Source organism: Nelumbo nucifera, chromosome 1 (assembly GCF_055504915.1).
Source record: "Nelumbo nucifera cultivar China Antique chromosome 1, China Antique-T2T, whole genome shotgun sequence".
Classification (NCBI taxonomy): domain Eukaryota; kingdom Viridiplantae; phylum Streptophyta; class Magnoliopsida; order Proteales; family Nelumbonaceae; genus Nelumbo; species Nelumbo nucifera.
Genome location: NC_142649.1, coordinates 129,340,101 through 129,404,780, shown reverse-complemented (window position 1 = coordinate 129,404,780; position 64,680 = coordinate 129,340,101). Strand labels below are relative to the sequence as shown.

The 64,680-nt window shown below is 37.7% G+C and overlaps 3 protein-coding genes, 1 long non-coding RNA gene and 1 other non-coding gene across 5 annotated transcripts; 4 read left to right on the top strand and 1 right to left on the bottom strand.

The window, feature by feature from the left end:
* Nucleotides 1-15,556: 15,556 nt before the first annotated feature.
* Nucleotides 15,557-15,662, bottom strand: LOC148803821 (small nucleolar RNA R71). The gene has a single exon (XR_016081726.1). It is a non-coding gene; the product is annotated as a small nucleolar RNA R71 (small nucleolar RNA).
* Nucleotides 15,663-16,199: 537 nt separating this feature from the next.
* LOC104613215 (uncharacterized) lies at nt 16,200-17,378 on the top strand. Its single transcript, XM_010280940.1, has one exon. The coding sequence runs from the start codon at nt 16,200-16,202 to the stop codon at nt 17,376-17,378; it is 1,179 nt and encodes a 392-aa protein (XP_010279242.1).
* Nucleotides 17,379-17,474: 96 nt separating this feature from the next.
* LOC104613214 (uncharacterized) lies at nt 17,475-41,367 on the top strand. The gene is made up of 4 exons (XM_010280939.2): nt 17,475-17,664; nt 40,431-40,440; nt 40,601-41,184; nt 41,303-41,367. Exons 1-4 carry the CDS (start codon nt 17,475-17,477, stop codon nt 41,365-41,367), a joined length of 849 nt encoding a protein of 282 aa, XP_010279241.2.
* Nucleotides 41,368-46,698: 5,331 nt separating this feature from the next.
* Nucleotides 46,699-50,383, top strand: LOC104613183 (uncharacterized). Its single transcript, XR_737904.3, has 3 exons — nt 46,699-47,059; nt 47,162-47,182; nt 49,483-50,383. It is a non-coding gene; the product is annotated as an uncharacterized LOC104613183 (long non-coding RNA).
* A 3,915-nt stretch (nt 50,384-54,298) lies between these two features.
* Nucleotides 54,299-55,493, top strand: LOC104613181 (pathogenesis-related genes transcriptional activator PTI5-like). The gene has a single exon (XM_010280904.3). It carries the CDS (start codon nt 54,468-54,470, stop codon nt 54,969-54,971), a length of 504 nt encoding a protein of 167 aa, XP_010279206.1. The 5' UTR covers nt 54,299-54,467; the 3' UTR covers nt 54,972-55,493.
* The last annotated feature ends 9,187 nt before the right edge of the window (nt 55,494-64,680 follow it).

The following is a 64,680-nucleotide window of genomic DNA, read 5'->3' as shown; positions in this document are numbered from 1 at the left end:
CTCCCCAACCTGACTAGGTCAATTTAGTTCACCAAATAGCCTATGGCTGGATCGAACCAATTCATGAACACTCATAATTTTAGTTAAATTAATAGTCTTATCTCCGATAAATAAAAATAGTTTAATCTCTAATAATTATTGAAAATATATTAGTAATGAAAAAATACAATAATTACAAAAACACAATAACTACTAAAAATGTATTAACTTAGTCAATAAATAGTTTAATCTCTAATAAATATTAATTAATCAATAAGTTATACATAATCATTGAAAATACATCTATCACAAAAGCAATAAATAATTATTGAAAACAATAAATATTAATTTTAATATATATAATTATTATAATAAATATAGATTAAGAGTTTAAAATTATTATTAATAAATATTAATTTTTTTGAAAGTTAGTTTCTTGAATTATAACTTGATATAAGTAAAATTAGTTATTTACAATATTATGTAAAATATTAAATTATTATTAATTTCAATATTATGTTATAATTATTTTTCTACTTTTCAGAATTTTTTTATGTTTATTACATGATTTTTTTTTTATTTTAACTATTTAAAATCTGTTTATGTTAAATATTTAGTTATTTAAGTGCTTAAATAATATGTAAAATATTTAAATTTTAAAATGTTAATTATTTATTGAATTTAATTATCCATAAAATCATAATTTATACTATTATTACATAATTTCGTTATTAATTTTGTAATATATTAAATTATTATTAGTTTCAATAGTATATTATAATTAATTTTCTACTTTGAAGATTTTTTTTAATTTATTATATCATTCCGTTATTTTAACTATTTAAAATCTAGTTATGATAAATATTTAAATAATCTATAAAATATTTAAGTTTTTTTGTTATTTGAATTTTATTTATTTAAAGCTATTACATATTATTAAATATTTAAAAAAACATTTAAATTGATAATCTGGAAAAACATAATTTAATTTGTTGCTACATAATTTTGTGATATATTTTTGAACAATATAAAATTATTTTTTGTCTTTTTAATAAATATTTTAAAGTTATTATATAAATTTGTTAGAATAGTTCAATAATTATTAAATTTTTTAATCCAAACTTTCTTTAGATAGGTATAGATAAAAAGTAGGGAAGAGGATAAATATGAAATAGAGATAACTTAAAAGAGAAACTCTCTACTAAATTAGAGATAATTTTGGAGATAAATAGGAACTAGAGATAATTTAGAAGATAAATAGGAATTACAAATAATTTTGGAGAAAGTGGGGGAGGTAGTTTAGGAGATATTTTAGGAGAAGAGTTTATTTAGGTTTTGGGAAAGTGCATCTCATTGGTTGTTCAAAAATGACATGGAATAAAAATTAAAAATTTCAAAAAAAGGAGAAAATTTCTTCATTGGCTTATATATATATACTCGCGGGGACCCGTGCGATGCATGGGATTTATTAAACCAAAGATAAATAATAAAAAGGGTGTCTTACTAAAATACCCTTATAGTTTCATGGATTTACTAATGTTCATTTAAATAAATTTAATCAAAAGAAAATAAAAATAAAAATACCATTCCTGCCCTTAATAAGACACGGGCAACCACTTTAATGGCTATATTTGGCCAATTTTGTTTTCTATATAAAAAAGTGTTAAGGGTATTTTTGGAATAAAAAATCATGGGCTTAATGGCAAAAGAAACAATCCTTAATGAAAGGTTGACTAAGTAAATAAGTTGTAAAGTATATGGGATGTTTTAGTAAAATGAAAACTATAAGGTAGGCTTAAGTAAATATATAAAATTATAAGGTGTGTTCTAGTAAATGACCCTAATAGAAACACATAAGAGTATACAATTGTTTTATATTTTCAACTTTTTAAATAATTAATAATTATTCATATGTTCTATACTGCTTTTAATAAATTTATTATAATACAAAAATAACAATAATTAATTTCAGGTAGGTTTATCCATCAAACTTTTTAAACCGATCAACCCGAGTTCATCTGTTTTCTAGTATTTTAGGTCGGCTTTGGTTAAAATTTTTTCCAATTCGACCAAGTTGGATCATTTTCACTTTGGCCATTTGTAAATCGATCAAAATCAAACAACCTAGCCATGGATATATATTAATATTTTACATTTTAAATATAATATTTAATATGAAAAGTGAGAAATTTCTCATATTTCTTAGTCTAAAATGTTTTATTTCATATATCTAACTAAAAATTGCATTGAAATTTTTAAAATTAAATTAAATTTTCTAATTTAAATCTTTTGAACTGACTGACCTTTTGTGAAGACCGACCCAAACCGGTTCAACTTGAGTGGATCGATTTTCACAAAAGGTCAGTCGGTTTCAACTAACCAACTCCCCAACCTAACCAGGTCAATTTGGTTGGCCAAATAGCCTACAACCAAACCGAACCAACTCATGAACACATAAATTTAGCTAAATTAATAGTCTTATCTCCAATAAATAACAATAGTTTAATCTCCAATAATTATTGAAAATTTACAACAAAAATACACAATTATTGAAAATATATTGGTAATGAATACAATAAGTATTAAAAATATATTAACTTAATCAATAAATAGTATAATCTCAAATAATAGTTTAATCTCTAATAATATTAATTAATCAATAAGTTATAACAAAAATACAATAATTACTATAACTACAATAAATTAATTTAAAAAAATTCAATAACAGTAGTTTAATCTCCAATAACTGTTGAAACAGAATAAATAATTGAAAACACATCTTTCATGAAAAACAATAAATAATTACTGAAATACAACAAATTTAAATGTTAGTATATATAATTATATAATAAATATAGATTAAGAGTTTAAAATTATTATTAATAAATATTTTTTTTGAAAGTTATTTTCTCAATTTATTACTTGATATAAGTGAATTTTAGTTATTTACATTATTATGTAAAAATAATTATTGTTAATTTCAATATTATGTTATAGTTATTTTTCTACTTTTCTGTTTTTTTTTTTTAAATTTATTACATAATTTCTTTATTTTAACTATTTAAAATCTTGTTATGTTAAATATTTTGTTATTTAAAATACCCAATTATTTAAATACTTAAATATAATGTAAAATATTTAATTTTAAAATATTAATTATTTATTGAATTTAATTATCCATAAAATCATAATTTATATTATTATTACATATTATTATTATTATTATTAATTTTATATTAATATTTTATATTTTAACTATAATTTTTAATATGAAAAAGTGAGAAATTTCTCATATTTCTAATTTGAAAATGTTTTTATTTCATAAATGTAATTTTTAAATTTATTTTTTAATAATTGCATTATAATTTTTAAAATTAAACTTAATTTTTAAGTTTAAATCTTTTGAACCGACTGATCTTTCGTGAAAACCGACCCAAACTGATACAACTTGAGTGGGTCGATTTTCACAAAAGGTCAATCAGTTTCAACTGACCAACTCCCCAACCTGATCAAGTCAATTTGGTTGGCAAGTAGCCTACGGTCGGAGCAAACCAACTCATGAACATTCAGAATTTTAGCTAAATTAATAGTCTTTTCTTCGATAAATAACAATAGTTTAATCTCTTATAACTATTAAAAATTTTTAGAGAAAATACACAATTATTAAAAACATATTGGTAATGAAAAAATACCATAATTACAAAAATACAAAAACTACTAAAATTATATTAACTTATTCAATAAATAGTATAATCTCAAATAATAGTTTAATCTCTAATAAATATTAATTAATCAAGAAGTTATAACAAAAATACAATAGGTATAATAAATTAAATTTAAAAAAATTCAATAATAGAGTTTAATCTCCAATAATTATTAAAAGTTTCTGTTAAATAACAAAACAAAATAAATTTATACATAATCATTGAAAATACATTTATCACGAAAACAATAAATAATTATTGGAATAGTTATACTTGAATTATTGCTTGATATAAGTGAAATTAGTTATTTACAATATTATGTTATAAATATTTTTCTTTTTAGAATTCTTTTAAATTTATTACATAACTTCTTTATTTTAACTATTTAAAATGTAGTTATGTTTAATATTTTGTTATTTAAAATATTAAGTTATTTAAATACTTAAATATTGTCTAAAATAATTATTTATTGAATTTACTTATCCATAAAATCATAATTTATACTATTATTACATAATTTCATTATTAATTTTGTAATATATTAAATTATTATTAATTTGAATATTATGTTACAATTATTTTTCTACTTTGAATAATTTTTTTAAATTTATTACATAATTCTGTTATTTTAACTATTTAAAATATAGTTATGATAAATATTTAAATAGTCTATAAAATATTTAAAACTTGTTGTTATTTGAATTTTATTTATTTAAAGATATTGCATATTAATAAATACTTAAAAAACATTTAAATTGATCATCCAGAAAAATATAATTTAAATTGTTAGTACATAATTACATGATATATTTTGTAAAAATATAAATTATTTTTTGTGTTTTTAATAAATATTTTTAGGTTATTATATAATTTTGTTAGAACATTTAAATAATTCTTAACTTTTTTAATCCAAATTTTCTTTAGATAGATATAGACAAAAAATAGGGGAGAGGATAAATAGGAATTAGAGATAATATGGGAGAGAAACTCTCTACTAAATTAGAGCTAATTTTGGAAATAAATAGGAATTAGAGATAATTTAGAAGAAAAGTAGGAATTATAGATAATTTTTGAGAAAGTGGGGGAGGTAGTTTAGGAGAAATTTTACGAGAAGAAATTATTTAGGTTCTTGGAAAGTGCATCCCATTGGTTGTTCCAAAAATGACATGGAATAAAAAAATAAAAAATTCAAAAAAAGGAAAAAATTTCTAGAGCGCTTTGTTTATATATATATATATATATATATATGCATGAAATTAATTTTTTTGTTTATACATTAGAGATGTTCTCAAATGTTTTCTATAAAATTTATGTATTTTTAAAAATCTTTTACTTTTACCCTTTTTTATTTTTATGTTTTAATTCTGATATAATGGATTGATTCATTTCAACTCATTGATTGAATTGCTTGCCCGACGTGGATACAAGAAGGTTTTATTTTTGCATTAATTGAAAAGATATTGAATATAGATCTTTTTAATAGAATTTACTGGTTAAAAAAGATATAGCATGGGAGTAAATACCTTAAATATAGGACTTAATTAGAGGGAATTAAATGAGGTGAAATGTAGTAGTTCAAATTACATTTTCAGCCCTCACAGTTAGAGAGGGGCTGAATTCAAAAATAAGTTATTTTAGTCAAGCTAGAAAAAGTAAATAATATGTTTCTAGAAATGTTTACAATTTTTTATATTTTTATGTCTATAAAAATTATTTTTATTTTTCACACTTATTTTTGTTTGATATGATGAGTATATATGATATTAAGACCAAATGTTGCCTACAATTTTTTTTTTTGTATTTTTATACTTTTGTGTGTTTTCATCTTTTTAAATTTTTATTATTATTTAACTATGTCATCAAGTGTTGACATATTTTGACCCAAATTAAAAGGTTGAAGTGTTGACTCTCCACCAAACCTAAAAACAATTCCATTTTTTGATTGGTTTAAATTTATGTTTTATTTCTATTACCAATAAAAACAATTACTTTGTCACACTTATTTATCTATAATATGGTTAATTAATATAGATTCAATAAAAGAATTGAGCCAACACCCTAAATATAAAACTGAATGACAAGAAATTGAATAAGGAGAAATGTAGTAGTTCAAATTATATTTTGTGCCTTTACAGACACAGAGGAACCAAATTAAAAAATAGGGGCATTCTAGTAAAAAATAGGATTTGGTGAATGTTAATAGGAGTTAATACCTTAAAATAGGAATTAATAAGAGTGATTTGAATGAGGAGAAAAGTGATTGTTCGAATTACATTTATGTCTTTACAATTAGAGAGGGAACAAGTTAAAAAATTGAGGTATTTTAGTCAAACAAAAGTTCCACACTCTCATTTACACTTTTAATAGAGCTCAGATCTCCTGCAATCCTTTTGGTGTGAGATAGCGTGCTCTTTCATTCAAACTTTAACATGTTAACCAATGCACAATACCCACATCTCATACGTGCAAAATCATCAAACGTCTAGTTATTCCTCCCGTTATGCCCACCCTTTCATTTTTCAAATGTTAAAATTAAAAAATAAAGAATGTAAAAAAAAAGCAAGTTTGACTACCTAAATGAAATCGATAAAGAGGAGAAATGAAAAAACCATTGAAAAACATTTGACCTCATTCTAGCTGTAGATATCTCATTTCTTTGGCTAGACCTAGCATTACATGGCCATGGGTATTTCAACTTGTATATGCAATAATTAAATGTTATACACTTTATTTTTATGCCCTTTCTTCTATTCTTTTTTTTTTTAATTTCTTCAATACTTCGAACTTGTATCTACAATAGCTAAATGCTTATAGTTGTGTTTGGTTTTTCTTTCATTCTGTCTATAAGTTCACTTTTGTGAATAACGAAAACCAACAAACAGGTAACTATCTTTGTTGTGAATAGCTAAGAGGCCCAAGAATTGTGAATAGGAGTTTTGCTTCTCCAACTTATAGGTTGAAAAATTTAGTCTTTTGATGAGATTGATGGGTGTTAGCACTGAAGGGATGAGAGATCCATCCCATGGACGCCCAAAGATTGCGGAATAAGGGGCGAATTTCAAAAAAAATTTCTCTCCCTTCAACTGGTAATCGCATTCCCTATTTAGAAAATCATATTTTCAAGGATCATTCTTGAACCTTAGACTGAATCAGATCTGAACCAAAAGGAGTAGGGGAGAATTATACCTGATACGGAGAAGTAGTATCTCCCAACGGAGGTGTTCACGCCCAAGGAAGGATCCAAAAACTGCTCCCACTGAAGATGGCGCAGTACAGGATGGAGTAGAATCGGCATCTGTATACCCTTGGATCTGTAGTGAGCTACCGTCGAATACTAGACAAAACTCTTTTGTCCTTCGAAGGTACTTAAGTATGTTTTTCACAGCAGTCCAATGCTCCTGCCCTGGGTTGGCCTGAAATCTGCTTACTACACTCACTGCCTGAGCAATGTTAGGACGAGTGCACAGCATGGCATACATGATGCTCCCTACGGCTGAGGCATAAGGAACGTCTTTCATGCCATCAATCTCCTCAGAAGTCTTGGGAGACATCTTCTTGGAGAGAGTGACTCCGTGCCTGAAAGGAACATTTCCTTTCTTGGAGTTTTCCATGCTGTATCTCTTGACTATTTTGTCAATGTAAGCAGATTGGGATAATCCTATTATCCACTTTGATCTATCTCTATAGAGTCGAAGACCCAGTATATAGGAGGCTTCTCCAAGATCTTTCATGGAGAATTGCTGTGATAGCCATACTTTCACCGTAGTTAACATTCCTACATCATTCCCAATGAGTAGAATGTCATCTACATACAGAACCAAGAAGGTAACCTTATCTCCACTGTACTTCCTGTAGACACAGGGTTCATCCGGATTCTGCTCGAAGTCAAACGATTTGACAGCAGAATTAAAACGTATGTTCCAACTTCTAGAAGCTTGCTTAAGTCCATAAATGGACCTGTTAAGTTTACATACAATGTTTTCCTGTCCTGTAGCAATGAAGCTTTGCGGCTGCTGCATATAGATATGTTCAGTAAGATCTCCATTTAGGAATGCAGTTTTGACAATCATCTGCCAAATCTCATAGTCATGGTATGCTGCTACAGCTAGCAGGATCCTAATGGATTTAAGCATGGCCACAGGCGAAAAGGTTTCCTCATAATCGATGCCCTCTTTCTGAGTGTACCCTTTCGCCACCAGACGAGCCTTGAAGGTCTCAACCTTACCATTGGGGCCCTTCTTCCTCATGTAAATCCATTTGCAACCGATTGCCTTTACCCCGGAGGGCGGATCTACTAGAGTCTAGACTCCATTGGTCTCCATTGAGTCCATCTCTGCTCTCATGGCCTCCACCCACTTCTGGGAATCTATGTCCAACATAGCTTCCGCATAATTCACGACATCCTCCTCACTAGTCAAGGTTTCCACCAGGTAACTATCCTGGTCATAACCATAACGGACTGGTGGCCTGGATACCCGAGTGGATCTTCTAGGTTGGTCACTACCTGGAACTTGTGGGACATCTCCCACTGCTCCTGAGCTCTCCTCATCAAGAACAACTTCCTGACGATGGGTGTCCAGGATATAATCGGTTTCCAAGAATTGTGCATTTCGACTGCAGAACACTTTATGCTCACTTGGGTCATACAATAGATAACCTACAGAGCCTTTTGGGTAGCCTACAAATAGGCAACGACTGGTCTTGGATTCCAAGTTGTCTGCACTCGTTCTTTTAACGTGTGCTGGACAACCCCAAATCTTCAAGTGCCTGACACTTGGTTTCTTTCCGGTCCAAAGTTCATATGGAGTATTTGGAACCGATTTGGTTGGAACCCGATTCAGCACATAAATCGCAGTCTCTAATGCGTAACCCCAAAAGGATGTGGGTAACTCTGAGTGTATGAGAAGCGACCGGACCATATCCAATAAGGTCCTATTCCTCCTCTCTGAAACACCGTTAAGTTGTGGTGTAGCAGGAGGAGCTGATTGTGATACTATCCCATTGTCCTTTAAGTAGTCCTTGAATTCGTCAGAGAGATACTCGCCACCTCGATCTAATCGAAGGGCTTTAATTTCTCTCCCTAACTGTTTCTTGACCTCTTGTCTAAACTCTTTGAACTTTTCAAAGGATTCAGACTTGTGTCTCATTAGGTACACGTAACCATATCGTGAAAAATCATCTGTGAAGGTGATGAAATACACGTGTTGATTTCATGTCCTGACACTCAGGGGACCACATACATCAGTATGTATTAGGTCAAGTGTGCCTGTACATCTTTCAGACTTACTGTTAAATGGTTGTTTCGTCATCTTGCCTTGTAGGCAAGGCTCACAAGTGGGAAGATCTTCTACAGTTAGAAAATCCAAAGGACCATCCTTTACCAATCTTGTGATTCGGTCAACACCGATGTGGCCAAGTCAGTAATGCCACATTCACATGGGATTAATTGTATCACGGGCTCTCTTCTTGGGGATTTCAGCCGACGTAGTTTCGATTATGTTAGTTTCTAGAGAAGGATGTAGAACATAGAGACCGTTCTCCAGTTCCCCGTATGCGATGAATCTGTTGTTTCTTTTAATAGTAATCATATTACTAAAGAAGACAGAATAACCATCTACACACAGTTTTGAAATAGAAATCAAATTTCTCCTTAAATGGATAGCCCTACTAAAGAAGACAGACCGTTCTCCACATCGGTCTATGACGCCCCTATCATCTTATGAAACACTCAGACAAGCCCAACAGCAAATGGATAGCCCATTTTATGGTGCATTTCCTCATTACTGAAGGACCCATCCTAATGCTAATGATGGAAGGCCTTTAGAGAGTTCATCATATGAATCTCCCTATCACATGCACTCATATTAGCCGGAGGGAACATTTAATTACGCCCTAGTTCTTATTTTAGGTCAAACCAAAGTGGCTCCCACTGACTTTAATAAAGCCAGATTTCGGTGGGCCTAAATCGACTAGGGTTCCGCACGTAACCTCTTGATGAGGTGTGGGACCCACCACTGAGGGAGGTCATCCAATGACCAAAAGGGACACCATGGCAATGATGTGCATTCAGTCATGGTGTGCGCAAGAGCCACTGTCGATTGAGCATAGGCCAAGTACTTATGGCCCATGTACGTAGCACATCACATCCATAAATCACATGCAGGGATAAATTAATCCAATCAATTAATCATCTGTAAGGCTCATTTGAAGCCCATTTTAAATCCATAATATTAACCATTAATATTATCTAGGTATATGGGCCGAATGATTCAGCCCATATAGCTTTAAATGTTAAGTGGGCTTTTAGCAGTTTTAACCTTTTAAAACTGGGCCTTTACAGGTTGGGCCGAATTAACCATTTAATTAAACACCAATCCCTAGGCCCATTAGTGGGAAAATTAGGGCTGACTTTCAGCCTTGATTAAACCCTAGGTTTGGTTCAAACTATTTGAACCAATCTTGGTTCGAATGGGTCTAGGGTTTGATCTTTAATTAAATCTTTAATTCAAGAAAATAATCTGAAATTAAATACTGATAAAAGGAAAAACAAGAATCAGTAATCAGGGCTATTCGCACAATCCATCCTGCAAAACAGAGGTTAGATCACAGAATGCAGTTTCAAAAACTGCAAATCGTGGATAGCGATTCACCCATTTGCGAAATCTCCTTCTCTGCGAAATCTCCTTTTCTGCGCCATCATCTTTCGATCCAAAATAAAATAAATAGAAATCCTATTTCTATTAATAATTACATCAGATCGAATACCTATACATTGAGTCTAAAAAAAAAAAATTATTTACAGACCAAAAATAATTCAAGAACTGCAAAATTGCAGGTTCCCTGCGCAAACCAAGAATTCAATCTCCTCTTGTACGAACAGCCCATAAATCAAGAATATCATAAAGAACAAATCTAAATAATAATCATATTTATGTAAAATTAATTTCAGATTATTCGCTCATTAATTTTGGGAACAGATTTCCCAAAACCCATATCTACGCAAATCGGGTAGAACACCTTCTGCCCATTTGCGCAGGTTCAGATCTGAAACAAACTGGTTCAAGATTTGAACCATGGCTCTGATACCACTAAAGGGATGAGAGATCCATCCCATGGACGCCCAAAGATTGCGGAATAAGGGGCGAATTTCAAAAAAATTTTCTCTCCCTTCAATTGGTAATCGCATTCCCTATTTAGAAAATCATATTTTCAAGGATCATTCTTGAACCTTAGACTGAATCAGATCTGAACCAAAAGGAGTAGGGGAGAATTATACCTGATACGGAGAAGTAGTATCTCCCAACGGAGGTGTTCACGCCCAAGGAAGGATCCAAAAACTGCTCCCACTGAAGATGGCGCAGTATAGGATGGAGTAGAATCAGCAGTGTTTTTCTCCAAGAACTCGGTCCTTCGCAAGAATCAGTAGGATGGTACGTGAGCACAACTTCCTTTCAATCCTTTCTCAAAGAACTGATGTCAAGATCCAATCTTGACTTCTCCCACAACTGGAGATCGAACTGGCAAACAGGGCGACAAGAACAAGGAGGCGGCAAGAGAGTATTCGTAGGGTGCAGAATTCTCTCTTCTTGATTTCAGCACTAAAGAAAATCTGATGTTGTGTGTCTTCTAAAGGCTGCTGCCCCCTCCTTCTTTTGTTAACCTAAAAAGATTAGCTCCTAATCCAATTAGGAGCAGCTTATCCAAATCATATTTGGATAAGACTTCTCTTTAGGTGATAGGGATAAACCCTTATCTTATCTGCATATTAGATTAGCTTTCTCCTAATCTCATTAGGAGGTTTCTAGATCTGAATCATATTCAGATCTGAACTGTTTGAGTGGATAGGATTAAGACCCTATCCTATCTGCTAATCCATCTCAAAATTCGCCCATTTAATTAACTAAATGAATAGCCCAGTTCGAAATGGGCTTTAGGCCCATTAAGCTTATGTGCTCACTTAACCTTCCTAACTGCTACCCAGTTGGGCTTCCTTGTATGGCGTGGGACCCAAGCATTGATCTACACATCAGTCACATGGGTTCGGCCCAGCCTTTGTTATAAGGACTGTCCGAATACACTGTTAAAGACAGTGCACCCCCTGAAACCCATCGAATGGGCTCTATGGACCCAACACTTACCCTAAGTGGTCCCTGGGCCAAGCCACCTTGTAACACCCAGGGACTGTGGGCAGATGCAAGATTAGCCCATCAAGTATTATCCTCAATGGTCTTACACTTAACCTTTCAGCCCATAATGATCATACACTGCCCGACAAGAGAGGACCTCTCCCTCGGCTGCAAGGAACAGTGTTGCACTCTCCACTTATATGGATCCCGGGAATTAAAACCCTTTTGCAAACATTTGAGAAACCATAATATATATACTTTTATATCTCATATAAAATATACTTTGCAAAACAAATATCAACGGTTGAAATCGGCTGCCAACAGTCTTGGTTTCCATCAGTGAGAGTGCATCCCCGATCATTACCTTTGTTCGACAAAGGGGCTGATCCTGTCACTTTGATCACCCACTCAGATGAATTCTCGGACTGTCCCAACATACCCAGGTTTTGACCCCTGCTAAGGATCTCACTGATTGGTATATCAAAGACAGCCCAATCCGACACCTAGTGTAGTATCATAATCGAGTCTAGGGGTCGGGTGTAACTTTCCAGTTTTGCCCATCAATCTCCAAGGTCCAGGGCAATACTGAAAATCTGGTCCAGTTCAAAGATTCAATTAATCCTACACTGTATGTGCCTAGGGTCTCACCCTGGCAGCTGAGACAGGCCACCCCAACCGACTTGGTGGCACCACAGTGTCAGCCTTGTCATGATAGGTCTCCCCAGACCGACCCACTGGCTGTGAACATTCTAAACTAACACGAGTCTCATTAAGTGTGCAGTTTAAGGGTATTACACATAAACATACCAAGGGAACATGAATCAAATATGCACTTTTATTCATTTACAATAAACTCATAAAGTACATCATTCTGATTGAAGCTAAGGGCATACAAAACTGTCTAACAAGCACCCAATTTTTGCTCGGTCCCTTCACCCTACCTCTTTGTACCCTCCTCTTAGACCCAAAAAATTTAGAAGCACAACTTGATCAACTTGAGACTTTCCAAAGCCCAAAATACCCTCCTTTAACACAACCTGCTGGACAAATAAGAACCTTGAGATCAACATCAACGTTCAATTAGACACCATCCCCAGACTTGGAAACTTATAGCTTATTTATACATCAATTTTCATGACTGAACTCCAAAGATCCACCGTTCATCACACCAACTTCCTTTCTAACAGCCCCAATCTATGCGGTATTCAAACTTCAACTTCTTAAAATCAAATCCAACACACACGCATCACCTCAAGATCACTAGGAAGTAATCAACTAGTGAACTCCATCACAAATCGACGATGATCAACCACAAAAACATTATGATGTCATTTTGATGGCCCTGAATGGTTACCAAGATTGACCATATCTTTTTCAAATTAGAACCATCCACTTGATTCCTCACCGTAATCCATGATTACCTACCAAATTATATCTAAAAATTCCCCCATTTGACCCCCCATCAAGCCTAAATCCTATTTCAACAAATCTCATTAATTAGATCTTACCATCCGTTATCCCAACTTCATATGACCAATTAGACCTTACCACACTATTTGGAGACCCGAATAACCCCCCCACGTTAAATTTCATGACCAAACACCTCCATTTGTCCGTTGGAAAAGTAAGATTCCATTTCGTTCCCTCCCGTTAAATGGAAAACCGTAAGTGATGAGAATGCAAAATATCATATTTTTCTCCCTTAATGTTTAGTGTTTTATACTTATTTAATACCTAAATGGACTCATTATTCTTATATTTTGATTTAGGGCACAAATGGAGGCGTTAAGTGAAAAGCAAGGCTAATTGGGTAATTTGGGCATAACTCTTTCATCGTAATTCAATTGAGATGATTCAAGATGCGTTGGAACGATAAGGAAAATCTCTACAACTTTCATGTTTTGAGTTTTGTTAGAGACTGACTGCATCGATGTCGAAATCGGGCACGAAATAGCTGCAACCGCACTGCTAACGTGCTGGAAACATTCCTTACCCTGCAAGTTTTCATATGCAAAATCACCACTCTCCCACTTACATTAGAACTTTGTTTTATCTTATCTTTGATATTTTTCTTGATAAGTCAGACTTGGAGATTGTCATCTAGAGAAATTTTAGGAGATTTTTTAGGCTTCTCTTGGGGGAAGTAGAGAGAAAGAAAAGAAGAGGAAAAACAAGAAAGAAAACGATCAGACCTAGGGTTTCCACACCTTTATTCTCTTCTCTTCTCTCTTCTCTGATTTTTCTCGATTTTTCACCATGACCATGCGTAGCAAAATTCTGATACTTGGTTGAAGGAAGCAGAAGCCTTAGAATCAACAAAACTGTGAGATCTAATTTGATTTTTATTGTTTAATTTATGCTTTGAATATCGAATGTTATTCTATGTTCATGTTTATGATTGTTTCGTCTGATTGCTAGGAGGCGTACTAGTTTATTATTCATTGCAACTAGGGTTTAATGATTTGCTGCGTCAGAAATTGTTAGATCTTAGGAGGAACACTCGATTGAATTAAATGTAACCGCTTGTGCTTGTGTTGTTTAACTTCATCGATCTTTAATGCTTAAGGCTACTGCTGGATTAAATCTTTAACGCTTATTTAGGGATTGTTCAGTAGTAAGGGTTAAGAGGATCGGTTTTTTTTTTCTGATTAACTGTGATTAGGGAGATACAGGAAAATAATTCCTACGATGAATATTCAAAGTCTGAATTGATACATCTTTGCATCGACGAGCAGTAGTGAAATTCTAATGGTGGATGTTAACTTAGACCAAGACTCGTTCTTTTGATTAATTTTAATACCTTGATTTGCATTGCTCCTCATTTGGTTTTTTTCTTTCTAATTCTGGTTTTCGTTACATACAAACCCCCCCCCCTCTATCTTTGTTCACGCAACACAAAAACTAGGCTAGATACTCTCTGTGGGAACGATTCTTACTCACACTACTGCATTTGTTTTAGGAGTATAGGTTTTATTTTTTGGTGCCTATGACAGCATGCCAAATTTTGGCGTCGTTGCCGGGGAGTTTTTTAATTGGTTTTTGTGCTTATTGTGAGATCATTGTTTCGTTCTTGAAACTTTTGAAAAAAAAATAGAAATCACTTTGATTGTTTGTGTTTTAGCGTAGAATATTTTGTCTTATTTATTTATTTATTTGTTTTCATCACTCTAGATTTTTTTATGATATGTCGTTCATGGTTTATTAGGGTTTCCTTGATTTATGCTTGTAACTCGATTTTCTAAGCAAGGTGATTTGCGGTACGATCCAAAAATAGAGAGAACTTTGCACAAGTTAAGGAGAGAAGCTCGGAGTCATTTTGAAGAGAACGATATAGCTTTTGATTCCCTATCTGTTAGCAGTTCTGATTTGAGAGATGAGGAAATCATGGCTGAAAACCGAACTTTGAAAGAGCTTGCCGCACCTGATTTGAATCAACAACTCTTATGCATAACCTTACCTGCTTTAGATGCTAATGCTACTTTTGAATTAAAATCTGGACCGGTACATCTCTTGCCCACTTTTCATGGTCTTGCAGGTGAGGATCCTCACAAGCATTTGAAAGAGCTTCATGTGGTATGGACGAGTATGAAACCCACGGGGGTGACTGAAGAACAAATTAAATTAAGAGCCTTTCCGTTTTCTTTGAAGGATTTGGCTAAGGATTGGCTCTATTATCTACTCTCCGGGAGTATTACCACATGGAACAGGCTATTTTTGGAGAAATATTTCCCAGCTTCAAGAGCGGCCAATATTAGAAAAGAAATTTGTGGTGTAAGGCAATACAACGGGGAGTCCTTACATGAATACTGGGAACGTTTCAAGAAATTATGTGCAAGCTACCCCATCATCAAATCAATGAGCAACTACTCATCCAATATTTCTATGAGGGTCTCCAACCCCCTGATAGGAGCATGATTGATGCTACTAGTGGAGGAGCTTTGGAAAAAACTCCCGAGGCCGCGAGAAACTTGATTGCAAATATGGCGGCCAATTCTCAACAATTCGGCTCTAGGCTTGACCCTCCATCAAAGCATGTTAATGAGGTAAATCTCTCTTCCCTTGAACAACAAATTGCGAGTCTAACTTCCCTTGTTCATCAAGTGGCTGCAGGTAATATGCAAACGGTGAAGGTTTGTAGGATTTGTTCGGTAGTAGAGCATCCAACCGATATATGCCCAACTCTTCAAGAAGAGCCCATTGAGCAAGTGAATGCGGCAGGTGGTTTTCTGGGGCAATCGCGAAGGAAGTATGATCCCTATTTGAGCACATACAATCCGGGATGGAGGGATCATCCCAATCTCAGCTATGGGAATCCATAAAACCGCCCGACTTTCTAGCAATATCAGCCGCACCCCCTAGACAACAGCCAACCCAAACTTCCAATTCTGGTATGTCTTTAAAGGATATTGTTAAATCTCTTGCCACTAACACTTTGCAATTTCAGCAGGAGACGAGGGCCAGTATCCAACGTTTGGACAATCAGATGGGCCAGATGGCAACCACAATTAGTTGGTTAGAGGCGCAGAGTTTGGGGAAATTACCCTCTCAAACGGTTGTGAATCCAAAGGAAAATGTAAGTGCAATCGTTTTGAGAAGTGGTAAGGAGGTTGAGACTCCAGCAAAGGCAGCCCCTGCATTGTCAAAGCAAGAAAAGGAGAAAGACATCATTCCCAATGACGATGAAGTACCCAAGTGTAAATTTCCAACTCTTTCTGATTATAAACCGGTACCTCCTTTTCCTCATGCTTTGGCAGAATTTAGAAAAGATGAGCAGTTCAAAGATTTTTATGAAACTTTTCGTAGATGCGAGATAAATATTCCCCTATTAGATGCTATTAAACAAGTACCTCATTATGCTAAATTCCAAAAAGAATTGTGTACACATAAGAGGAAACAAAAACTGAAAGGATGTGAGAATGTGAGAGTAGGGGAGAATGTTTCTGTAGTCATTCAAAGAAAACTCCCTGCAAAGTGCAAAGATCTAGGTATGTTCACTATCCCTTGCACGATAGGTAACAATAGAAATGAGAAGGCCATGTTAGACTTAGGAGTTTCTATCAATGCCATGCCATATTCTATATATGCTTCTTTGAAACTTGGACCTATGAATAAAACTGGTATTGTGATTGGATTAGTTGATAGATCTAATGCCTACCCTAAGGGTGTAGTTGAGGATGTTCTTGTGAAAGTTAATGATTTGGTTTTCCCTACTGATTTCTACGTGCTTGATATGGATAATAGTGATCAAACCACTCCTATTTTGCTAGGGAGACCATTCTTAAAGACATTCAAGACTAAGATAGATGTTCATAGTGGCACACTCACCCAAGAATTTGATGGTAAAATTGTTAAGTTTAATATTTATGATGCCATGAGATATCCTAGTGATGATAATCCTGTTTATTCTATAGATATGATTGATTCTCTAGCACAGGAAGTTTTTGAATTTGATGGGAAAGATGGAAAGGAAATTTCCATTAGTAAGCATCCTGAGAAAGAGGAATTAACCTTGAGTTCTAATTTGCAGGAAATTGTTGCAGCACTGAATGATTCTCCAGAGTTACAATAGTCAGGTAACACTCCTTATATTATGTTGCCAATTTCCGATAGGAGACCTTTACCCTCTATTTTGCAAGCCCCTATTCCAGATTTGGACCCACCCATGATGGATGAAAGGGGAGAACACCGGAAGTTGCAACTACAAGAGTTAGAGGAGATTCGAAATGATGCCTATGAGACTGCAAGAATTTACAAGGAAAAGATGAAGGCTTTTCATGATAAAATGATCTATAGGAAGGAGTTTAAAGTTGGTCAAAAAGTTCTTCTTTACCATTCACGGCTTCGTCTATTTCCAGGTAAGTTGCATTCTCGTTGGATTGGACCCTTTGTTGTTACTAATGTTTTTCCTCATGGTGCAATTGAAATTCAAAGTCTAGTAACTTCCAAAGCGTTCAAGGTGAATGGCCATAGACTCAAACATTTCTATAAATGCTTCTAAGTAGAGAATGCGGAACAATTGGACCTTGAGGATCCGATTTATGCTGATTAAAAAAAAGGGGGAGTTTGTTTTTTTTCTTTTTCTTCTTAGTTTTGCATTTATGTTTTAGTTATTTCTGCCCTTTCTTTGCATTTCACCTTACATTGGGGGCAATGTAAGTTTTAAGTGTAGGGGAGGGGATTTAGGTTGCGTTTTAAATTTTGATTTAGATTGTGTTTTAATTCTGCATTTGTTTGAAAAATAAAATAAAATATAGTTTTGCTTATGCTTTTGTTGTTTTCAATGATTTTATGTTGTGTATGCCATGAGCAAGATTCAATTAAGCTTGAAAAACTCATAACATGATTGAATAAGTAATTTTCCAACTTAGAATTAATTAGTTTAATTATTTTCCTTGAGAATGGTAGTGACTAAATCTAGTAGACAAAAGCTGGTGAGATTTTGAGCCTTTGGACTGACACATCTACATCAATCCCAGTATTTTCTTTCATGTGAGATATTCTTCCATGGATTTGTTTCTCTAGAACTTGCCTTGATTCTCTTCAAGATCACATTGACACAAGCATGCATGGACATAATTAAGGCCTTTTTGTTATACGCTACATAAGCCAAATAGCCTAACATTTGATAAATCATCCCCTTTGTTGAACCCCTTAGAGCTTTATTGACCTTTGTCGTTCATTGTGAACCCATGTTACAAGCTTTAAACCCGAGAAAAAAATAATACCCTTACCCAAGCCGTAGACTTAGTGGAGCATTACTCATCATTATGATATGCATAGATGTGCAAGTTTCAAGTGTGGGTGTGTTTGGATTCATGGTATGGTTATGAATGGTGAAATGGAACATGTTTTCATTCTCAATTCATGAGTTCCAATGATTGATATGCTTTGAAAAAAAAACAGTAAAAAGAAAAAGAAAAAAAAAAGAAAAAAAAAGAAAAAAAAAAGTAAATATGAAAGGAATGAATGGAGGAAATTGCTTTTGATGTTACCAACTATCCATGCCCCTTCTTAAATTCCAAGAAAAAGGGGCTGCTTATACATACAAAGGTGGAAGTTGTTGTGAAGGATTGTTCCCTACTGCAAATAAAAAGTGTTCATTTGAATGATCTCTTTTCCAATGCAGGAGTTTTATACGCTTTAAATGCATTAAAGCAAAACTGAAGAAGTTGTTGAATGGAGTGGTTGGTTTTACATGTCTTATGCATTCGAGCTTCAGATGATTCAGTTTTGCTCTACTAGTTTCGATGGCTTTTGAGCTACATTTCCAAATATTCCCCACTTTGATTCTAAGCCCCGTTACAACCCTTGAGAAGTCCTTTTGATTCGTGTTATGCATGTGATCCTAGTGGTGGAGAATGAGAAGATATGCAAGCCTAAGGTAGATCATTTCCATTGGAATGAATTTGAGCGAAACACATACCTTTCAAACATAAGAGTTGAGTGTTTATTTCCGTGAGGGTCTACGTATTTAGTTTATTCCATCTTCGAGTGAAAACACTTACTAAGTAACTGAAATTTGTTAAGAATGTTTGTTAATGATGTGTTATGAGTATTGAAGAGCTTGCTTGTTCTCTGTTGATGGCATTGTAACCTTGGTGTTTTTGGGAAAGTGAATTTGAGTTTTGCCCGAGGATGAGCAAAAGCTAAGTGTGGGGAGAATTGATGAGAATGCAAAATATCATATTTTTTGCCTTTAATGTTTAATCTTTTATACTTATTTAGTGCCTAAATGGACTCATTATTCTTATATTTTGATTTAGGGCACAAATGGAGGCGTTAAGTAAAAAATAAGGGTAATCGGGTAATTTTGGACAGTTTCGGCACCGCGTCGTAATTTAGGCATAACTCTTTCATTATAACTCCGATTGAGAGGATTCAAGATGTGTTGGAAAGATAAATAAAAGCTATACAACTTTCATGTTTTGAGTTTTGTTAGAGACTGACGGAATCGAGGTCGAAATTGGGCACGAAATAGCTGCAACCGCACTGCTAACGTGCTGGAAACATTCCTTACCCTGCAAGTTTTCATATGCGAAATCACTACTCTCCCACTTACATTAGAATTTTCTTTTATCTTATCTTTGATATTTTTCTTGATAAGTCAAACTTGGAGACTGTTATCTAGAGAAATTTTAGGAGATTTTGTAGGTTTCTCTTGGGGGAAGTAGAGAGAAAGAAAAGAAGAGGAAGAATAAGAAAGAAAACAATCAGACCTAGGGTTGCCGCACCTTTATTCTCTTCTCTTCTCTCTTCTCTGATTTTTCTCGAGTTTTCACCATGATCATGTGTAGCAAAATTTTGATACTTGGTTGAAGGAAACAGAAGCCTCAGAATCAACAAAACTGTGAGATCTAATTTGATTTTTATTGTTTGATTTATGCTTTGAATATCGAATGTTATTCTATGTTCATGTTTATGATTGTTTCGTCTGATTGCTAGGAGGCGTACTAGTTTATTATTCGCTGCAATCTACTGCTATGTTAGATATCAGATCTGTAATTATTTGATCCCTCTAATCTGCGAAGCAACTTGGGTTTAATGATTTGATGCGTCAGAAATTGTTAGATCTTAGGAAGAACACTCGATTGAATTAAATGTAACCGCTTGTGCTTGTGTTGTTTAGCTTCATCGATCTCTAATGCTTAAGGCTACTGCTGGATTAAATCTTTAACGCTTGTTTAGGGATTGTTCAGTAGTAAGGGTTAAGAGGATCGCTTTTTTTTCTGATTAACTGTGATTAGGGAGATACAGGAAAATAATTTCTACGATGAATATTCAAAGTCTGAATTGATACATCTTTGCATCGATAAGCAGTAGTGAAATTCTGATGGTGGATGTTGACTTAGACCAAGACTCGTTCTTTTGATTAATTTCAGTACCTTTATTTCCATTGCTTCTCATTTGGTTTTCTTTCTTTCTAATTCTGGTTTTCATTACATACAAACTCCCCCTCTATCTTTTTTCACGCAGCACAAAAACTAGGCTACATACTCTTTGTGGGAACGATCCTTACTCGTACTACCGCATTTGTTTTAGGAGTACAGGTTTTATTTTTGGGGGCCTACAACAGCACGCCAATAAGCTAAGACGATGATTTGAACTAAATCAGTCAAGCTATACCTCTGATCAAAGACCCATTACTTCCATTAGATTAAAGACATTCAAAAGTGCTAAACCACCAAATTTCATTCCAAAATTCCCCTGTTTGACATTTCATCAAATAAAGATTCTATTTTAGTAAATCTCATTGATCCGAACTTGTCAACCATAGATCTCAATTATCCCAACCCTATTTGACAAATTAGACATTACCATTGTATTCAGAGACCCAAAACACCCTAACACATCAAAATTTATATCCTAATTCATCTGTTTGATCGTTAAACAAGAAATGTACCATTTTGATGCACCAGACTAAATTGTCATGTCATCTGTCCCAACCTGAAGCCTCAAAAGGGTGATGGCTGATGTCAGACCCATTCTTGACCCATTAGAACACTTGGACCAATGAAATAGAGCCTAATAGTCCCAAAAAGCCCCAAAGCCCCAAGATATCCATACTTAAAACCAAGAAAAGACAAAACAACATTTAAAAGTTCATTAAATTTACATTTTCTACCCCTGACAGCCCCAAATACGAGACTGCCATGATAGGCACGCCCCAAGCTCCCATTGGACGTACAAAACCCATGAAAACCACCCCCAAATCAAAGAAAATGTTTCACCAAATAAGAAAGCTTTACTGAACATCTATTCTTTGAAGAATCTTTACCTATTTTTGTGGAAAACCTCTGTTGAATCCCAGACACTATAGCTGAACAAATTCAGACTTGACCCCCTCCATTTCTCTATAAATATTGATCTAATTCGAGCTCAAAAGGGGAGAGAAGGAAGGACACCTGAGGAAGGCTCCTAGAGAGAAAGGAGAAAACCAAAGAAGGAAGGTAACCTGAGGGAGGTCCTTAAAGAGAAAGAGAGGAGAAAACCAGAAGAGGAAGGAAACCTGAGGGAGGCCCCTAGAGAGCTAGAGAGAAAGGAGAAAACCAGAGGAGGAGACACCAAAAGAGGAAGGAAACCTAAGGGAGGCCCCTAGAGAGAAAAGAGCTTTCTTCTAGACCATATACTGTCTCCTATTCACCCAAAATTCAGAGGTACTCTGAACCTCAGATTCCAAACTCACCTCCTCCATTTTCAAGTGGAAGTTGTTGCAAGCAAAAGCACTCCCTATCTCAAGAACCCACTTAAACTTCATTCTATCTCATCCTTAGTTGTTGGAAAACTTTTCACAAGGTACATACAAAATGTGAGTCTTTTCAGTCTTTTGGGTTGCTTGAGGTTCTAAAATGTTGGAGAACCATTGCTTGCAATTTCTTCTTAACTGAGAATAGAGGAAGAGAGGCAAAGGTTTTAGGGAAATCAGTACCTAAGACTCGATAACATCACCTCAAAATTGGTTTTAGGAGAAGTTGAAATCATGTTCCTCCAAATTTAAGAAATTCCTACAACCATTTATACTTTTCTCCAAAAGAAATTGAGCCTAAACAACTCCCATATTGGGCTACTACAATAGCTTGGAGAGAGGGGTACCTAATACCTTCCCTCTCCTAATCCTTGGGACCCAAAATCTCTTAGTTGTGCCTTTTCCATGAAGAACAGAGTCATTATCAAAGACTTAAAACGAACTTTTTAAATCTGAAAATGAGGGCCCATTTCCTCTAAAAATTAGGTGGCGATTCCATCTCTTTGAGCCGAACATGAGCTACTTGGAGCTTACAATGGGGTTTATCAATCTCCAATTAATTTGTTAGAAATAATGTCAAGGTCCATGGTACTTGTTTTGTGTTGTGGATACTCGTTATTACATCCCAATTTGAATGGAAGCAACATCCCTTCCCTTGGCTGGAGAATAAATAGCTAGGTTTTCTTTTTGATGTTTTCCCCCATTTCCTTTCTCCTTTATATTCAGTCGAACTTGTTGAACTAGCAGTCAACCTATTTTTTAATTTCTTTTTATTTTTATATTTAAAAAATGAAAAACAAGTGCATAAGCCACATAATAGGAGGGTCAACTAGTTGTTTAATGACTCCGTCCATGTGAAACGTAAGTGTTGTAGATGGATGGCGTGTAAAATGGTGAATGGAAGAGCACCCCATCTCACAGCAAGTGGAGTGTAGGAAATCTTGACTCCTTTTAATAGTAGTACAATGCAATTTCATTTGCTCTAATACAAATGTATGGGAGTACAAATGAGGAAATTGTAAAATTTGGTTCCTTTTTGCTTTGGGTTTCATTTTATTTTGTTTAAGGTTTTATTTTACTTCATTTGCAATATAAATAAACAAAGCAAAGAAAAACCTATAACCAAATCAAACCAAAATTTGGCTCAACTTATTTGCACTCCCAAGCTTTTGCATCAGTGCAAAATTTGGCTCAACTTATTTCCCCTCAATTTTTTGTTTCTCTTTTATTTTCTATTCAAACATATCAAAGGATCTATTTGCCTCACAGTAGGAATCAGAACCGAAATCCCTCAGAATCAGAATTGGAATGGTCTATTCTCATAATTTGTTTGGTTCAGATAGGAATCAGAATGAGAGTTGAAACTGGATGGAATGGGATTTCATTCCCAAGGTAGGGGAAGAAATGGCAATTCCCTCAAATGGAAGAATGTCATTCCACTAGGAATGGGAAAGGGATCTTGATTCTGCCTAACCAAATAGTTGGAATTGGAATGGTCCATTCTAGTTTTGATTCTAGACCCTTATTCTTGTGAACTAGATGGGCCCTAAGTGTATGTTCATGGTTTCATTTGTTTCCATCTGGGCCTAGAATATATAAAAAAAAAACTTTTTCATGTATTCAATTCAATTGTTGTAGTTCTCAAATCAACTATGGTTCCAAAATCAACAAAACCTCCTTTTTTGAAAATGTCAACTTATTGTGCTATATATCAATTATATGGTGATGGGATTCTTTGCAGGTAAAAACTCTATACACAATTAGAAAGCAATAGAATCCAATCCCATGTAATAAGCATCTCCCTATAAATTTAACATGCATATATACATATGTGGGAGATATTCCCAATGAGTGACCGAGTAATATGTGATTATGTGAGCAGATTGTATGTTTGTAAGGGATCATGACTCAATTATATAATGCATCTGATAGACTAATAAAAATCTCCAATTACGTTTCTTTTGCTCAATAACAATCATTAATCAAAAGTCAATACTAAGAGCACATATAAACATGGGTCACAAAATTTATATTTACATAATTGGTAAGAAAATGAATCACAAACAGAACAACTTCTCTCATATTGTCTGATTCAAATAATGAAATTTTGTTCTTTGATAAAAAATTAGAAACATTTTTTAACTAGGCCACCTGTCAGCATCTAATTTTTGCTCGGTCCCTTAACTCTACCTCTATGTACCCTCCTCTTAGACCCCAAAAACTTGAAAAAATAAACAGATCAATTTGAGACTTTACAAAACCCCGAAATACCCTCATTTGACACAATCCACAGGACAAATAAGAACCTTGATATCAACATCAACGTTTGATTATACACCATCCCCAGACTCGGAAAACCATAACTTAGTTACACATCAATTTTTATGACTAAACTCCAAAGATTCACCATTCATCACGTTAATTCCCTTTCTAACGGTCCCAATCTATGCAATATTCAAATTCCAACTCCTCCAAAATCAAATCCAATATATCTATCACTTCAAGATCATTAGGAAACAATCAATTAGCAAATCACAACTTAAATCTAAAACAACTAACCGTAAAAACATTAAGATTTCATTCTAATGCATGGCCCTGATCGATTACCAAGATTGACCATATCTTTTTCGGATCAGAACCATCCACTTTACTCCTCACCCTAATCCATGCCTACCTACCAAATTGTAGCTCAACATTCTCCTATTTGATCTCCTATCAAGCGTAGATCCTATTTTAGCAGATTTCATTAATTAGAGCTTACCATCTGTCATCCCAACTCCATGACCAATCAAACCTTACCATTGTATTCAAAGACCCAAAAAACCTCAACATGTCAAATTTCACGACCAAACACCTCCATTTGACCATTAAAAAAAAGTAAGGTTCTATTTCAGACCCTCTTGTTGATTGGAAAACCATAATCTAAGACCATGATCTGAACTAAATCTGTTCATCCACTCCTTTGATCAAAGATTTGTAGCTTCCATCAAATTCGGGACAATAAAAAATGCCTACCTACCAAATTGTAGCTCAAAATTCTCTTGTTTGACATTTCATCAAACCATGATGTTATTTCGGCAAATCTCATTAATCCGAACTTGTCAGCTATAAATCTCAATCATCCTGGCCCTATTTGTCCAATCAGACATCACCACTATGTTTAGACCCAAAAAACCCCAACACACCAAATTTAATGACCAAATTCATTTGTATAACCGTTAAACTAGAAATGTACCATTTCAAAGGACCATATTAAATTGTCATGTCATTTGTCCCAACCTGAAGCCTCAAATAGTTGATTGCTGATGTCAGACCCATTCTTGACCCATTAGAACACTTGGACCAATGAAATAGAGCCTAATAGACCCAAAAGCCCCAAAACCCCAAGATATTCCTACTTAAAACCAAGAAAAGACAAAATAACATTTTAAAGTTCATCAAATTTTACATTTTTTGCCACTAACAACCCCAAATACGAGACTGTCATGATAGGCATGCCCCAAGCTCCCATTGGACACACAAAGCCTATAAAAACCACCCCCAAATTGAAATAGGAAAACTCGATTGAACATCTATTTCTTTGAAGATCTTTGCCTATTTGTGTGAAATATAGCTGGACGAGTTTCAAACCCTTTCTCCTTTTTTCTCCATAAATAGAGGCCCAGCTTGAGCTTGAGGCAAGGGCAGTTTCCCAACTTTTGTAATACACCCATTCTACTTGAAATCCCAAAATCCTTGAAGCCAAGCTCAAGCCTCAAATTTGTTTCCCCTATATTCTAGACATAACACTAGAAACACTTAACCCAGCCCCGTAACTCACTCAAACTTCATTTGAAGTCTTTTTAGTTGCTGGGAAGTTTGTTTCAAGGTTACACACAATAGGTAAGTCTCTCATTCCACCATTTCTCTGCTTTATGTTTAGTTTCGAATTGCTTAAAGTCCTAAAACCATGGGAAACTTGCATTCCTAGCTTCCTCTAGATTGTGAGAAGAGGTAGAGAGGCAAGGGTCTTGGGAAACTAGTACCTAAGATCCGGTAACATCACCTCAAATCAATTTTGGGCGAAGTTGGGAACGTTTTCGCCAGATTTTAGGAGCTTTGAGCAATCCTATTAATTTGTGTTTCGCTAGAATTTGAGTTTGAACAACTCCCACATTGGGCTGTTATAACAGCTTGGAGAGAGGAGTGCTTGACACCTTTCCTCTCCCAATTCTAAGAATCCAAAAACTCTCGATTGTGTGCCTTTTCCAGGAGAATGGAGTCACTATCAAAGACTTAAATCGATTTTTCAAATCTAAAAATGAGGGCCCATTTCCTCTAAAAAATGGAGTCACTATCAAAGATTGGATTGGACTTGGTCCATTCGTAATAAATTTATGTTGGATTGGGTTGGATTAAGCCAATATCTGGTCCATTGATATAAGATAAGACTATAGGTGTCAATGGACCGGGTTTGGGTTGAAACCAATCTAAATCTAAATGAATTTGAATAGACTGGTCAGTCTAGACGTTAAATTGGACCGATTCAAAATGATTCAGAATATTCATTGGATTGGACCTGGTCCATTTATAATGGACTCACATTGAACTGGATCGGATTGGACCAAATCTAGTCCAATTGCCCCTAGTTGTGACCACCCACATTATGACTCTTATCCAAACACAGACATAGATGCAATCCCCGCCTTGGTAAGCCCATGGATTAGGAACTGGTGGTCAGCTCCAAAGGTCCGAGGGTAAAACTAGTTGGGATAGATGAAAAGATGTTGGGCCTTAGATGGACTGTGATGGAGGATGATTTGACCCGACCCATTGAGACGATGACACGTGGACCTAACTCCGCACGAGGAACAGCTCAACACTATAGCCTGACTGCAACTAAGTAACGAGCCTGTAGAACAGCTCGCTACATCATGGCTCACTGTAGGGGGGGCTCGCTACAACGCAAGCTCCAGGTCCCCCGAGCTACTGAGAAGGGAATATTCCAAGACTATTTAAGCTCGCGAGCTAGGGTAACCAGCTCGCTCCAACACTTAGGCAGAAGAACTGCCCCAAAGACAATCTCGATGAGGGCCACCATGAAGTATCCCTAGGAGCTCGCTACAAAGTAGCTCGCGGCAAAGATAGCTCGATACGTGACAGGGTAGCTCACTACAAAGTAGCTCGCGACTAGGCAACGCGACGCTTTCAGGAAGCTTCTATCTAACAAGACTGTACATGTCAGACTGCACCACGTCTCTCGATTGACGACGCAGTTCCTGCCAATTTGACAATGTGCACCCACGTCTCTCGACAAATGGTGGTGTGCTTGTCCCTTTGGGACATGTCACTCATCCAAGCGGGTAGTACGTTGTAACGATCACCTACGCAGCACTGGCAGGTAACGGCTGCGATAGGAGCTCAATGGCGGTTATGCCCGATTTGACAAGAACGCCCCTATAAAAGCCCTTTAATCGAAGGGGAGAGGACACTCTCGGATTTTCATCTGAACTTGAATTATCTTATTTGCACATGAGCTAATCTTGAGATACAGTGATCTAGCGTGACCTATACTCTTAGCTTTTTACACTCTTTTCTTCCTCCCCAGCGTTCTAACTTAAGCTTCGGAGTATTCCCACCGGGCAAATGCCCCGAGGATCCTCCACCTTCGTCTTCTCAAGTGTCATCCGTTGCTAGCAAGGAGCCAGTCAATAGCCAACTAGGAGTGCCCGGATCGTGCCGCATCATTTGGCGTCGTCTGTGGGAAACGGTTCATGCTAACCAAGCTCGTATTGCCCCGATCTTCGCGGTTCAAGCTCCTGCTCGCGGAGAATTCATTCAAGGTCCTGGCCGCAGACTATAGGCAGGGCCCTTCGATCCAGAGTCACCACCAGCAGTCTGAGCCTGTCGAGCTCGGCGACACTGAAGCATCAAGCACTAACGCCAAGCCAGCAAAGCAGCTGCGAAGACGCTGGCAAGCTCGCCGAACTGCTACTCGAGTCTCTCCCGAGATCAAAGGAAAAGAGGAGGTAAGCTCAAGTGAAGTGAAAGCTACCCCTCTCCACTCAGTTTCTTCCCCATTATCTCCAGAACTCCTTGCTGTCCCCATGCCAAGGGACTTCAAGCTCCATCCACTGGACAAGTACGATGGATCTTTCAATCCAAATGACCACTTGGACGCCTTCTAGTCCCAAATGCACCTGGCAAGAACCAGCGAGTCCTGCATGTACATAGCATTTTCTACCACTTTCAAAGGAGTAGCCCGCACCTAGTACCGAAAGCTCGTGCCCTATCCGGTAAGAAGATGGGCGTAGTTCGTGCAAGTTTTCACCTCCCACTTCGTCACCAGCAAAAGGTGTCTTTGAACTCAGGAAAGCCTCATCGACATAGTCAAAAAGGAAGGGGAGTCCATTCGGACCTACATCAAGCAGTTCAGTGACGCTTGTTTGCAGATACCCGACTTGGATCTCGCAGTTCGCCTCGTCGCAGCCAAGCGAGGTATCACCCACAAAGAGTTCAAGTGGCACATAGTTGTCAATCAACCCAAAACCGTGACCGAGTTCCTCAAACTCGCGGATCGGTTCATAGGAACAGAGGAGGAAATCAACCAGAAGGGTGAGCAGGCCCCAAAAAAAAGAAAGAGGGAACCAGAGCCCCCATCCCAGGGAGACGGCAGGAAGAAGAAGGACCAAGCTCGGGGGGCAAAGCCAAATCAGCCTTTCCGAGCTCCAACAGTAGAAAGGGACTATACACCCCTCAATGCAAAGCGTGCCAATATCCTCATGGTGATTAAGGACGCTCTGTACGTGAAGTGGCCACCTCGCCTGAAGGCTGACCCTAACTCCAGGAATAAAAATTTGTATTGTAGCTTTCATAAAGATCACGGTCATAGTACCGAATGTTGTAAAAGCCTCCGCGATGAGATAGAAGAACTCATCTGTCGTGAATATTTGAGAAATTTTGTACAAAGTAATAATAATAATAAAGCAGGACGGCAAGGGGAGCAGAGTAGAGATTATCCCGAGTCTAGAAGACAAGCGGAGCAGCCCCCCGAAGAGAGACCAGTTCGGGGGACCATCCACGTCATAGTTGGAGGCTTGATTGTGGCAGGCTATACCTCAGCTGTAGCTCGCGCATCAGCTCACGAAGACGCCAGGGAAGAGTAGAACCCGCCAAAGCGACCAAGGTTGGAAGACCCCATCTTCTTCACTGAAGATGATGTGCACGAGGTTCACTACCCCCATGATGACGCGCTCGTCATAAAGGTGTAGATCAATGACTTCGAAGTCAGGCGCGTCCTCATCGACTCAGGCAGCTCGGCGGACATCCTCTTCAAAGCAGCCTTCGACCAACTCCAGCTTTAGGAATGCGACTTAAAGCCCGCGAACACTCCCCTGGTAGTCTTCAGCGGAGAGGAAGTTCGGCCCCTAGGAAGGGTAACAGTACCTGTGGAAATCGGCACCTGGCCTAGCATAGTGAGGCTCAACTACGATTTCTTAGTGGTCGCAACCCCCTCCCCATACAACGCCATAGTAGGTCGGTCGATTACCCATGCCTTACGGGCTGTGGTGTCCACCTACTACTTGGCCATGAAGTTCCCCACGGACTTCGGCATCGGGGTAGCGTGAGGTGACTAGCTTGAGTCTTGCAAATGCTACGTTGTCGCCCTCAAGGGAAAAGCTCAGGTGGCCGATGACCTCGAGTTGGAGTGACCTACGGAGCAAATAGAGAAGCGAGCTGCGCCCACGGAAGAGACCGTCTCTATCCCAGACTCGGAGAAGGACCCTGCCTGAACTCTTTAGATCGATGCTTCCATTGAGGAGCCTCTGCGATCTAAACTGATACACTTTTTGCTTGAAAATTTAGATGTTTTTGCATGGTCCGCGGCAGAAATGCCCGGCATAAACCCTAGCATCATAACTCATAAACTTAATACTGATCCTGTAGTTAGGCCCGTTAGACAGAAGAAATGCAACCTAGCCCCAGTGCGATGGAGGGCAGTCGACGAGGAGGTCGGGAAGCTCCTTGCAGCTGATTTTATTAGGGAAGTCCACTACCCGAGCTGGGTGGCCAACCCCGTTCTGGTGAAAAAGGCTAACAGTAAATGGCGCATGTGCGTCAACTACACCGACCTAAATTGATCCTGCCCAAAGGACTGCTTCCCACTCCCCTGAATCGACCGTCTGGTGGACGCGACCTCGGGGCACGAGTTGCTGAGCTTTCTAGACGCCTATTCAGGCTACAGCCAGATCAAGATGGACCCGGCAGATGAAGGAAAGACTGCCTTCATAACCGAGCTTGGCCTGTACTGCTACAAGGTCATGCCCTTTGGGCTAAAAAATGCCAGGGCGACCTTTCAAAGACTTGTAAACAAACTATTTGAGCCATTGATTGGCCAAAGGTAGAATGTTATGTCGACGACATGGTCATCAAAACCCAGTTCTCATGTGATTTAATACAAGACTTGAATTTAGTTTTTGAAATCCTGCGTAGATTCAATATGAAGCTAAACCCGAATAAGTGTGTCTTTGGTGTCACCTCGGGTAAATTTCTAGGATACATCGTAAACCGGTGCGTCATTGAAGCCAACCCTGACAAAATAAAGGCCATCTTAGATATGAAACCACCTCGAAAAATGAAGCAGGTTCAGAGGCTGAATGGCCAAATAGCCGCCCTGAGTTGCTTCATGTCCAAGTCAGCAGATCGCTGCCTACCTTTCTTTAAAGCAATTAAAAGCAAAGGGTTTGAATGGACCCAAGATTGTCAGCTCGCATTTGACGAGCTCAAAAAGTACCTCGCTGGCATACCGGTCTTAACCCGGCTCGAAGAGGGTGATGTTTTAGAGCTGTACCTCTCGGCAAGTGACGAAGCGGTCAGCTCGGTACTAATAAAAGAGGTATATCGGGTCCAACGACCTATCTACTATGTTAGTAAAGTGTTGCAGGGAGAAGAAATGAGATATCCAGATATAGAAAAACTGGCGTATGCGTTGGTGATTGTAGCCCGAAAGCTCCGTTCGTACTTTCAAGCTCATACTGTTATCGTCCTCACCAACAAACCTTTGAGGCAAGTCTTACTCAAGCCCGAGGTCTCTGGTCGACTAATGAAGTGGGCCGTTGAGCTCATCGAGTACGACCTCCAAAATAAGCCGCGAACTACTATTAAGGCCCAAGCTAAGTATCCCTATCATAGTGCTTTTTGCGAAGCGGCACTCCGCAACGAAATCTGTTGCTGATCTAAAGTATCTCACCAGCCCGTGGCCTTTCACGCAATGGGGCATCGATATACTTGGACCGTTTCCACTAGCAACAGGCCAGAGGAAGTTTCTAGTGGTAGCAGTGGATTATTTCACCAAGTCGGTAGAAGTCGAACCTCTTGTAATGATCACAGCCCAAAATGTTCATAACTTCTTTTGGAGAACATAGTGTGCTGCTTCGAGTTACCTCGGGTATTGATTTCTGATAACGGTAAGCAATTCGAGGACATCAAATTCCAAAACTGGTGCCAAGACATGGGGATCCGACAGAACTTCACTTCGATCGCACACCCTCAAGCAAACGGTCAAGCAGAAGTCACGAAGAGAGCTATCATTCGCGGACTGAAGGTATGGTTAGACCAAGCTAAAGGACTATGGGCGGACGAGCTACCCAGTGTTCTAGGGGCTTACCGAACCATAGAGAAGACCGCCACAGGAGAGACTCCCTTCAACCTCACCTATGGCACTGAGACAGTCATCCCAACTGAAATCGAGGTTCCCTCATTATGACTAGAAGCATATGACGACAAGGCAAATGAAGACGAGTTACGTACCAACCTTGACCCACTCGACAAGGTAAGGGACCTCTCATATATCAGGACCACAGCTTACCAGCAAAGAGTAGCTCGGTACTATAACGTCAGGGTCAAGAAGCGGAACATCTGCGTCGGCGACCTGGTCCTTCGAAAAGTTATGGTACCTGAGCCCGGCATTGGCAAGCTCAGACTGAATTAGAAAGGACCCTACTAAGTGAAACGGGTACTTGGGGAAGGAACATACGAGCTCGAAACCCTTGAAGGGAAACAAGTACCTCGGGCATTGAATATTGTCAACTTAAGGCAATATTACCTATAACTACTAAGTAGACCATGAGTCACTCCTAGAGCCTAAGGACCAAAATGCCGAGCTAACACGACCTCGGGCAATAAGACCTAGTCGCCTCCATGGCATGGGCAAACTTCAAGGGCAGACTATAAGTCACCCCCTCAGCCTAAGGGCTAAAACACCGAGCTAACTAAGACCTCGGCATCAAGAAAGACTCAGCCACTTCAGTGGTGAAGGCAAAATATGAAGTATCAGAGGCGTAAGCAGCTCGGGTCTGAACCCTACAAAGCATAGCTCATCTCAGTACATCGGTTGGACCAAGTAAGGAACAATCTACAAACATACAGTTCGGGCATACATAGTAACCACTTCGTGGTATGCTATAAAGGTGCCGCCAAACACTAAGGGATAGCTCGGGATAACGATCACCGAAAAATCCTACCTTGGGTATGCAGCTCTAATAGCTTGAGTGATGAGATCGCTTTGGCAAAAAATAAAAGAGTACACCATACTTAGAAGAAAAAGAGAAATTTCATTGCCATTCCAAAAAAAAAAAAAACGAGCTAAATAGCTCGAGAAAGTTCAACAATAGATAAAAAGGGGCACAACCGCCCAAGAAGATCTTTTCAAGACCGGGTTCTGGCACCCGGGAGCCACCTCGTCCTCGTCCTCGTCCTCTGGGGAGTCAGGCTCTCCTCCTCCGCCTGGTCCGTCGTCTCGGGAGCCAGGCCCTTCATTGTGAAGCCGTCAAGGTTGAGCCTAGAGAATTTCTTTCGGACCAACCAGCGACAGAGCTTGAATCTGGAGCGGTATGAGCTCGAGCCATACTCCACTTGGAGGTCGTGATACTCCTGGGAGTCCTTGAATTCCCAGACTCCCTTCTCCCGCTCGGCCTCCACCATGGTGTCGAAGTTCCGAGTTCGGTCCAGAAGTGTGGACTCCAAGTCCCGAACCTGTTGGCGAAGAAGCTCCCTCTCCGCTGCCACCCTCGACTCCTCCTCCTTGTAGCATGCACTCTCCTCTGAAAGCCTGGTGATCTGCGCCTCCTGGTAACGGACGAGCAGCTCCTGGGCCTCGCTCCCCTTGCGAGTGTGAAGGAGCTCACCCCAGGTCCGGTTGAGCTCGCCCTGTTGCTTCTAAATGATGATTCTCTGATTGCAAGCGTCGACAGAGTGAATGTTCGTATGGAGGGCCATGGCGTGGATGGCGGAGTTCACCTGCCAACAAGAGACTAAGGTCAGAAGACAACAAAAGGAAGCAAAAAACAAGAAGAAAAAGAAAAAGACTACTTACCACCATACAGTGGGAGGCGGCAAACACGGCAAGTGCCTTGGGCTCCATCTCCCCCCATCTGGCGACCTCCTCATGGCAGAATGCCCTTCGACTCTTCCGCCCAGCCACGATGTAGTCGTTAACACCCTCCCAGTTCCCGATAGGGAACTGTGGGTAGGGAAATGAGTGGGAGGAACCAGGAGGAATCACTTCTTACCTCGGGATCTCGCCCTCCTCGAGGCCACCTTCTCCAGCGCCTCCTTCGGATGGGACCAGCGGAACTTCAGGCGGTGGAGAATTAAAGTCTGGCTCAGCAGACTCGAACTCAGTGCCCCCAGGGGTGGGAGTCCAGTCAGGACGCGACCTCTTCACCTTGCGCTTTTTGTTACTCGAAAGAAGGCGGCGCGCGTCAACACTAGACATGGTGGCTGCCAAAAAGCCACAAGGCATTAGTCCAGTAAAAAAAAAAACAAAACATATGTATACACATAATATTTTTACAAGGCACTACGCGACCTAAAAAGGCAACCTACTCGGACTTAGGCCAGCCTGCACAAGCTTCAACTCGGTCAAGTAGTCCGAATAGAGGTAGCCTACTGATGCCCAAGACAGCATCGTTTTCCGAATTTCAGGGTCCAACTCGGCCCCGGGGTCCTGGATGGCGCCCCTTCAAGAAGTTGGGAAGGGCCACCCCTCGGGGTTACGGAACACAAAATAGTCTCGCTTCCAGGTAGGAATCTTGTTCAGTAGCTCGTACAGGAGCTTATAGCCACGACGGGGAGAGAGGTAGTAAAAACACCTTTCCGGAGGAGCTCTAGGAGTGGCATTCTTGATGCAAAGAATAGAAGCGAAAATATCAGGTCAAGGGGAAGACAGTACTCATAGCACAAAGAAATGGTCCCAACCATGTTCTAGATGGCGTTGGGATGGAGCTGGTCGATGGTGACGTTGAAATGGTTTAACACCTCCACTATTAGGGGGTGCAGGGGAAGACGCAGGCCAGCCTCGAGTTATTCCTGGAAAATCACTATATCGTTGGGACCATGTTCCTAGGGGAAGTTACCAGTGGAGATACTGTAGAGGAGGTCCCCGGGAAGGTGAAAGTAACGGATTAGAGACCTGAGTCTCTCCACCGTCATGGAGGAGGGGCCGAAGGTATCAGGCTCACTCCCCCGAGAAGTAGAGGCCACATCACCGAAGGTCTCCCGAGCCTTCAGAACCTGCTCCCAAGCTCCCCCTGAGCTCGAGGGGGTGTCATCGTCCTGGTTACCATCCCGGGAATAAGCATGGTACGGATACCCAGACATGATTGACAGAATGATTAAGACTCACCGAGAAAAAACAAAACGGTGTGAACAAAAGAGCTCGGGTAGCCTAGATGGATGCGCGACCTCAAAATCCGAGGACAGCAAGATAGCATGAAAGAAAATGAGGCCTGGGGGGCCCTCCTATTTATAGTCACTGTGCCTCCGAATCAACGGCCAAGACTGAGGCAGATCTGATGGTCTGGAGTCAAGCAGACTGCACGCCTTCTGAAACCGAAATGTGACTGGCTGCACGTCTCCCATGATTGAAGTAATGGTGGCTGCATGACAACCGGAGTTAAGAGCCGCTTCAGCTCGTTTTTCGGTATTCAAAAAGTCAGAAATCCCATGATTCTCGTGCACACATTTAATATGAGCAGTCAATCAAGTTTGAACTTCGGTTAAATCAACCCGTCACACTTCATGAACTCCTTGCGCTAAGGTAGCACTCTTAGCCCGAGGAGTGGTGGGCAATTGATGGAGGATGATTTGACCCGACCCATTGAGACGATGACACGTGGACCTGACTCCACACGAGGAACAGCTCAACACTATAGCCTGACTGCAACTAAGTAACGAGTCTGTAGAACAGCTCACTACATCATAGCTCACTGTAGGGGGAGCTCGCTACAACGCAAGCTCCAGGTCCCCCGAGCTACTGAGAAGGGAATATTCCAAGACTATTTAAGCTCGCGAGCTAGGGTAACCAGCTCGCTCCAACACTTAGGCAGAAGAACTGCCCCAAAGACAATCTCGATGAGGGCCACCTCGAAGTATCCCTAGGAGCTCGCTACAAAGTAGCTCGCGGCAAAGATAGCTCGATACGTGACAGGGTAGCTCACTACAAAGTAGCTCGCGACTAGGCAACACGACGCTCTCAGGAAGACTCTATCTGACAAGATCGTACCCGTCAGAGTGCACCACGTCTCTCAACTGACGACGCAGTCCCTCCCCATTTGACAGTTTGCACCCACGTCTCTCGATAGATGGTGGCGTGACTGTCCCTTCGGGACGTGTCACTCATCCAAGCGGGGTAGTACATTGTACGATCACCTGCGCATTCCTAGAAGGTAACGGCTGCAACAAGAGCCCAGTGGTGGTTACACCCGATTTGACAAGAACACCCCTATAAAAGCCCTTTAATCGAAGGGGATAGGACACTCTCGGATTTTCATTTGAACTTGAATTATCTTACTTGCACACGAGCTAATCTTGAGATACAGTGATCTAGCGCGACCTACAATCTTAGCCTTTTACACTCTTTTCTTCCTCCCCAGCGTTCTAACTTAAGCTTCGGAGTATTCCCACCGGTCAAATCCCCCAGGAATCCTTAACCTTCGTCTTCTCAGGTGCCATCCGTTGCCAGTTAGGAGTGCCCGGATCGTGCCGCATCAGACTGCACTACATACCTCTGGAGAGAAGGGAAGGGGGAGGGTATGTTCCCCCCCCCCCATATAGTATTCTCTTCTTCTTTTAAATAAAAGAACTTACTGGAATCATGACATTGACCGGGTTGACTTGATTTGGTTATGGTTTAAGCTAGGAGGGTTAAATCAGGTCTATGTTCTTACACCTATCCACCATAAAAGTTTTAGGAATTATTTGTACATAAGTTAATAAATTATTTTAATTGAGGGTTGAATTGCAAAATTAATATATAATTATCATTGCCATCATCACCTAAGTCTTGGATCGATAAGCTTATCCAAGTTTTCTTGTTGTGCAATGAAAGCAAACTTGAACCCGAAAAAAAAAATGTTTTGTGAGTTGTTTGTAAAAAGTAAAGGCTCAGTTTGGAAGTAGTACAAATGCAAATATGTACAGCGTAAATACATAAAAAATAATACAAAATATAAGGTTTTGCACTCTACATATTTGCATTTGTACTCCTTCCAAACTCAGTTAAAATCATTATAATTTGAAGTCAAAACAATTTTAGACACAAAACACAAATCCCAAAATTGGGGCTTCATGATTTCAATCAAATTTCTGAAATGTAATAGGTCCTATTTTGAGTTTTTCTTAGAAGGCAAACAAAGCATTCATTAATCAATGAGGAAAATCAGATACAATGAGAGCATGAACAAAAGATCCTATTTGGTTTTACCCATACCAATTACCAAACCCGAGTCACTTTTGTGCCCAACCCGAGTCGCTTCTCCAGTACTCTTTGCGGTCTTTCGTTGAATAAGGCTAGAAGTAAAATAATAATAATAATAATAATAATAATAATAATAGCAAACTAATAAGTTTGTTAAAACAAAGCTACCTATTTCATTTTAGATTTTTGGAAATATTATCAATTCTGTCACGGATCTCAAAACTTAGACAGCATAATTTTGGTCAAAACAAAAACTTCTCCTTAGTTTTCTGACAATCTTATAAATCTCCCCTGTGTTTTGATATGAATAGAATCCTCTCTTATAATTTTGAAAAATGGTGCATATATCTCCCTCTTATTAGTTTTTTTTGGGCCAAAAACCCTAATATAATACATTAATTTTCTCAAAATTCCACATTTACCCTTGAAGTGGTAACCGAAGCAAACCACTCTCCTACCCCTGTTCTTTTCACTTCTTTGTCTCAATTGAGCTAGCCAATCGTCACTCATTTTTTCTCCTTTTGCTTTGTTTTATTTATTTTTCACATTTTCTTAATTTCTCATCTCTTTTATTCTTCTTCAGTTCTCTTTCTTTCTTCTTCATTATCTTTCTTTCTTATTTTTTTTTCTTTTCATTTTCTGGTTCTTTTTTTCTAGGTGACAGGCAAATAGGAACCACATTCTAGAGACTTCGTAGAGATGCCTATTAAATGGTTCTAAGTGATTCCTTCTACTATTTAAGTAATTTAACAGCCATTTCTCACAACTATTTAATCTACCCAAAAAGCTTCAATCGTACTGAATTCATCTTTATAATGCATTCATAACTATTTAGAAAACTGCATTTTCAAGGTTCGTTCTTGAAACAAAACCGAACCAGATCTGAACCCAAAAGAAGGGAGAGGGAAATACCTGATACGGAATTAAAAGGAACTCCCAATGTAGGTGTTCACGCTCAAAGAGGATACCAAATCCGCCTCCATTGAAGATGACACAACATATGTTGAGGCAGGACCAGCAAGAACCTGAGATTCTTCACCAAGAATCCAGTAGGGTGGTGTGAGCACAACTTCTGATTGTTTCTTCACCAAGAAACAATGTCAAGAACACTTCTTGATCACTCCAATAGGTGGAGATCGAATTGGGATGGTGCCAAGAACTGAGGGAGAGAAAAGACTGCATAAAGAATTGTGTTCCTTTTGTGGAATTCGCCCCTTTTTATAATCCCTTCAGGATCAGCTTCCTAATCTAATTAGGAATGAGATTTCCTAATCTAAATCTTGTATTTAGATTTGGACTCTCAAGTTGATAAGACTTATCTTATCCAACTGCTAATCCCACTCAGATTATAAACCCAGAATGGCCCATTTGTATTAAACCATTTAAACCCAATTCGAAATGGGCTTTAAGCCCATTAAGTCATATTGCTTACTTAACCCATTATGTGCTTGCTAGTTTGGTTCTCTTTGTATGGCGTGGGACCCTAGCATTGATCTATACATCAACCACATGGGTTCATCCCAACCTTCGTTACAAAGCCTAGCCGAATTCACTGTAGGTCACAGTAACCCCTGAGTTCATCACCATGGGCTCTTAATGGGTCCAACATTTACAGTAAATGGTCATTGGGTTGAGCCATCTTGTGAAAACCTAAGGACTTTGGGTAGATGCAAGATTAGCCCATCAGGTATTACCCTCAATGGCCTTACATTTAACCTCTTAGCCCTTAATAATCATACATTGCCAGACAAGAGAGGATCTCTCCCTCGGCTGCAAGGTACAGTGCTGCACTCTCTACTCACATAGATCCTGGGAATTAAAACCTTTTGCAAACATTTTGTGAAATCAGAACATATAAGTATATCTCTATATAAATATATTTTGCAAAACAAATTTCACACATTTGAAATCCACTGTCGATAGTTTAGGTTTCCATCAAAGAGAGTGCATTCCCCGATCATTCACTTTGTCCGACAAAGGGGCTGATCCTGTCACTATGATCACCCACTCAGGTGAATTCTCGGACTGCCCCAACATACCCAGGTTTTGACCCGGAAAAGGATTTCATCGATTGTCATATCAAAGACAGCCCAATCCGACACCTAGTGCAATACCATAATCGAGTCTAAGGGTTAGGTGTAACATTCTAGTTTTGCCCATCTATCTCTAAGGTCCAAGGCAATAATAGAATTTGGTCATGTTCAGGGTTTCAAGAAAACCCACACTGCATGTACCTCAGGTCTCACTCTGGCAGTTGAGACAAACTACCCCAACCAACTTGGCGGCACATCATGTCAGCCTTGGCAGGACAAATCTCCCCAGATCTATCCAATGGCTGTGAAGATTCTAAACTAACACGAGTCTCATAAGTGTCCAGTTTAAGGGTATTACACATAAACACACCATAATAACATGGATCAATTATGCACTTTATTCATTTACAATAAATGACAATAAGTACATCAATCTGATTAGATCTAAGGGCATACATAGTCTAACACTAAGTGATTCCTTCTACTAATTAAGTAATTTAACAGTCATTTCTCATAACTATTTAATCTACCCAAAAAGCTTCAACCGTACTGAACTCATCTTTATAATGCGTTTAAAACTTCATATATTGTGTGTGACTGTACTCCAAGTGTTCAAAGAAATTCCTAACACGATTTCAAATCATAAAACAGAAAAAATAAAATAAAAATTTCAAAGTTCTATTAAGTATTAAGCGCCAACCTATTTCTCTCAATCTTACCTAGATTGTTTTATTAAATTTAACATGAACAAAGTCAAAGACATTGCCTTCCACACGATTTATCCCCAAGAGCAAAAATCTTGACAAACTAGAGAAATCAAACATGGAATCTAAATTAAGATTATCAACTGCCTGATAAAATCTTGCTGAAACCTACGGGAATGTTGCTAGTGAATTTGTGGAGATGTTTTTATTTCAAAGAGAAGCTTGCTCTGTTCTGTTGAACTTGACGTAGAAGGATACATCCCATAAAGAGGAGGATGATACTTGGTAGTATTTAAGGGTGTTTTAGTAAATTCCTCTTCAAAGTAAACGAAACTTTAATGGAAAGGAGGTATTTATAGCTTTTTTCAAAACTATAGGGGAGGATTCTGTTAAAATCAAAACATAGGGGAGGTTTATAAGGTTGTCAGAAAACTAAGGGGAGGTTTTTATATTTTACCCTTAAGTAAAAGTCAAGACAAACACTAATGCCTGATGTGATATGGGAAAAGAGTCGTCCGATCTCGGCAACTCTTCTCTAATATATCAACTAATCACAGAACATCACTGGCCGATTATATAAATCCGACCTTCTCACAAAATAAACAAACACTGTTACTAGAGATCGGATCTGTGAATTAAGGAAGAACCAACCTCGGCCGGTCTGCCCATGACGTTATGGTCTTCTCAGCTCTTTCTCTTCCTGTGATCTACCTGAACCCATATCAACAACTCTTCGACAGAAAACCCTTTGTTTTATTTCTTCGCCTTCTTTCCGTGCTCATCATTCAACAATTTCTTCTGTTAACTGTATATATTTATACGCACATTCCCTTTACATTGTCATCCAGAAAACTGTATAAAAGGTATATACTAGATTGCTTTCTCCCTTTCTTATTCTTTTCAGTTTTTAGTTTGTTTGTTTTGATCTGAATGGCTTCTCTTGATCTTTTACAAGTAGAGAGTAGCTAAATAAACAAAGTGGGTATTAAATCTATTCTCTCTGTCTCTCTCTTTTTTAATTTTCTTCTCTTTCCTCTTCATTGTTTTTTTTCTAAGTTGGGTTGCTTGATTTAGGATGCAGAAGAGTAATAGTGGCGCATCAGTACACCATGCCTGCGCAGCCTGCAAGCATCAGAGGAAGAGGTGCGGGGAGGATTGCATACTGGCGCCATTGTTTACTCCAGAGAAGACCCAGCAATTCCAAGCAGTGCACAAGGTGTTTGGTGTAAGCAACGTCCAGAAAATGTTGAGAAAGCTTGACAGCCATGAGAGTCGGGTTAAAGCAGCTGAGTCTCTCATATGGGAAGCAGTCCATCGGCAGAAGGACCCAATTCATGGATGTTATGGAGAATACAAGAGAGTTGTTGAAGAGCTTAAGTCGCTTAAACGGCAACAGATGGCGGCGATGCGCCGGCCGGAGTCCATGATCTACAAGCCTGGACCAGCTTTGGTAGATTGGTCCAATAACAATAATGCTAATGCCATGGGAGTGAATAACAGTAACTACATCCAGAGTAGTGGAAGCTTGTTATTTGACGCTGTCCCATATAGTATACAAGGACAAGAGAAAGGAAGCCATGGAAGAGATCCTCTCCGCTCTGTTGTTTGCTCACCAAATCCCATGAATGGTTTTAACCAAACTTACAATTATCTTCCAGGTGATGAATCATCCTCCATGCAGCCGAGTTTTCAATAGCTCATGCATTTAGCTCTGTGTCATGTGTGAGAATTTCTTTTGACTTACAGAGGTTTAATTTTGGGTTTTTATGGTTGTAGCAGATCAATATGGTCGGATGACTTTGAAGACAATGGATGACACAATCTGGAATGGAGGTTCGTAATTGCCAGCTGCCTTTTTTTTGGATTTCCACTAGTTCTTTTCTTGTTTGACACCAGTGGGAATCACCAGTTAAGTTACTATGGAGTTCTACTAAAGGGTTCAATCAGTTCACCAAAAAAGAGTTCAATTAGTTGAGTAGTTGTCTATCCTTAATTTGTATATTGTTAATGGACATTGTATTTATTCACAATTTTTTTTATTAAATACCATCATCTTGGAATCCAAAATTAGGTTTTCTTTTTTTTTTTTCTTTCTCAATTTATCATATTTTCAGTTCTGGTTTGTTCAGAAAGTTTGGTCTTGAAAGCATTAGTGAATTTACGTCTAGCATTAGGTTATAAGATGATGATGTATTTTTTGTCCTTACGCTTTCTCAACTCCCAAGACTATTAAGGATTTCTTTTTGTTTCAGTTAAATTAAAATAGCTCCACATTATCTTAAGACCTAAGATGAGTAGAATTCTAACATTATCCCAATTAGTTTGGAAAAAAAAAAAAATCAACATATGCATATATTTTATAAATGTGATTCATTGGCTTAGATGGTAGGATCACCGATCAGCTAAAGACTAATTATTTGTCCTCATAGGGCATGGGCTGGGCTGTGCCGGGCTTTGGACCTGTCACAAATAAATATATAACATATATAAGATACTTATATACATAATATATTATATGCATTATTTTACAATATAATATAAATTTTGATCAAACCCATGGGAAGCAGGAATACCTACTTCCTGGAAGATGTGATTAAGATGATCAGTCGGCACCCCTCCCTCTGAAATGGGAGGCATGGGATCAAACCCAAATCCAAACCCAAATCCAAACTCATGGAGCTTCAGGTTCTCCATGGTTTCTCCAAATGGGCCTCATATACACGATACACCCTGCTCTGTTACCACCCCTGAATCCTGATTTGTGCATCTTTGTGTACATATGGGGTGTATTCTCTTTGTTATATGATCCAATCAATGTCTTCAATTCACCGATTGGGCGGTCAAACGAGTGACCAGAAAGCTGACCTGATTTCAAGGCTTTTGACAAATGTGATCATTATGTGCCCTAGGGATGGTAATTTCCCCTGTAAAGCCAGGGCCCCGCCCCACCCCGCCCTGAACGGGGTGGGTTTTCCTTGACCCTAAACAGGGACGGGGCGGGGACAGGGAAATATTTTTTTTTTCGAATTGGGGACGGGGTGGGAACGGGTTTTATATATAATTCTCTAAACCCACTCTGAACCCGAAGGTAAATTAGTAAAATATCTTTAGGTTTAATATTGATATTTAAAATATCTCTAAGTTTTCCCTAAATTCTTAAAATCCTATGATCCCATAATTTTATTTTTGAATTACCCTTAAAGTATTATAATTCAATTCTTAAAATACCTCTAAATTCCTATATCCTATATATAAATTGTCCATAAAATAGATAATTTTGAAGTAGTTGTCTTGGAGTTGGAAAAATTCAGGGATTCCCCATCCCCCATAGGGAATGGATGCCCCATCCCGAACCCACCCCACCACTAGGGATGGGACAGGTCCGGGGCAAAATATCTTGACTTCGCAGCAGGAATGGAGAGGTGGTGCCCCACCCCATTGCCATTCCTAATGTACCCGTTTGGGAGGGTTGAAGTGCAATGGTTTCTGTTTTTTTGAGATAGACCCAGGAGAACAGCCTTTAAGCCTATATTGGCTGTCCGCTTCAATCTCTTTAAATTCAGCATTCCAAAGCAACTGAACTAGCTTTAACTGAATATGAATGGCAACTTTTCGGTTCACTTTATTGAAATAGCTTAGTTGAATCTTCAAAGCGGCTGAACTAGCTGAGCTGAATTTTCAGCAATCTGGAGTACTTCAAATACCCTTCATGGAGATAACTACTGAATTATTTCACAGCCTTTTATGTATCGGGCGGAACTATATGCATGCATCAACCGATACGCATCCATAGCTGTGGTATTTTGAACCTTTCATATATAAAGTCCATCAAGGAATGAATTTGTTTTTATGGCTTAGTTTGGAAAGAGTACAAATGTAAATATGTACAGTATAAATACATACAAAATAATATAAAAATAATAAAATACAGGATTTTGCATAGGGGTGGATTCGAGCTGAGCCGAGCTGAATAGTACGAAACTCGAGCTCAGCTCGAGATTGTTCTACAAAGCTCGAGCCAGAACCTTGAGCTCGAGCTCGGCTCGAGTAAAAAATTCATAAGCTCGAGCTCAATTTTGAGAAAAAACATTTTATAAAAATAAAAAATTATATATAAAAATATTTTTTATTTGATATTTAAAAAAATAAAAATTTTTAATAATTAATAATTATAATATTTTTATTATATATATATATATTCAAGCTGGCTCACGAACCTCATGAGCCGAGCTCAACCATTTCATAATTGAGTCAGTGAATTGGGCTTGAGCTCGATTGAAACCGAGCCGAGCCAAACTCGAGCAGCTCATGAAAAGCTCAGCTCGTTGCCACCCCTAGTTTTGCACTATACGCATTTGTATTTGTACTCCTTCCAAATTGGAGATCAACTTCTATCAGGGCAAAACTGTGCCCACACCGTTCTAACAGCCATTTTCACCCTTGCTTGGAAATATCTCCTCATAAAATAAAACATACAAGCATAGAGATAATCTCAATGCAAGGCAATAAAGGGTGCTTGAACCGGCCCTGCCCTCACTGAAGCCGAACGCTCCAAACTGAGCCTATGTGAAGAGTTTTATTCTCCTTTTTGCTAGTCGTGGGACTTTTTATTAGAACAGATTACTTTTTTTATGATCCATCCATCGTTTCATCTATTTATCCTGATTTTCCTTTTGAGATGTCCAAGTGGACAAACTAATAGTCTAATACTCAATCTCTTATTTGATGTAAGATATCAAAAGATAACACAGCTATCAGAGTATTGTGGATGCTTTTTGTGACAGAACTTAATAGGCCGGGGTTCTCCAAGTTATTCTCTTTCCACGTGGCAAATTTTAATCCTGTAGTTCTCGTAGTAACAAATTTGAATAAAAGAATCTGAATCAACAATATGATTATTCAATAACAGTCCATGGAATCTTTATATGATTATCCAGCGCGCCACTGGTTTCGCTTATCAGAACTTATTGGTCACTTCTAATCATCATGGAAGGCTATCAATATGGATCCTGTGATTCTGCCAGTGCACTGGATAAAGCCAATTCCTTTCAGAATTCAGGTGTGGGATTTGTAGTGAGGGGCCACACGGGATCTTTCATATTTGTACGAGCTATTCCTCTTAATTCATTGCTTCCAATTGTTTATGAAGCCACAACTCTATTGGAAAGTATCAAGTTTGTTATTTCCATGGGATTTTCTCACACCATCTTTGAAGGTGATAATGAAATAGTTATTAAAGCTCAATTTGGAAAGAGTACAAATACAAAAATGTACAGTGCAAATACATACAAAATAATATAAAAAACAAAGGTTTGCACTCTACATATTTGTATTTGTACTCCTTCCAAATTGAGCCTAAGCTCTTGTTGGAGGAAAACTCTCATCCTCCTTGGAGTATTTTTACTCTAATATCTAGTTGTAGTTGTCTCTTCAATCACCTAGATGGTTCTTCAATTACTTTCACTCCTAAATCTAGTAACTAGGTAGGTAGCTCACCACTTAGCTAAATTTGTTCTTACTTGTCAACTTCCTCAAACGTGGTCCTCTGCTCCTGAGTTTATCTCTTCCTTGTTGAACAAGAATGCAACTGAGATTTGAATGAATGAAGGTATCTAACGGCTTTCAAAAAAAAAATGAATCAATTTCAGGACATTTTGTATATAGGGAAAATAAATAGTGCCACTTTAATGTGTTGTATGATAATATAAATTAATTGCAAAAATTTTGATAAATGGAATCAAATCCATTATAGCCAGCTAGAAATTCCATCTCGGAGTGTTTTTGTTGCAAAGGCTGCGTATGGTTGCCATATACATTTCATTTGCATTGGTGTAAATGCATAGAAAAGTGCAAATGGTTGAGTATGACCCTTGGGGGGAAATTGGTCAATGAAATTTTGGTTCTTATTGACCAAGATACCCATGTTCTTTTTTACAGATTTATATGGGGTTCATGGAAAATTTATTTTTCTTAGGTATCACTTACCCTGGGATAAGTGACACTTATCTCTCAAGTGGATAAGTAATTTTCCCACCTAAGGGAATAAGTAACTTTCCCACCTAAGGGAAAGTTGCCAGCACTTGGATGGGACAAAATTACCCTTTTAATAATGATTTTTATGACTAAAATGATCATTTTCTTATTTACCTAAAAAATAAAAGAACATGGATAAATGTACTTACCTGGATAAACATTTCCTAGAAAACACTAACCCTAATTAAATATATTTTCCTGGGTAAACAACTTTCCGAAAACTGAGTAGAGCCTTAATTATTTGTTTATGAAAACTAAGATAGGAAGTAAAATGAAATGGCCTTATTTTAAATGAACTTGGATCTGCTGGGATTTGCGTCCCTCCAAAATTGGAGCAACCCTCAGCGATGCAAACACGCCAATGTGTTAATAAAAAAAAAAAAATCACATATATTTTGTCTTTTCTTTATCAGAAAGTAGTGTGTTCATATTTCACCAGGGGGTTGCAGTAGATGTGAACTCACTTTAAATGGAAGGGAATGGAGGTAGGAATAAGCTGGGATGAAAGATGATGTGGTCTCCATTTTACATGAGAAAGATTTGAGGTAGGAGGAAGGTGGTGCAAATTTTGCATCACTTTTTCAGGATGCAAAACTTGCACTGTCAATAAATGCATAAGAGACAAAAAGTACACATTTTGTGTCACATAGGAATGAAAATCATGATTACAAACAAAAGCAAAACTGAATTAGGTACAAATTTTGGACCTGGTTAAGATTTGCACTGCAACCAAACATAACCAAATAAACAGATTATGAATAACATTGATAATGCATGAACTACTTAATAGGAAACAAAGAAAACATCAAGAATAATTTCATTCAAAATTAATACAAAAAAAAGCCTTATAATAACCTAGCAATTTATTTATAAATTCTCCAAAAAAAATTGGTTACTACTAAAATTGAAATCATTAGGTCATGAAAATGCATCATATACCCTCTAGGCAAATCTTAATTAATTGGTCTCCTAACAATTTGTTTATACCAACAAAAGGAATCGGAGTTCAACCAAAAAAAATTAATAAATAAGCAAACGAAAACAAAAACAAAATGAAATCAGACAAAGAGATCCTTATATTTTTGTGATTCGTGTGAAAATAGTAATGAGACAATTGATAAAGGAATTGACAAAGGAGAAAGAACAAAGGAAATTTCGTGCTAAATCGTCAGAATATTTGTCAGCTAACAATTGAATGGAAGAGGATTTCTTGAATAAACAAAATTTAGAAAATTCTGTATTCTTAAAAGACTAAGGGTCTGTTTGATTTGCAGGACCAGCGTTTGGTTCGGTGGAAACGGAATCCGATTTCCATTCCGGGCGGAATGGCAATCCCCCATTTGAGGGAATGGCCATTACCGACCCACGCCCCCGGAAAAATCAAAATGACAAAAAACCCGCTAAAACCTCATTCCCCTTTCTCTCTCGTCACTCCCTCCATAGGCAGCTGAAGTTCGAAGTATTGATCTGAACTGAAACTCCGGCAACGGTGACGATGAGGTAAATCACCATCAATTTTTTTTTCTCTCCTCTTTCATATTCTTCTTCCTCTCCTTCTCTCTCACTTTATTTTTTCATTCCTCCCCATTTTTTCTGTTGCAGACCAGACCAAACCACAGCAAGGTATGTTATCCTCGATTTTCCTTTCCAGCAAAGTATTTGTTATATAGATCTTTAGTAGAAGGTCTGAAATGCATGCTAAATTTAGTCGTTTATACTTGACCTCGAAATGCATGTTAATTTAGCAGGTCTGAAATGCATGTTAATTTTTTTCCCAATTTCAATTTGTAATGCATCCTTATGTGAGTAGAGTTATTTGGTCATTAGTTCTGTATGGTGTTTAAATTTTTGTATGTTTATCTTATTGTTTACCTGATTCAGCTCTATCTTTGTAGCTAATAAGTTTTGAAAGATCTCTATCAAGTTCATCAGAGTACAATAACATTTTAATCTAATTTCAAATTAGATAACAGTCTGATTAAACATGAATAGTGACAATTAATTAAGGGATTTTAGAGTTACAAGCAAGCAACCACTTTATCCCGATTTCTATCTGGATTGGTTAATAGGTTTGGTGTCATGTTTATTCATATTTAACAGTAGCAGCTGAGATGTGGTTCAAATGAGTCCACACGTTTCTTTTTTCTTTTTTCTTTCCGTGGGATGAGTTTCGGTCCAATGTCTTGTTGTCTTGCTGACCAATAGAATTTGTCATTATCTTACCCTTTTATTTCTTGAAATTCAAGACAAGCTAGCTCAATAATCTTACATATTGAGCTGCAAACAATTTATAATTCTAAGGTATGTAGGTATATTGATTGATTCAAGACAAGCCCAATTCTAAGATATATCTAGCAGTCAGCCCAATAATTGACTGCAAACAAATGAAAATTATTCATAATATACCTAAGGTATTTAGATAAAATAGAAAAACAGAAACAAATCAATACCCACTTGACAACCTATAGAACTTTTAATAAACTAAAACAGATAAAAATAGAACTCCCTATTCATTCCTAAACACCTAAAGTTCTTTTAAAAGACAACTTGTAACTTGCAAAAAAAAGTACTGCAGTAGCTAACTGGCTACCTTTTTCTTGCATAAATTTTTTCTTTATATCCACAAGTACCTAAAAAGCAAAAGCTTGTTCTTGGATGTGTATTTGACACACCTAAAGTAAAAGAATTCATAATATCTGTAATTTTGTTTGACACAGATGACATATCAGTTAAAAAACAATTGAGGTTTGGCTTTCTGTGCACACATTTATGATAATATTCTAAGTGATGGCCTTTTGGGTGCATTTAAGGTCTTTCATTGACTGAAAGTAGACAGGGACTTCATTAATTTCCTCCGTCTTCACTAGCGCATCAAGAATGCAGTTTCATGTGTACACTTTAGGTGCCAATCCCTTGTGGATCAACTCTTCCATGATAAGATATACCTCATCTATTCTACCAACCTTTCCAAAACCATCAATAAGATTGCTATACCTTAATACATATATGCCTACTCTTGATTTTGATTCTTCAATTAAAGAGCATGTATGCTTCATCAAGCGTATCAATATTGGAAAGCTCATGAATGACTGATCCATATGTAACCACTATGGGTTGGTAACCCTTTGTCTTCATTTCCTCTAGAAGCCGGTAACCACTCTCTCAAACAATCTGTAAGCATCATCAACCTGACCTTGCCTACCCAAACCATCTATCATAGAACAATGATTGAGTTTAGGCAGTGGGGTGGCATACACAAGTTTTCTGAAGAACCTGTGGCCCAATTCAGTGTAAGTAGCTTTTTCCTTTTGCATATACATTTGTGTGTGTTATCATTATGTCTGTGTTCTAGCCAAACTTTCAAGAAATAGTCTCAAAATCTTGTTAGGTTAATGTTCTAACAATAAATTTAACTTATATAATTTCTATATAACAGCTTGGTACATATTTGTGGGGATCTAGGAGTAGCTCCAGTGGGTGTGAGGGAGGATGAGTGGAACACCGAAGCTTTAAAAATTCTAAAACGACAATCCGCTTTGCTCCTTGATTCTTTGGTTCTACACAAATTTCAGACTTACTAACATTATAACCTTTAAAAATTTCCCTGTTAAATCTTTCTAGTCCATGTGTCAAACTCCTATTCTAGAATTGGAATTTCCAAGGTATTTTAGGGATGGATTGTTGTTACCATTTTCCTCTCAAGGATGCTGACCAACATCCAATCTGTAATACCTTTTACATATAATGGTTAACTGTCTATTAATTGATTTGTTATTAGTGTAGATTATCATATCTTGTAGAAATGAGCATTCAACCTCTTCTATATTAAATTGAAATGTTTCAAATGGTAGCAAACATGCTTGTTAGTTCATCCAGATTCTTCACCTCATAAACTAACAATGGGTGTCATGCTCCTGTTACAGAATGTTTGTATCAATAAAGAAAGTCATACTATCAAGGTCCCTTGAATGGAACCATCCATGTAGTTGTTGGGGGAAGAGGCGCTAGCCTTGCAGAATTCACTACAATACATACTAGATGGAGTTATTACAAGGACCAGGACTTGGGATTCATAAAGCTTACAACATTTGACCACTCAAATCTGTTGTTTGAGTACAAGAATAGCAGTGATGGAAAGGTCTATGACTCCTTTAGAATCTCACGAGATTATAGGGACATTATGGCTTGCAGTGTTGACAGTTGCCCAAGAATGACATTAGCTTCTTGAAGAGAATACACTTGGGTATCTATGTAAACTTTTACTCGTAGTGGTAAATTGGCACATCTCTTTCATGTTCCAGAGAAAAATAAACTCTAGTATCCTAGTCTTTGCAAACCAAGAGTCTAGACCATGAAGAAATAACTCGGTTTTCTGCAAAATTGTTGTAATTTCTTCATTTTCCTACAAAATTTTTGTATTTTTATTTCTGTAATTATCTGCAACTTTTTTTGCAAAATGTCTACTATTTTCATGCATTTTTCTGAATTTTCTACAAAATTGTTGTAATTTCTGCATTTTCCTGCAATTTTTTTGTATTTTTCTATTTTTTTGTAAAATTCTGCAATTTTCTGCCATTTCTACAAAATTTTAGGTATTTTCATGCATTTTTCTGAATTTTCTGAAAATTTGTTGTAATTTCTACATTTTCTTGAAAAAATTCTGCAAATTTGTAATTTTTGTATTTTTCTTCAAAATTTCTGTACTTTTCTATTATTTCTGTAGAAATTACAGTATTTCCATGCATTTTTTTCTGAATTTTCTGCAAAATTGTTGTAATTTCTACATTTTCCTGCAAAAATTCTGCAATTTTGTAATTTCTGCAATTTTTGCAAATTTTTTTGGGTATGTCCATGCATTTTCTGCTTTTTTTATTTTTTATTAGGGGCAAATATGGAAATCATGGTTGATTCCGATTTCTGCCTCTTAATGAACCAAACAGCATAAATCTGAATCCGATTCCGATTCCTATTTGAACCAAACAAGTAGGGGAAATAGGCCATTCCGATTCCAATTCCAATCACGAACCAAACGGGCCCTAAAATGTTCTTTTGGCTCCTCATTAACGATAAACTTCTAACCAAAAATATCTAAAAAGAAAGGGTCTAAATGTCAGTGTGAAATTGCCTTCATTAAACAAATTTGGTTGATGCATGACTGACCACATACATACCTAGGACCAAAAGAGGATGATAGAGGCCTAAGGGAGTTGATGGAAGCATATGATCTCTATGAAAATAGGGACCAAGTAGAAAATTATTAGGAAAAATTGCTTCCTAATGTGGAAAAGTTTTCAATAATACAAACTCAGGCACTGCAAAGTTTATGGGTTTAGGCTTTTAGAAATCCAAATTGTCAATATTAAGCATAAAGACATCAAAATGGGAAATGTGCTATATGATGCTGTATATAGTCCCTAATTTGAAAAAAAAAAAATTAATAGCAAGAGAAAAAATAATTGGTGCAGCATCAATTAATATAGCTGAAGCATGGGCACTAAAGAATAAATGTATTAATGACAAATTGTTTAATTTTAACTAGCACAATAAGTATGGAGGTCAAAGTGCATTCATGTATTTGGAAGCAAAACATACAATGGAATAGCAAATTTGGGATATCGAAGGAAATTTTGTATTGGATGCAAAAAGGAAAGTCATAGCAATACACGGCAGGTCATCATGGACTTAATAAAATGATGAGAAGATTATACGGCAGGTCATGGACTTGACAAGGAGAAAGAAACCAAACGAGAGGATTGTTAAAGCTAAAGCCCATAGAGAAACGTTTGTAGACTGAACATTTTGGGCAATCCTCGACAGAAACTAGGGATGCAAATCAGGTTGGCCCCAGTTAGCATTTTACACTGTTTTAGGCTTGGGCTTTTAGGCTGGGCCCATTCAAAATTTGACAAAAGTTTAACTTGAGACTGCCCAAGTTGCGCCCCTACTAGAGACTGGGAAACAATTTGATCTGGTTTTGACCTCACCAATCCAAAAAAAGTCAGGTTGGGATGGGTTTGGTTGAAGTTCAGATTAGGGTTAGGGTTAAGGCCTTGGCCAATCTGAACCTGACTTAACTTCATACTTGTGTGTATAAATCTATAATGTATAAAGTGAATACTTGTTTTGGGTCACTGTGCAGGTTATATAAGTTAAAATTTTATACTTTTTTATCCTTTGCTTGCACACATGGCATGACACATGCCCTTATATATAAACATGTATTTATTTTTGTAAGCATTTGCATATATATGTATATGTATATTTATATGCGTATATGTGTGTATATCAATAAATTTAGTTTGAAGGCAATTTTTTTTTAAAGAATAAATGTTAAAACCTAATTAACCTCAACTTGGGTTTAGGAAATAAGAATATTTGACAAAAGGAAATAGCTAGAGAAATTGGATTTAACCCAATCATGTTAAGGGTTCAACAGCTTGGCTAGGGTTGATCTGAAGAAAAAAAAAAAAAAAAAGAAAGAAAGAAAATGGACTAGCTGAACACAGAAGTCACAAAAATGATTGTGAAGATCATTTTGCGTGTAAATGGAATGGAGTAACATGTGCCTAATCCCATATAGTTGGTGTAAGGGACGATGGTGATAATGATAACAAATGGAGAAATCCTGACTCACTATGGTTGACTTTGTAGGCCCGCCCTAGACATCAAATTTGAAACCTACTAAAGTAAGGCATCCAGCCATCCACCAACGACCTTCACTTTGTCCTCAATCAAACTATAAAAATTAATTTGGGGCCACATAACCCTTGGAGCCTCAGTGGGGACATGAGCTCAGACTCTCAGAGCCGTTTCATAAGGGCTGAAGCTAGCTATTCTATTCAACTCAACCATTCATTGCTTTGTCTTTTTTATGGACAAAAACAATTAGATAATATAATACTAGTGACATAATAATTTAGGCAGTTTCATCAGCTTCGGCTTCGGCTTCGGCTTCGGCCATTAATAATAAGGTTCCGTTTGGGAGGGCTGAACAGAAAATTCCGCATAAGTTGTAATTACTTTGCAGAGACACAGCAATTAAAATGACTGGTGGACAGCTGATTTTTCACCTAACTTGCTCCACTGTTAAGTCGATTATTTAGCTGAATAATTTCAGGTTTGACACGTGGAGTCTATCATACAAAGTCAGGAACCCCATGTGAAAGGCCTCTCAAACTTTGTTTTTTTATTTTTTGTATTCGATCTTATGCACCATTAATAACTTTCCCAGTTCCCCTCAACCCCTTTTTCCCCAAAATGCTGATAGCCGAATTTGATTTGATTTCCCAAGAACGTAGGAACAAATTAGTTAATACACCAACGAGTTAGCCCTCGGTTTATAAAGGCCTCCCAAACGGGTACTAAACTTTTTATTTTAATTTATCTACTTCAGCCGTTTATCAAAAGGTTGGCTTTTAACTTAACTTAAAAAGCTCAAGCTGCTTCCTGCTTCACTCCTTCAAAGCACGTGGTCATATCACTGACACAGAGGGGTAGGGTCTTCAATTTTGACCGTCTTCCCCCCTTTCTCAAGTCTCGTCCATCTGAGCTCGGAGTTTCGGACTCGATAACAAAAATCTTGTTAAATATTTATTTATTTATTACATAATATTTATTAGATATGATTTTTAAATCAAAGAACGGTATTCACGTCTGAGCCATCTGACAGTCCAGAACTTGTTCCAATCTGGTGGCTGTAATTAACGACTCCTCACTCTTGTGGAAAGGTCATGTTGGAGACAGGAGACTGGATCTCAATCGGGTCCCACCAGGAGTCAGCAGGTGACCGCACTGAAGCCTCTAGCAATGTCTCCTCAATGCTACGTCACCTTTTTTAATAAATGTCTCATCCCTTGCGTCATCAGGGACTATGGAAATTGATACTCACAGACTGCCCTTCGCCTTCTCCCGTATTTACTATTTTATCCTTGCGTTGACAAATGACAATCAATGTACACATGGACCAGACCGAACGGTCTAAACCCTGGATGGATCGGAAACCGGCAGTCAAAACGGTTCATGGGATGCCAATTGCCCATCCTCAAACTTTGAGTTATGGCATTCTAAATTACTAAACTACAATATATATATATATATTTCAGTTTTGTATACTATTATTTTATTTATTTTTTCACATTTTTGTTTAAACAAGTTAAGTGGTCCAATTGAATCCTTGGACTATTTGACCCATGACCCCCAATAGCTGAAATAATCGTAGGTTCAATCTGAGTCTGACAACACTCCTGTTTTATCCTCCTTTAAAATCGGTAGAGCTGTCAATGTGGGTCGGGTCTAGTTGAGATAGGCCAATAGGGGTGGATCAGTAGAATTGAACCAATTATTAATTGGGATAATCAGATGAAAGGATAATAACAATAAACAATTCAAAACTTCATTTTTGATATAACACCATTCATTAAAATGACAACAAATATATCTTTATATATTGTGTATGAAATTTATCCTTTTTAATAAAAGATAATAAAAAGTACAAGAGAACCAGAGACCTCTATATGATTTTCCGGTATTAATTTGTTCAGAACAGGAAGAGCCGGTCCAACCCTATTATTAACCGGTTCTTTCGAATAGACCAAATCAATTTGACAACTCTAAATAAATCGGGGAAGAAGGGAAGGAATATCGTAAATTTGGTGAAATATAGGGATTAATATTGGGTGCATTCCACAGAAAGAGCCAGAGAAACGAGAAAAGCAGCATTTAAGCACCGACTCTGATTCCTCCTCTCACCTTCGTTTTCTCTGTCCCTCATCGCTTTAAGAGTCTTCCATTCAAAAAGGACCCTTTATAAACCATCTTTCTTCTGAGGTCTAACATCATTCACAAGAACAAAGTTGCAGTCGCAGAGCAAGAGGAGATCGGAACAGAGGGAAGGAAGGAAGCAAGAGCCATGGTTCCTTCATTGCTGAGCTCACCAAGAAAAGTTAGCGCCCTAGAGAGCGAGCTACCTCTCAATGAAAATGACTCACAAGACATGGTTCTATACGAAGTTCTGAACGAGGCCATGAACATCAGCAATTCATGGTCACCCTCCAGAGACACTATATTAATTCACAACCGAAACGGCATTCAACCAACTGGGCACATCGGAAAGAAGCATTACAGAGGTGTGAGGCGCCGGCCATGGGGGAAATTCGCAGCAGAGATCAGAGACTCATCGCGACATGGGGCGCGTGTGTGGCTTGGCACCTTCAATACAGCAGAAGAGGCAGCTTTGGCTTACGACAAGGCAGCATTCCGGATGCGGGGAGCCAAGGCACTGCTCAATTTTCCTGCTGAAGTTGTGGCTGCTACTTCCACCTGCAGATTCAAGCAGAAATCCAGCTTTAATAAGGAGACCTCAAGTTCGGCTGGCAGTTGCAGTGGGGCTTCAAGGGGGGACGATCAATCTTGAGTCCGAAAGTAGTCTGAGTTCCAAGATTTGGGCTCCGACTACCTAGAGAAGTTGTTAAAGGTTTCTGAGATTTGAGAAGCCCTGAATTCCTCTTCATCATCTTCTTGTAGCCCCCTGGAATGTTTAGACATGAAAAGCCTATTCGACTTGGAGTAGGAACATTTTCACTTTTAGGGTGCTTTTTGCCTTGTATATAAGAGCAATAGTTAGTATGACTTGTATGCTTTCTTTGCACTCATATGCTGCATATTCACTTCTATGGTAAGCAAGCAGATCAAGACATGACATGGGTAGGAAAAAAAAAAGTTTGTAACACAATTCTTGAGTAAAATAATAGTGATAGAATCTGTTTCTGTTAACCTCATCCACATAATTGGGCAGCATCTCAAGAAAATTTTGGATTGCTCAGAAGAACCATGTAAGAAGCATATGTTTAAGGACAGTGTTTTGATTCTGTTACTGTTTGGATAATTGAGAAAAGCAAATTGGTTTATAGAGAAATCAAATATAGGCTTCAGAACAGAGGATCCAAGCTCACATTTCTTGTTTTTTTTTTTTTTTTTATTTTATTTTTAAATATGTTCAAATCTAAAGACAATCTCTTCATTACATGGTCATGGGATCATACATTCGGGTTTCATTCAGAGGGCAAAATTACCATTCAATGAACTGATGATATTTTGAGTCAAGGACATGAACATTTGTTATCCTTCTGATTTCTACTTTTTTCTACATGATAGGTCGGTAGCTATGGTTATTCCATTATGTCAAGATTTTGACAACAATTGTAGGTTGGGCCATGATCCTCCTACTGATCAGGCTGCTTCTCTTATCTCGATTCATGAAACATGGATAAATAGATGGTGCTTTAATCTTAAAAGTTAAAATATCCCTATGTAATGGTGATATGCTGCAATTCATGTTTTCGAGATCCAGGTGCACAGAACTTCCTCTGCTCTGTAATATGTCAGTAGCTTGACTGACTCCAGTGATAACTGAAGTAGGTGTTCTCCAACCTGACCCCCATGACAGTGTTAAGGGGTTGCTAGTTTAGTCCAATGGGGACCTTCAACAAAAATCATGAATCATTTAAGCCTCCAACTAAAAAAGTAAGAAAAAATAACCAATAATAAGAAGAACCCTTTTATCTTTAAGTGGGGCATTTCTAAGGTACAGGGTATCTCTGTGACCAAACAGGTACAGTACAGGAAAGTCTTATAGAGTTGGGTCACCATTTAATAATAAGGAGCACACCTCATGAGGAAGAACTATTGTGACGCCAGATTGGAATTTTCTTCACACCAATCTTTTGGTGAAACATGTCCCATCCTCTGAAGGGCCTTTCTTAGAAAAAAAATGTACCACAAAAAGGGTTTTCTATTTTCCTGATCTGTCTCTATCCAAACAGAAGATTCCAACCCTACTCCAACCATCTTGTGTAAGATTCCCAGTTTATAAGTTTCAGTTCGCCAAAAAGGATGTGGAATACTGAAGTCCATAGAAATGGTCTCATGGACACCTTGATTTCACTCACAGGGAACACATTCGTCCTAATTCTAAATCCATAGTCATTCTAATCTCTGTTCTCTGGTTCCCACCATCTTTGTTGAAGTTAATTTGTGTTTAGGTTTCTCACTATGACATGCAAGAAATGATCTAGAAGGAAGCAATAAACAGTATTTATGCTAAAAACAACTACTCTGAATTGACAGGGCTTTCTACTGGGGAGAGAGGTACAAGAACAGTTGAACACATCCTGCTTTCAACAAGAGAAAATGCCAAGACATATCTAGGGACCATCATCATTGGCCATTCCCAACTCCCAAGCATTTACATGTCTAACCCATGCAATTTTTGCCTCGGCAGCTGCAATTTTTGCCTCGGAATCCAAGACATGTTTTAAAGTGCCATTATTTGGTGTAATGGTAAAATCTTAGGCAAGAAAAAGAATGCCAGAGGTTAGGACTGTATCCAGTCTACCCCTCCCAAGACCCTAGATAGATGGGACCAATATTGGGTAATAGCTTTTCTTTTTCTTAATCTGAGACATGTTTTAAATGGTTTAGATGGTCTACTTGACCAGCCCAGTATCACTCTCACAGGCAAATAGGCTCATGTTTCTTCACTTTCTTGAGAGGGATACCCACTAAATCAAGTTGATGAGAACAGCCCGGTATCCTCTTGCTAGGTTTCTCTCATCCAGAATATCATATTCGCCATCACAAAATAGCAGAATCAGTCGCACAGAGAAATGAAACATAATTACCATATGAAAAATAAGAATCCCATTGGCTTGGGTTAGCATGTTTCCACTCTTAAAATGTTTGAAGGTCTTCACACCACCAAGGCAACAACCATAAGAAGGAAATGAAAGGTCAATATGTGGCACCTGATGTCTTCTAGTGCAGTACTCCACTGGTGTGAGTGTGACATGTGCAAACAGTACCTGTGTGTGGGTTTGGGTTTTCCATACTTTCTACTTGTTTCATGGTTACCATTTCAACCAACCATAAAATGGGTCCTACTTAGAAGAGCATCCTGATCATAGTTGATGAAAGTATCGGTATATTGGATACTGTATTGGACAGCTCAGATACAAATATTTATAACACTTGGATATGGTAGGGAAATGCATACAAATCACATAGATATATTTATAAAACAAAGTTTAATACCGAATTATCTATGAATAAGGTATAAACACATGAGAAATGAACTCTTTAATAGGTTCATCATCATCATCTTTGTCGTTATCAATGCCTTATCCCAACTATATGGGATCAATTACACTCTTTAATAGGTTATATGAAGAAAAACAATGCAATCAACAATGTTGGGACTCTAGAACATGTGTACATCATACAATAATTCTCACTCTATTTAAATTTTTATAATTATATTTTAAAATTTTATTTATATTTTTGGGAAAATTTATTTGCTTAGTAGTTTTATATAAATAATAACTTTGTTTCTAAAATAATAAATATGTTTTGATTTTTAACATATAATTTATTTCACATATAATTGTAAAATAAAACATATAAATCATTTAGTGTAGATAAAATAAATTATTTTTATAATTTTCAGTTTTTATTAAATTTGGGGAAAAGTAAATGTTAAATCCTTATTTATTTCAGTTTTTTACAATTATAATTTTCAATTTTTATTAATTTTGTTGGAAAGTTTTATTTATTTAGTATTTTTATATACATAATAACTCTATTTTCAAATAATAAATAAGTTTTTATTTTTATCATATAATTTATATGTAAAATAAAACATATGAATCATTAAGGTAAATAAAATAAATATTATATTTATACTTTTCAATTTTCATTAAAATTTTAGGGAAATTAAATCTTCAATTATTTGTTTTTTTTTCAATTTTTATTAAAGTTCAAAATCAATCCAAATGTGGTTAATATTCAGATTCATCAAACCAAGCATTGATATACTTCCATGTTGGTGCATATCAGACTATATCCATGATACAATTCAATGCGGCTAGATACAAAGCCGTATCATGCTGATACACATGACTTGTGAGATACATACTTAGTCGTGTTGTATCCTATATCTATGGCCATGGATATAGATATGATACACCCCATACCAAGAGTATTATATTGATAATTTAATCCTTGATTTTAGGGGGTGAGACTGTGAGTAGATCCATTCCCACACCCTCCACCTCTAGTAAGTTCATCCCAAACCACCGAGATATTACATTTGATTCATTATAACATATAACCCAACCATCTGTTTTCTTTTATATTTGTCAGACGACTGATAACTGTTGAATCACCTTTTCCAAAATATCAAAAATTGGACATCAGGGACTAAAAACACCTATTTACATAACAGCAAGAGTAAGAATAAAAAAGACGAAGAAGCTTGTTGGTCTTGGACAAAAACCAAAAGCAAGACCAAGGATGAGAAGCCTTTAATTTAATTGCATTGCTTGCACTACAGAGTAAATTGATTGGGTACATGAATATCTTTGAGCATCTTCCAACAAATGATATAATAGAAGTGTACGTAGAATTGTTCAATAGGGATGTTCACGGGTTGGTTCAGTTCGATTTTAGTTATTTGATCAATTGAACCGATCTAATCGAGTTGGGAAATTAGTCACATTAAACTAAGTGACCAATGATGAAAATTGGCCAATTTGGGTTGTTTCGATTTGGTCGATCAGTTCAAACAAATTAAATTTACAAGAAAAATTTAAATTTAAAGAATTGTAATGGTATTATTAACAAGTAAATTCAAAAATAAAAAATTACAATATAAAATATTTTAAACTAGAAAATATGGGACCAGATCTACTCCTCACACAACATGCCTCACACCAACCTCACAAGTACAGTCCACTGTGCATTGAGAAATAATGGGCATCTCCCAATGCACGGTGGGAGATGTGCCTATGAGGTCAGTGTGAGGTGTGCGATGTGAGGAGCATATCCCAATTCAGGAAATATGGGCATTTTCTACTTTTTTATATTAAAAATATAAATTTTAAAATTTATGGTTAAATTGGGTTAGTTTTGATCAATTTATAAATGATCAAACTAAAACCGATCCAATCACTTGGATTAGCACAAAAACTAAATCAAGACCAACCAAAATAATTAGAAAACTGACCAACTTGGGTCAGATTGGGATGAATTGGTTGGTTTCGATTTCAACGATTTGATGAACAATCTTACCGTTCAACTTAAAAGCTTGTTGAGTGAGATCTCCAAATAGGTATTTATTCCCTAATAGCAAGAAAAAGCAGTTCGTGGCATGAAGAGTCATTTCTGCTTTTGAATGAGGAACTTGATTACAAACTCTCGATAAGCTTTTTGCATATTGCTATATATACATCATTACATGTGTCAACCCTAGTTCAATAGGATATCGTTCATTTAGGCTTAGTTTGGAAAGAGTATAAATACAAATATGTACAATAAAAAATACAAACTCGCACACTATATATTTGTATTTGTACTCCTTCCAAATTAAGCTTAAGGGTTACTATTTAAAACTCTGCTTTACTTTTATTTTATTTTCTTAGATCACTATAAGAAAAACGGTCTAAGGCGGCGGTTTAGAGCTGACGTTCTTTAAGACTGCCGCCTTAGAGAGAACTAAAGTGGCGTTCCCAATAAGACTGCCACTTGCAAAACTAAGGTGCCGCTTGGCAGGTCTTTTTGCATGGTCTTTCGATTGTTTACAAGTCGAGAAGACCGAAAATCGGTCTATTCCCATTTGGCATGCGGGAGATCTTGTTAGACAGTGTATGCCCTTACCACCAATCAGAATGATGTACATTATGACATTTATTGTAAATGAATAAAGTACATATTTGATTCATTTAATTGTGGTGTGTTTCTGTGTAATACCCTTAAACTGGACACATATGAGACTCGTGTTAGTTTAGAATGTTCACAGTCGTTAGATAAATCTGGGGAGATTTATCCTATTAAGGCTGACATTGATGTGCCGCCAAGTTGGTTGGGGTAGCTATCTCAGCTATCAGGGTGAGACTCGAGGTACATGCAGTGTAGGTTTACTTGAAACCTTGAACCGGACCAGAATTCCAGTATTGCCCTGGACCTTGGTGATTAGTGGGCAAAACTGGAATGTTACACCTGGCCCCTAGACTCGATTATGATGTTGCACTAAGTGTCGGACTGGGTTGTCTTTGATATGCCAATCAGTGAGATCCTTAGAGAATGTTAAAACCTGGGTATGTTGGGACAGTCCGAGAATTCATCTGAGTGGGTGATCATAGTGACAGGATCAACCCCTTTGTCGGACAAAGGTAATGAACGGGGATGCACTCTCTCTGATGGAAACCTAAATTACCAGTAGTTGATTTCAATCGTCGAAATTTGTTTTGCAAAATATATTTATATACAGATATACATATATATACATATATGGTTTCAAAATGTTTGCAAAAGGTTTAATTCTCGGGATCCATGTGAGTAGAGAGTGCAGCATTGTTCCTTGCAGCCAAGGGAGAGGTCCTCTCTTGTTGGGCAGTGTTTGATCATTATGGGCTGAGAGGTTAAGTGTAAGACCATTGAGGGTAATACCTGATGGGCTAATCTTGCATCTGCCCACAGTCCTTGGGTTTTTATAAGGTGGCTTGGCCCAGCGACCACTTAGTGTAAGTGTTGGGCTCATTAAGAGCCCATGGTGATGGGCTCAGGGGTTCACTATCCCTTACAGTGAATTCGGCCAGGCCTTGTAACAGAGGCGAGGCTGAACTCATGTGGCTGATGTGTAGATCAATGTTTGGGTCCCACACCATACAAGGAAACCCAACTAGGCAGCAATTTGGAAGGTTAGTGAGCACATTGACTTAATGGGCCTAAAGCCCAATTCGAACTGGTTTAATTTGATTAATTAAAGAGGGGTGATTCTGGGATTTGGATTCAGCAGATAGGATAGAGATAACTCTCTATCCACTCAGAGAGTCCAGATCCAAATAGAGATTTGGATCAGGAAGCTCCCAATAAGATTAGGAGGGCTGATCTAACCTGCAGATAAGATAAGGCTTATCCTTATCTTTTAAAGAGAGTCCAGATCCAAATAAGGATTTGGATTAGGAAACTCCTAATGAGATTAGAAGCTCTCTTTAAGGCTATAAAAGGAGGAAGAGGGCGAACCTCCAGTCACTCAACTCAATCAGATCTCAGATCACAGAAAGAGAGAAAACATCAACAGTAAGATTGCGCCATCTTCTGCTCTTGCGCCCTCCTCTTGCTGCCGCCATTGCCAGTTCATTCTCCACTGTAGGAGTGATCAAGAAGGGTTATTGATATCAGTTTTTGGAGAAAAAACTGATATGAAGTTGTGCTCACATACCCTCCATCGAATTCTTGCTGAAGGATTCGGTTCTTGTGAAGAACCACCAACTGATTCTGCTCTACCCTACGCTGTGTCATCTTCAGTGGGAGTAGTCTTTGGAGCCTTCCTTGGGTGTGAACACCTTCGTTGGGAGTTACTGCTACTCCATATTAGGTATATCCCTCTCTTACCTTTTGGTTTCAGATCTGGTTTGGTTTAGGTTCAAGATTGATCATTGAAAATGCAGATTTTTTAAAATAGGGAATGTGATTCCCACATGGGAGAGAGAGAAATTTTTAAAATTTTGCCCTACCTACCTGTAGGGTTCGGCTATCCATATGATGGATTTCTCATCCCTTCAGTGGTATCAGAGCCATGGTTCAAATCTTGAACCAAAATAGATCAGATCTGAACCTACACAAATCAGGTAGAACGCCTTCTACCCGATTTGCGCAGATAATTGATTTTATGGTAAATCGGTTCCCAGATTAAGGGCGAATGATCTAAAATTAAATCTTTTTAAATCTGATATTTATTTGGAATTGTTCTTTATAATTATCTTGATTTATGGTATGTTCATACGATGGAGATCGAATTCTTTAATGGCGTAGGAAAACAGTGATTTGTAGTTCTTTAATTTTTGGTCTGTAATTAATTTATTTTTTAATTTCTAGACTGAATGTATAGGAATTCGATTTGATGTAATTTTAATAGAAAATTAGGGTTTTTCTATTTTATTTTATTTCAAGATCGAAGCTGGTTGCGCAAGGGAAGGAGATTTCGCAAATGGAGAAATCGCTATATGCGATTTGTAGTTTGTGAAACTGCAAACTGTGATCTAACATCTTTTTTGCAGGTTACAGATGTCTTTAATTAGTGATTTAATTTTTCAGATCAATTCTTGAATTATTTCTTGAATTAAAAATCAAACCCTAAACCCATTTGAACCCGATTGACCAAACTGGTTGGACCGAATTTGTGGTTCGATGGGGGCTGATCTCAGCCATAATTTCCCACTCTTGGGTCAAGAGATTGATATTTAATTGCAAGACCTAATTCGGCCCACACCTGTAAGGCCTAGTTTTAAAATGTTAAAACTGCTTAAGCCCACTAATTGTAGAAAAGCTATATGGGCCGAACTACTTAATGCTATTCAGCCCATATACCTAAATAATATTAATTAGTAATATTATGGATTAAATTGGGCTTTAATGATGGGCTCTACAGATATTAATTGATTGGATCAATTTTATCCTTGCATGTAATGTATGGATGTGTGATGTGCAACGTTCATGGGCCATAAGCACTTGGCCCATGCAGATACGATAGTGGCTCTTGCGCACACCATGGCTGAATGCACATCATTGCCATGGTGTTCCTAAAGATCATTGGATGATCTCCCTTTGTGGTGGGACCCACACCTCCCTAAGAGGATCCGTGCGAAACCCTATCCGTTTAGGGCCCACCGAAATCTGGCTTTATAAAAGTCAGTGGGAGCCACTCTGGTTTGACCTAAATTAAAATAGGGCGTAATAACTTTGTTCCCTCCTAAAATATGAGTGCATATGATAGGGAGATTCATATGATGAACTCTCTAAAGGCCTTCCATCATTTGCATGAAGATGGGTCCTTCAGTAATGAGGAAACACGCCATAAAATTGGGCTATCCATTTGCTGCTGGATCTGTTGGAATGTTTCATAAGATGATAGAGGCATCACAGACCGATGTGGGAGGAGTCTATCCTAAAATGGAAGACTCTCTCACGGTACCTTGGCATTTACGAATATAATGGGTGAGCACTCACTGGACAGAAAGGTTTAACCTAAAATGGCAATGAACCTTGTCTGACAGAGGCCAAAGGGAAAGCTCATATGATGAGTGGATATGATCATTCACAGAAAGGTGATGGGGTTATGCAGCTGAAACAGTTGGCTCCATGCACTCTATGTGATTTTCCACATTTCTAGAGATATAAGTTGCTGTCTCCGTCACTGAGATAGGAGGGAAATCTCGGGGATGAACAAATGGAAATGGAACATAGATTACAAGCCATATCTATGTAGACAGCATGAATCAAATTAGGCTGTGGTCTAATGTTTGCTTTTTACCAGAAATGGCAAACGGACAATTTGCAAAGCTGTTGGATGACAACAAACTGAAAGGACCAAACTATGTTGACTGGTACCGTAACCTTATGCTGGTCCTAACTTCTGAAAAATTGGACAAGGTGGCTAAAAACCCTACCCCGGAGCGTCCGGGAGATAGGGCTTCTGAGGTCCGTAGGAGGGACTACCAAGAATGGGAAGAGAAAAATTCCCTGGCTCGGTGTTACATCATTGCCTCCCTGGACAATCTGATACAGAGGCAGTTCGATCAGATCGAGCTGGCCAAGGACATATTGGACAGTCTAAAGATAATGTATGAAGAGAAGAACCATTCTACTCGCCAAAAGGACTTGAAACAGTTCATGACCTCACAAATGTCCAAGAACCAGCAGGTTCATGAACATTGTCTTCGGATGATGGGTTATATTAATGAACTTGAGGCTCTTAGATCCGGGCTTGACCATGTCACGAGGGTGGATGCCATCTTAAATTCGTTGCCTCCTTCCTTCAATCAGTTCATCATGAACTACAACATGAATAAGCTAAATGTTAGTATTCAGGAACTCAGCAATATGTTGCAGAGGGCCAAGGAACTGATTAAGAAGGATGAGCCCATTGCCATGCTTGTTAAATCTAGCAAATCGGGCAAGAAGAAGAGGAATGCAAAGAGAAAGCCTCAGAAAAAAACTACTAAGTCTAAGAAGCAGAAGAAAGACAGGGCATCGGATGCTTGTCACTTCTGCAAGTAGATCGGCCACTG

Excerpts from the sequence above, each read along its gene's own strand:
- LOC104613215 (XM_010280940.1), top strand. The coding sequence starts at position 16,200 with ATGTCTTTAAAGGATATTGTTAAATCTCTTGCCACTAACACTTTGCAA.
- LOC104613214 (XM_010280939.2), top strand. The coding sequence starts at position 17,475 with ATGGATGAAAGGGGAGAACACCGGAAGTTGCAACTACAAGAGTTAGAG. Across the intron at positions 41,185-41,302 it reads AACTTACAATTATCTTCCAG|CAGATCAATATGGTCGGATG; the intron begins GTGATGAATCAT and ends TTATGGTTGTAG.
- LOC104613181 (XM_010280904.3), top strand. The coding sequence starts at position 54,468 with ATGGTTCCTTCATTGCTGAGCTCACCAAGAAAAGTTAGCGCCCTAGAG.